General features: G+C 39.6%; 3 protein-coding genes across 7 annotated transcripts; all 3 read right to left on the bottom strand.

The window, feature by feature from the left end:
• Positions 1-24,519: 24,519 nt before the first annotated feature.
• LOC104232729 (protein WVD2-like 7) lies at positions 24,520-28,525 on the bottom strand. Of its 2 annotated transcripts, none has more exons than XM_009785990.2 (9): positions 28,219-28,525; positions 27,658-28,107; positions 26,736-27,107; positions 26,393-26,451; positions 26,226-26,300; positions 25,554-25,656; positions 25,393-25,455; positions 25,135-25,245; positions 24,520-24,857 (listed from the first exon to the last, which is right to left on the bottom strand). In XM_009785990.2, the coding sequence occupies exons 1-9, from the start codon at positions 28,285-28,287 to the stop codon at positions 24,630-24,632; spliced, it is 1,530 nt and encodes a 509-aa protein (XP_009784292.1). In that variant the 5' UTR covers positions 28,288-28,525; the 3' UTR covers positions 24,520-24,629. The 2 variants fall into 2 exon arrangements, with proteins under 2 accessions (XP_009784292.1, XP_009784293.1); XM_009785991.2 differs by having other exon boundaries at positions 26,736-27,104; positions 28,219-28,489.
• Positions 28,526-29,442: 917 nt separating this feature from the next.
• On the bottom strand, positions 29,443-46,209 carry LOC104232728 (uncharacterized). 4 transcript variants are annotated; one of them, XM_009785988.2, is made up of 4 exons: positions 46,063-46,209; positions 31,015-31,122; positions 30,674-30,738; positions 29,443-30,590 (listed from the first exon to the last, which is right to left on the bottom strand). In XM_009785988.2, the coding sequence occupies exons 1-4, from the start codon at positions 46,150-46,152 to the stop codon at positions 30,443-30,445; spliced, it is 411 nt and encodes a 136-aa protein (XP_009784290.1). In that variant the 5' UTR covers positions 46,153-46,209; the 3' UTR covers positions 29,443-30,442. The 4 variants fall into 4 exon arrangements, with proteins under 4 accessions (XP_009784290.1, XP_009784291.1, XP_070024285.1 ...); XM_009785989.2 differs by having other exon boundaries at positions 30,679-30,738; positions 46,063-46,193; XM_070168184.1 differs by lacking the exon at positions 46,063-46,209 and adding an exon at positions 31,241-36,918.
• Positions 46,210-46,900: 691 nt separating this feature from the next.
• LOC104232725 (uncharacterized) lies at positions 46,901-49,215 on the bottom strand. Its single transcript, XM_070166469.1, has 7 exons — positions 49,111-49,215; positions 48,983-49,014; positions 48,794-48,879; positions 48,100-48,248; positions 47,983-48,032; positions 47,805-47,879; positions 46,901-47,576 (listed from the first exon to the last, which is right to left on the bottom strand). The coding sequence occupies exons 1-7, from the start codon at positions 49,213-49,215 to the stop codon at positions 47,138-47,140; spliced, it is 936 nt and encodes a 311-aa protein (XP_070022570.1). The 3' UTR covers positions 46,901-47,137.
• Positions 49,216-72,089: the final 22,874 nt, after the last annotated feature.

Raw genomic sequence — 72,089 nt, 5'->3', positions numbered from 1 at the left:
GTATCAACGCTGTAACAGATACGAGCACCGCAAATAAAGAAAAATAGTAATTACAGGAAATAGTTGAATGTATCAAGGATCAAACCTCAACCAAACAAGAAAAGACAGATTTAGACTCGAGACCTGATACAATTCAGGAACCTGAAGAGAATGAAGATATCAAAACAACAATTGAATAGCTCGAGGCTATGATATTATTTGAGCAATGGCCTGAACGGAAGGTTTATGTTGGAGCCAATTTAAGCTCAGACATGCGAAGTATGTTGATTGAATTTTTAAAAGCTAACGTGGACTATTTTTCTTGGTCCCATGCTGATATGATAGGGATACCACCGGATGTGGTGACTCACAAACTAAATGAAGACCCATCTTTCACACCAGTAAAGCAAAAGAAAAGAAAGCAAGGAGCTTTCAAAAATCAGGTGATTCAAGATGAGGTCCAAAAGCTATTAAAAATTGGGTCAATACGCGAGGTAAAGTATCCTAATTGGTTAGCAAACACAGTTGTTGTACCTAAGAAAAACGGTAAGTGGCGGGTTTGCGTGGATTATACAGATCTTAACAAAGCCTGCCCAAAAGATTCTTTCCCTCTACCGCATATAGATCAGTTAATTGATGCAACTGCAGGACATGAACTTTTTAGTTTTTTAGATGCATATTCGGGGTACAACCAAATTAAAATGGACCCCAGTGACGAAGAAAAAACTTCTTTCATCACAGACAGGGGGACTTACTGTTATAAAGTAATGCCCTTTGGTCTCAAAAATGCTGAAGCAACCTATCAAAGGTTGGTCACCAAAATATTCCAAGAACATTTAGGAAAAACCATGGAGGTATATATAGACAATATGCTCGTCAAAACCCAACATTCTCATGATCATATTTCTCATTTATCTGTTACATTCAAAATTTTACGAAAATTTAATATGAAACTCAATCCAGAAAAATGTGCATTTGGGGTTGCCTCATGTAAATTTTTGGGGTTTCTCGTTTCTAACCGTGGTATTGAGGTAAATCCTTCTCAGATCAAAGCAATAGAGGAGATCCCTGACATCCTTACGAGTAAAAAGAAGTCCAAAGGCTAACGGGAAGAATTGCGGCCTTGGGGAGATTTATTCCGAAATCTTCAGAAAAATGCTTTCAATTTTTCTCCGCACTTAAGAAGCAAGATCATTTTGAATGGAACGAAGATTGCCAACAAGCCCTTAGAAATTTAAAAGCTTACTTGTCAAATCCACCACTATTGGCAAAACCAAAAGAAGGAGAAAAGCTACTCATCTATTTGGCCATGTCAGAGGTCACGGTAAGTGTTGTTTTAGTCCGTGAGGACCAAAGTAAACAATCTCCTATCTATTATGTAAGCAAGTCTTTATTAGATGCTGAAACATGATATCCACAACTAGAAAAATTAGCATTAGCTTTGATCATGGCATCTATAAAATTAAGACCTTATTTTCAATGTCATCCCATTGTTGTAGTTACTGCTTTTCCATTACGAAACATTTTGCATAAACATGAATTGTCAGGGAGGTTAGCAAAATGGGCTATAGAATTAAGTGAATACGAAATCATTTTTCAACCTAGGACTGCAATAAAATCTCAAGCATTAGCAGATTTCATAGCTGATTTTAGCCAAAGGATGCATTTAGAAGCAGAAAAAGAATTACAAGTTTTTAATGGTGCAAACCCAGGGACTTGGATTTTATTCATTGTTGGTTCGTCTAACGTAAAAGGAGCAGGCCTAGGGATAGTTCTCATACCACCTACGGGTGAAATTATTAGACAAGCTATAAAATGTCATTTTATCACTAACAATGAAGCAGAATATGAGGCTGTAATTGCAGGTCAAGAATTGGCACAAGAACTAGGCATAACACAGATTATAATCAAGAGTGATTCTCAACTCGTGGCCAATCAAATGTTGGGGACTTATACAGCCAGGGAGACACGAATGTAAGAATATCTCGCAAAGGTACGGGAACTAATAAAGCAATTCCAAACTTGGAAGGTAATGCAGGTCCCAAGAGATGAGAATGTGGAGGCAGATGCTTTAGCTAATCTCGCATCTGCAGCAGACGTAGCAAACGACGCAAATGCTTCAATCATACATTTATTTCATTCCGTTCTCGAACCTGATAAGAACGAGGTAAATTTTAATCATTTAACATGGGATTGGAGAAACAAAATTATTGCTTTTTTACAGCATGGAACCGTGCCTGATGACAAAGGAAAAGCTTATGCACTTCGCAAAAAAGCTGCTCATTATTGTTTACATCAAGGAAATCTTTATCGAAAGATGTTCGGTGGACCATTAGCAAGGTATCTCGGACCTTCCCAAACAGAATATGTGATGAGGAAAGTACATGAAGGACATTGTGGAAATCACGTAGGAGGAAGGTCGCTGGTAAAAACGTTGATTCGACCAGGGTATTATTGGCCTAAAATGGAAGAAGAAGTAAACGGTTTCGTGTCCAAGTGTGACAAATGCCAAAGATACGGCAATAATATGCATAGACCGGCTGAGCTACTGCACCCTGTTATAGCCCCGTGGCCCTTTATGAAATGGGGAATGGATATCGTAGGACCATTGCCACAAGCAAAAGGTCAAGTGAAATTTTTACTTGTACTTACAGATTATTTTACTAAATAGGTAGAAGTAGGAGCATTTAAACAGGTACGAGAGAAGGAAGTTAATGACTTCATTTGGAGAAATATAATAGGCCATTTTGGAGCACCAAAGGAAATCGTGTGTGACAACGGTCCGCAATTCATAGGAACTCAAATCACTGAATTTTTTCAAAGTTGGCAAAATTAAAAGGATAACATCTACACCATACCATCCAGTGGGTAATGGACAAGCGGAATCCACAAACAAGGTCATTATCAACAATTTGAAGAAAAAGTTACAGGATTCAAAAGGTAATTGGCCTGAGGTATTACCTGGAGTATTATGGGCTTATCGTACAACGACAAAAACAAGCACGGGAGAAACACCCTTTTCAATGGTTTATGGTGAGAAGGCTTTAATTCCAGTTGAAATAGGAGAACCGAGCACACGGTACGTTCAAGCAACGGAGGAATCAAATGATGAAGAGATGCGGGTGAATCTTGATTTGCTCGAAGGAAGAAGAGAAGCTGCACTAATAAGGATGGCAGCACAAAAGCAAGTAATTGAACGGTATTATAACAGGAAAGCACGCCTCAGATTCTTTAAAATTGGGGACTTCGTGCTTAAAAAGGTGTTCCAATCTACAAAAATTGCTAATTCGGGAAAGCTGAGTCCAACATGGGAAGGACCCTACAGAGTTCGTGACATTGCAGGAAAAGGAGCATACGAGTTGGAGACAATGAATGGCAAGGTTCTACCCTCGCATTGGAATGCTGTCCACCTAAAGCGATATTATTTCTGAGAAAGTACCTACGATCAGGTATCGGTGTATTAGAATTTTTCTTTGAATTGTTAAATTTTTACTAACGATTTTAGATGCTAGGCAAAAACCCTAACTCGTGCCAAATGATGAGCCACAACCTACACGGAAAAATGGAATACTCTAAAATTCCCAGCCCAGGGTTACAAATTAATCTGATGGAAATATACGCTGGTTAGGCAGTCTTCATCTCTAATTGCACCTCCGAGTCCCGTATATTTTTCTGTTTCAGGAAAAGGACCAAAATTGAGAGAAACAGACAAGTGCTTGAGACTTCATACTTCACCGCTCAAACACTTGGGGGACTACATATTATACACAGATACATGAAAATTGTGCACAGATACAAAGTGGCATGTGTTGAGCAAAAGTTACGGAGTTTCCAGCATTCATCATAGTATTCTTTCCCATTAGAACAAAGGGGTATTGATATCATCATAGTGTCTCAAACTCATGAGAACAACATAGTCACCTCTCAAACTCATAAGAGCAATGGAGTCACCTCTCAAACCCTTCTTAATACATGAAGATAGGGTCATGACTATGTACTGAAACGGGTTATGAGGAAATACCTTGTTTAGTTTACATTCATTTTGTAAAAATCTGTTACAAGAAAAACAGTTACGAGAAAGTTATAGATGTATTTTAATACATGTAATATTCAAAAGCTTGTCCAAGTTCATGAATAAAAACTTGTCAAAGTTGTTTCAAACAAAACATGTGTATTCCTATTTCTTTCATCGTATTGTAACACCATTATGAAGTTGAGACGTATTCTTCATTAAGTGTCGATATATATAAAAGGGCCCTCTTTTATAAACCTCATGTTAATAAGTCATGAGAAGAATCATAAAGCATTTTCAAAGGATAAAATTGCTAAACTATTCTATAAGTCCTAAATAAATAAGGAAAAGGCAAGAATAGAACACATTGAAGTACTAACAAAGTTCTTAATACAATTTAAAAGACTAAATAGTAACTTAGTCAATAAAAGTTTATACAAGTGCCCCATTATAATAACTGGGGACTTTCACCAAAAAATCCCTTACAAAACTAAGGGATAAAACCATCATCCAATAAAGAAAGAAAAAAGCAAAGCCTGGAAATTTAACTGGTTACTGAAGGGGTTAGCACATCAGAAGTTGCAATATTAATTTCACTTTCAGAAACAGCCACAGGCACAGTGGCAACTTCTGAAGAAGCAGCAACAGGAGCGGTTTCAGCTGAGCTTGAAGTGTTAGGATCAATGAGGGGAGCAAGAGTCACGGAAGCTTCAACTTCCACAGATTGAGTCATAGAAGTTTCACCCTCTGGAGCTGGAATTGCAGCATTTTCAACTTCAGCTGCCACAGCAACGACTTCGTCATTTAAAGGTTCTTCAGCCACGGGAGCTTCAATTGTCGGAGAGGGAAAGTCAAGTAGTTTTTGGGTTCTCTCAATAGTCTCTAAAACTTTGGCCAACTCTGAGTTTAAATCAAAGTTTTCTTGACTGGCCTCCATTAAAGCATCACGACGAGAGTTTAGAAAAGCCCAACTCACCTCTATGTTAAAATTCTCCTCAAGAAGTTCATACTCCCTTTCCCACATAGCAAGATCATTCTTTAACACTTGATTTTTAGCTAAAGAAGAATCAAAGGAAGCTTCAAGGGAGGCATGAGAACTCTCTAAGGCACGAACCTTATCAGAAGAGATTTTTAAATCAGCTTGAGCTTGAGTCAAGCTTTGCACTAACTCCCCTGCACACTCTTCTTTCTTGGCCAAGAGTGCCTTAAGTTCTCTGATTTCTTCACTGCACTTTGATAATTGCTCTGAAAATGAACACTCAAGGCACTCCTTATCTTTTTCAAATTGGCTTGAAGAAGCCTTGGCAACTGCTAATTCAGAAGTCAGACCTCACTTTTGCTGCTCCAGGTGATTTCTACTCTCTTGCAATTCTTCTATAGTTCCCTGAGCATTCTCAAACTGCTCTTTCCAATTAGCTGTTTCTAGCTGGGCTCCCTTCGCTATTTCCTCAGCCTCGTGGATAAACTTTTCAGACTCACGGGCTTTCTTTTCCAGAAGAGAAATTCTTCCCATCAATTCTGTACCAATGAGGTTAGCCTGCAGTGACAATTCATAGAAATAAGAATTTGGAGATAAAAAAAACTTGTTAGTAAGTAAAGGAAAAATACCTTCAAAGTAGAATGAACAATATTCATCAAAGTTAAGAAGCTATGGCTGCCCATCTTCTTCTTCTCAATATCTCTAATCAAAGGCTTAAGCCAGTCATCTGCTCCACCAGACTTCCTTAAAAAACTGTTATTGGCAGGAACTTCAAGTGTAACGCTCCTCATAGACGAGCTTCTGCTGCTAGTTCCCTCCTCTGCATGTTGAACAGAGGAAGGGGGAGCTATAGAAGGAGGAGCGGTAGAACAAGTGAAAATAACAGAAGTCAAAGGACTCGAAGCAGGTAAGGGAGCATGAACAGATAGAATGGGCAAGGAAGCACTTGAAATCAATGGAGAAATAGAAGGAATGGGAACAGAGGAAGAAAGAGGAACTTCATTCAAAACTGGACCTAGTTTACCACTTTCAAAACCACCAACGAAAAGACGTTAAATAGACTCATTGGTGTCCATTGGAGTGGTTTCATCATCAGAAGGAATGTGAACAGGTTCGGTAAGAGAGGCACGAACAGGGGTAACTTCAGCTTCATCCTCGGAAACGATACGTCTCCTGGCTCTTGATCTAGCCATAAAAGAGGTGTCTTCATCTTCATCGTCCTCAGAATCTTCTTCTACAACTTTCCTCTTTGACAGTCTAGCCTGAGCTCTCTCCAAAGAAAGTGAAGTACCAGAAGAGGCTCGAAGGGCAGTAGCCACTTCAGTTGTCATTCCTCGAATAGCAAATCCTGACAAAAAGAAGGATAAAAAGTTAGAAACAAGAAAGGATTTAACATATGGAAAAACATAGAGAGATGCATAGTGAGTTTTCACTTTCCAACCATACAAATTGGAAATGGATTTCCAAGTTCTCGCCTCCATAGGCACGACTTTCAAGATTAAGTCTACCCAACCACGAAAATTAGGAACGGGTTCCACATCTCCCATGGTTGCTATAGAAAAGCAAAAAAGGATAAAATTAGAAAAGAAGTTGAAATTCTTAAAGATAGGAACGGTAAGTAAAGAAAAACTTACGTGCAAAGTTGCACTTCTCAGGGAAGGGGATATTTGTTTCACCCACCAAATCAATTGTGTGTACCGCAACAAACGAGTATACCACCTACGATCCTTGTCATCTTCAGGGCTTACCAAGACCCTTTTACTTCTTGCAGTTAAAGTGAAAACTCCATTGCGGAATAGCTTGGGGTGGTAAAGGTGAATAAGGTGGGGGAAGGAAAAATCAACATTAGCTTTGCCAGATAAATACCTCAAATAAGCCACTGCTCTCCATACAAGGGGGCCAATTTATCCCAAATAAATTTTGAAAAAGCGGCAAAAATCAAGTATAACTGGGTCGATAGCAGGAATAAATCCCAAAGTGAAGGGGTAAGTATAAACATAAGAAAATCCAATCCTAAAAGAAGAAATTCTTTGGTTTGGGTTAGGGATCACTATACGAAGATCACTTCTCTAGTTACAATATTTTCGAACAATAGAAACCAAAGGTTCAGTAATTAGAGAAGGAAAAGTGTCAGCCTTCTCTAAATTAACGACTTGGTCACGAAGAGATTTTCTATCATTCTCAAAGGATAAGTTATTAGGCACTATTTCTTCAACTAAAGGTTCTTGAAGAGGCTCGGAAAGTTCTTTACCTTTAGAAGAGGGTTTCTTAGTGATAGAACCTCTGGAAATAGTGCCAGAACTAGAAGATGGAGCGATGGAGCCAGAGGAGCCACCACGAACGGATCCTAGGTTACGAAGCCTGCCACCTCTACCCCTTCTATGCCTTACAGGGGCGTTGGGGAAGTTATCAAGAATTGGGATTCTTTTAGGGTTAGGATTCGGAGATGCCATTGCCAATAAAGGATGAAATAAAGGAGAAAAGAGCAAAAGTAAAGTATCTGTTAAAGGTTTATGAAGAAGAAGACAAAGAAAAAAAAGGTTAAATATGTATATAATAGTAATCGTCGAACAAAGAAGTGTAATGATAGAAAGCCTATATTAAAGGCAACTATCACTTCGTGAATATAAGGTATGAATAAGCCTTGAAAAAAGGCTGCAAAATTACAGAGCCAATCAGAAGGTGACGCGGGTGCAGAGCATTAAATAGAAAAGACAATTGAAGCGTCAGTACTGTCATAGCATTGATTATGGTAAAAATTCCCTTTTTGTGAAGATCCATTTCCCAAATATTTAATTGATAAATAAATGGAAAGTGGGGGGACTATCTGTATTGGGAAAAAACTGGATTTATATATTGAAGATGATGTGTCATGACACGTGGACTAGTCAAATGGTCAGAATACGGTAATCAACCAAGAAGGCACGGGCGACAACAAATACGGAGAGAAGAAAGTTAAATAGGGACGAGTCGCTATTCAAAAGGCACGAGTTTCGTACCTATATAAGTCATTTAAAACCCGAAGATCAGAAGGGATTGAAGATATGAATCTGATGACGCACAAGAGTCCAAATTCAGCATTAAATATCAAATACATTAGAGAATTTGTATTTAATAAGAATGATTGAGTAACATTTCTTTTAATGTCATTTATTGCTCATAATTGCCTCATTAAGACAAAGGCATTACACCTTCTTCTAGAATCAACTATAAAAGGAGAAGGACTCGACATCTGTAGGGGGACAAGAAATATTATTGAGATTACACTGAAATACAAAATTACTTATTATTCTCAAAAGTCTTTTATTATTTTCGTCTCTAGATTATCAGTAACCCGAATTCCTTTATATTTCTAAAGCTTTGACCAAAGACTCAGATTTTTGGTTAAACACCTTGCAAATAAAATATTTTAGATTATTTCACACTATAAAACTATATTTTCACGTACTCTTATACATGTATAACAATAATATACGTCAACTAACAACTTTTAATATAGTAATAAAATAACAAAGTTAATTCTAATATTAACCAATTCATTCCTAAATAAAATATACATGTATTTCAGGATCATCATAAAGATATCATCTATCCTAACATTTATATCGATTGTGTTTCATCAAAAATACAAAGACATAATTTAATAAATAAATAAATAATAAGTAAAGTTATGGAAATACCTAATTTTGTTGCTAGATTCTCCTTATTCATCCCCTAGAGTCGTAGACCAAAGTTTACATGTTTCTACTCCTCTCTTGGATTTCAAACTGGTACAGATCAGAATGCTAAGACCTGCAACAAGAAATAGCAACAGTATTTAAGGCAAATAAAAAGATCTCCCCTTGAAATCCATCTGATGCCCTTCATTTGTCGCAAGCAACCATAAGACTTTTCTATCAAGCTCTTGAAAGTATATTAAACTATGAACTATGCAAATGTAATGTTGAAATGTAACATACTGAGAAATGATTCAATAATATTGTTCGAATGGGATAACTTGAAGTTGTTCTAGGAATCAAGGTTAAGTAGAAGCAGTTAGGAGTTAAACTAGAGTTAGTTATGTAACTAATTATTGGAAGGGTAGTTAGTTAGTTGATGGTAATTTGGACAGCTGTCAATGATCTATTAGTTAGATGTAGGAGTTAGTATCTTGTATAAATAGAGGATTAAATCAATGAGAAGTCAAGCTCATTCATTTTCATTTTTCTTCTGTGTTCTCGAAGCTTCACAGAAGCCCTTCTTCTTCTTCTCTACATCTCCATTAAAGTAGAGTAGAAAGCTTGAGCTGAGTGTGCAGAATTTAACATGGTATCAGAGTTGCTTGACTATTAGTGCAGTTGTATCTTCGATCTAATTCTTCAAATTTCATATTCTTCGAAGCAATCACAAATTGAAACATGACGATTGATGATACCGAGCCAAAAAAGTTGAGTCACAATCATCAATTGTTTCTGCATTCTACTGACACTTCAGGTACAGTATTGATTTCTCTTTAATTGACTGGGCCAGAAAATTACTCTATTTAGAGTCGAGCTATGAGAATTGCAATCCTAGGAAGAAACAAACAAGGGTTCATATATGACACCTGTAAAAGAGAGGATTTTAGGCCAAATTTAGTTGATCTCTGGGAGAGATGCAATGCTATTGTTCTATCGTTGATTATAAATTGTGTGTCAAAGGAATTGTACAGTGGAATCGTGTACTCGATAGATGCCTCCTTGATTTGGGAAGATTTGAAGGAACGATTTGCCGAAATTAATTGCTCTAGGATTTTTTAAATACATAAGGAAATTGTTACTATAACTCAGGGAACCAGTTCCATTTCTGCTTATTTTTGAAAGTTGTGTCTGTTATGGGATGAGTTTGAAAGCCTAGCTCCAATTTCTAGCTGTGATTGCGCCAAATCACGTGAATTTGTAGTGATCATACATAGGCTGAAGTTGTTACAGTTTCTAATGGGACTCAATGAGTCCTATGAACAGGTAAGGAGCCAACTTCTAATGATGGTGTTAGTGCCTACAATCAACAAAACCTACTCTATATTGATGGAAAGGGAAAGTTAGAGGAGCATGACAAATGTTGATACTGGAGATATGACAGCACTCATGACAACAAGGGCTATTAATCCTGCTCAGAAAGGGAAAAGGAACTGAAACGTGTACTGTGATTATTGCAAACTCAAAGGGCACACTCGTGAAGGATGCTACAAGTTGATAGGATATTCTACTGGCTTTAAGTATAGAAAGAAGTCTGGTGTTGGAGCTGCTCATAGTGCTGTAGTGGAGGATCAAAGAAGGCATGATCCATTGACAAATACTGGCGGAGGAGTAGACAAACTCAGCACCACAGATGGGATCCAAGGATCATACGTCACACCAAAACAATATAATCAAATACTGAAGCTGCTCAGCAAGGATGGTACAGGTGAAGGTTCAAATTTAGTTGGCATGGCCAACATGGCAGTTACTATTAATGTTTTTCTAGCAGATGCACACATAAAACATTGGATTGTTGATTCTGGAGTCATAAATCATATGGTAGTTGACTTAAACATGTTGAGTACAAAAAGAAAAAGTGGCAAGAATGAAAGAAAAAAGTATATTTGTCAAATGGTGAGACCACAGTTATGACACATCTTGGATCCTGTAGATTGGTTGATAACATTGAAATAGATGATGTCCTGTATATACCAGAGAATTTAGGTATAATCTTCTGTCAGTCTCAAAAATTACCAAAGAGCTGCAATGCTCTGCGTATTTCTTTCCACATTTCTGTATATTCCAGGACCTCTATATTGGAATGATGAAGAGGATTGGTAGAGAAAGTGAAGGACTTTATCTATTTCTTCAAAAATCTATCAGCAGCAACAACATTATAGCAAGAGGATTGACTGGAATAAAGGAGAAGTTGCACATTAAACTGTGGTACATAAGGCTTGGGCATGCATCATAAGTAGCCATAACGCATATCTTAGGTCTGGGACAAGAAGAATGTAAAGTAGTAATAGATAGTTGTACAATTTGTCCTTTGGCAAGGCATACTAGACTACCATTTCACAACAGTACAAGTAGGTCTTCTGATGTTTTTGAGTTGTTACACATTGATGTATGGGGACCTTACAATGTACCTACAGTTGATGGGATTAAAATGTGTCTACCTATTGTGGATGATTACTCGAGAACTACTTGGTTGTTTCTACTCAAACTTAAAATTGATGTAATTGTGATGCTCAGAAATTTCTTTTCATTGGTTAAAACTCAATTTGGGAAAATAGTCAAGATGTTAAGATCTGATAATGGTGGAAAGTTCATCAACACCAACTGTTTTCATTTATTTCAATCTTTATGGATTATACATCAGAGAACATGTGTTTATACTTCTCAGCAGAATGGGATTGCTGAGAGAAAACACAGACACATTCTAGAAATAGCAAGATTAGTCAAGTTTCAAGGAGGTATTCCTCTGAAGTTTTGGGGACACTATGTTCTAGCTGCAGTATACTTGATTAACAAAATGCCATCAGTTGTTTTAGGAGGGAAATCATCTTATGATGTTTTTACTAGATAAAACAAAACTGGATCATTTGAGAGTAATAGGATGCCTTTGCTTTTCCAAGAAGGTCCATAACCATGACAGGTTTGCAGCAAGAGCAATTGCAGTAGTTATGATGGGATACTCAGCAATCAGCAAAGGGTACATGCTATATAACCTCACTAATCATGTGTTCTTTGTAAATAAGGATGTTCATTTCAAGGAACATATTTTTCCTTTCAAGCACAAGCCAGATACACAGCCATCATTATTCTCAGAAGCTGAACCAAACAGTGATCCAAACCTAGATTACATAGCAAATGAGCTGACAGAAATACAAGAAGAGGACTTGACAATTCAAGAGGAGGGATATGATAATCACCATGAGGAGACTCATGAAGATGTTTCCCAACAATAACATGAAAGTCACTCTCATAGTGAACTGATGTGTTAGAATGAAGATTAACCTGCAGCTTCTAAACATCAGCAAGAAGACTTATCCCATAACTCATCTTCTAATGCTTCTGCAAATTCACAAAACTTCAGAAAGTCTACTAGGACAAAGAAACCTCCAGGATGACTATCATACTGCATCACTACACATACCAGCACTGCTTCAATCATCCCCTATCCTATTAAACACTCAGTCAATTATTCTTCTCAGCAGCCATCATACAAGAACTACATAGCAGTTTTCACTTCAATTGTGGAACCTAAAACATTTCATGAGGCTTCCAAAGATCCAAGGTTGGTGGAGGTCATGCGAGCTAAAATTCAAGCCTTAGAAGATAACCACACCTGAAAGTTGGTTTCTTTACCTAATGGGAAGTTCCATATTGGCTGCAAGTGGGTGTTTAAAGTCAAAAAAGCTAATGGTGAGGTTGAAATGTTCAAGGCTCGATTGGCAGCTAAAGGCTATAATCAACAAGAGGGGCTTGATTTCAATGAGACATGCTCCCCAGTCATGAAAATAGTCACTATGAGATCAGTCCTGTCATTAGTTGCAATGGAAGGGTGGCACATCTATCAAATGGAGGTGTACACTATTTTCCTGCAGGGTGACTTACCTGATGAGGTCTACATGCAACTGCCTGAGGGTTTTACAAGCCAGGGGGAGACTCCAGTGGTATGTAGGCTTGATAAATCCTTATATGGACTGAAGCAAGCAAGTAGACAATGGAATGTTAAACTCACAGAAGCACTTACAGCTCAGGGATTCATGCAAAGCACTCTTAATCACTCTTTTTTACATAGAAAATAGGGACCAATATCATTGTTATTCTTGTTTATGTGGATGACATGTTAATCACTGGGAATAATCTTCAGTTGATAGAAGAAACAAAGCAGAAATTGCAGCAGACCTTCAATATGAAAGACCTTGGTGAGTTGAGATATTTTATGGGGATAGAGTTCAGCTGGTCAAAGAGAGGCCTTTTGATGAATCAAATGAAGTATTCATTGGAACTCATTGAAGAGTTGGGGTTAAGTGTCTCTAAACCAGCTTTCACCCTATTAGAATATAACCAGAAGTATACTCTCAAAGTGTTGAATGATATTGTAGGTTTGGAAGGTGATGAGCAATTAGAAGACAAGGGCAAGTATCAAAACTTATTGGAAAGTTGTTATACTTATCATTGACTAGACCGGACATATCCTTTGCAGTCCAAACACTTAGTCAATTCATGCAACAACCCAAAAGAAGTCACTGAAGCAGCATTGAGAGCGGTCAGATATGTCAAGAAGGAACCTAGCTTGGGAATCCTCATGAGAAGTCAAAGAAACAATACACTAAGGGCATATTGTATTGCTGACTGGGCTTCATGTCCTAACACAAGAAGATCAGTCACAAGGTTTCTTGTTAAGCATGGCAATTCTCTTATATCCTGGAAGTCTAAGAAGCAAAACACACTTACAAGAAGCTCTGTAAAAGCATAATACAGGAGCATGGCTTGGACAGTAGCGGAACTTGTTTGGTTAACATGCTTGTTTAAAGAGCTTGGTGTAGAAGTGAAGCTTCCAGTTGAATTATTCTGTGATAACAAGGCAGCTCTGCAAATTGCTGCAAATCCAGTATATCATGAACGAAACATATTGAAATACATTGTTACTTTATCAGGGAAAAGATACAACAAGGACTGGTGAAAACAATGCATGTGAGTTCAAAAGATCAACAGGCAGACATCTCGACAAATAGGTTGTTAAGGTTGCAGCATGAGTACTTAATGTCCAAGCTAGGAGTGCTAAACATTTTTGCACCTACCAGCTTGAGGATTGTTGTTCGAGATGGGATAACTTGAAGCTGTTCTGGGAATCAAGGTTAAGTAGAAGCAGTTAAGAGTTAAACTAGAGTTAGTTATGTAACTAATTATTGGAAAGGTAGTTAGCTAGTTAGTGGTAATTTGGACAGCTGTCAATGAGCTGTCAGTTAGATGTAGGAGTTAGCTGCTTATATAAATAGAGGATTAAATCAATGAGATGTCAAGCTCATTCATTTTCATTTTTCTGATGTGTTCTCGAAGCTTCACAGAAGTCTTCTTCTCTACATCTCCATTAAAGTAGAGTAAAAAGCTTGAGTTGAGTATGAGCTGAGTGTGCAAAATTTAAAAAATATTTGCAAGACCCATGTAGAATATATAAGACATGGTTGTATGCTTTTTGTTTTACCCACTCAACTCTAACTTGGCTAAAACATATACAGCTAAAGAGTTTGAGGCACTAACAATGGACAAACTAAACAGTAATACTGAAATTTATATTTATACTTAGCATAAGACAATGTCAAGGCAATTAAAGTATAGTAATTTTCTTTTGATTTCATTTTAAAACTACTGCTAGAAATTGAAAGCTATATGTACGGGGGACTTTTATCATGAAGTAATTGCAATTTTTGCGAACATTTCTGTCTCATGTCTTTTGGCAGTGCTATTAATGAGGTTGGGATAAGTCTCTAGTTATATAGCTGATGCCGAAGGGATGCGTCCAATGGAAATTAGATGTGCCGGTTCTTGATTTTGGCACTATAACTTGGCCCAATTTTTCATTTTGGCACTTTAACTCAGCCTTGTTCCATTTTGGCCCTCCAACCCCATTTCTTTTGTTCCACTTTGACACAAACTTTTTTCTCCCAGGTAAAAATGTAGCGTGTGCAAATACCCAGCTGCTACCTCCCACCCCAGCTGCTACCCACTCCCCCCTGCAAAAAAAATTTCTTTTTTTTTTTTGTAATTTCAAATTATTATTTTTTTCGTTTTTTCTGCCCACATCCCGGGGAAAAAATATTTTTATATATATTTTCAATAATAACGGGTTCAACTGAATCCATAACTTTCGACACAGAGTAAAAGTTTGTATGTAAAAATTCATTAAAATTGTAAAAAAAAAAAATAGATATAAACCCATAACATTTAAAAATATAATGGGTTCTTTTGTTCCACTTTAATACAAAAACTTTTATCCCAGGTAAAAATGCAGCGCGGACAAATACCGCAGCTGCTAACCCCACCCCACCCCATTGCCCCCACCCCCCGCAATTTATTTTTATTTTTTTGTAATTTCAAATTATTATTATTTTCGTTTTTTCTGCCCCCCTCCCGTGGAAAAAATATTTTTATATATATATTTTCAGTAATTACTACGGGTTCAACTGAACCTATAACTTTCGACGCGGAGTAAAAAATTTGTATGTAAAAATTCATTAAAATTGTAAAAAAATAGATATAACCCAATAACTTTAACAATATAATGGGTTCAATGTTAAAAATATTAAAATTAAATCAATAGGATTTAAATTCTGGATCCGTGTCTATGTTGAGAGTATGAAATTTGGCTTAAAAATGGCTCTCACGCGCGTACAAGGGTGAGGCAAATCACACATGAAATCTAGTAAGCTTTTGTGTCAAATTGGAACAAAAAAATGGGGTTAGAGGGCCAAAATGGAACAAGGCTGAGTTAAAGTGCCAAAATGAAAAATTGGGTCAAGTTTAATTATCTGTCTATGTATTTGGCCTTATATTTTTGAAGAGTAGAAAATTTAGTTAATTTTGAAGTGCATTTAAGTAATTTGACTTTTTAGTTATAGGGTTCCTATTTTTATAGTAGCATAGATAGATAGATAGATATAGGTATAGATTAAAATACTCTAATAGTATAATCTTTTTCATGCATTACCGATGTATATAATTTAAATACGTATATTTTACGTAGAAACAGGCACAATTTTTTGTCGTTACTTGTTTGCCTTGTGATATCATTTGGTTCTCGAGGTGAAAAGGGTGGGAAGGGGGAGGGTTGTTGGCTTGGGTGGCTCTAACAAATAAAATGCCTTGGATTATTTAATCTTGTCTTTTAGAAAATTCGGTGTGATTCGATAATGCAGAGGTATCTTCCCATGTTGGGAAGAAAGCCGCATGCGGAAACAAGCGCTCGCAAATTTATAAATCGCTCGCTCTTTCTCTTCCAACAGGAAACCACCACATACTTGATATGAATATATTGGCTGAATACGAAGTATATTAGAATATTGACAGTGCAAAAAATTTCTCATTTTTTGAAAAGTTAATTTGATAAAACGCCGAATTTGAAAATTCTATAAAAATGAGATGATGTCCAAAAAAAAGAAATAGTAAATATTGAAATCGAGAAAGTATTTATACAAAATTGCTTCATTTTCATAAAATGAAAAATTGTAAATAAATTGAAGCACTTGACATTGAAGTTCCCTTTTTTCCTTTGAAGCTAGCATGAGTTTGATAGAGTCAGTTACTCAAATGGTCACTCAACTATCTGAAATTATTTACTAAAGTCAACGTTCTTCCGTTTATAATAGCAAAGTCACTTAACTATGCTTATAGTACTCAGAAGGTCACTCAACTAGATTTCTCAAACTTTTATTGCTAAATACTTATTTTACCCTTTAAATTATCAACTTTTGTCTTCTTTTTATTTTTTTTAACTTTATAATATTATATTTTGTCTCTTTTAATTAGATTATGGACTTACCTATAGAATAAATAAATTTTATTTATAAATTTAAAAGTAAAAATAGTATTTAAGCATATATAATGTTGGAATAATAAAATATTGAGCATAGTAAGAAAAATTAATTAGAACAATTTGTTCGTAATAATAGTTTTGATATTAACAACAAAAACTCAAAAATTTATTTACATAATTGAGAATGAACGAAAAAAATTATAATATATATATTTCATGCACGTAATATAAAAAATAATTAAATAAAATAAATATATTTTTATAATATGCATTATATAATCTTGAAAATTACGCTTAATTATATTATTTTTACGACATTATATATGCTAAAAACTATTTTTATTTTATTTTATAAATAAAATTTATTTGTCCTATAGGTACTCCATAATGTAAATTAAAAAGAGAAAAAATCATACTATTAAAAAAGTATAAAATAAAAGAAGAAGATGATGAAGAAGAAGAAGAAGATAAAAGTTAGATAATTTATAGGGTAATAATAGGTATTTGACAATCAAAAGTTTGAGAAATCTGGTTGAGGGACCTTCTTAGTGTTATAGGCATAGTTAAGTGACTTTCCTGTTACAAACGAAAGAAAGATGGCTTTACTAGATAATTTCGGATAGTTGAGTGACTATTTATGTAATGAACTCGAGTTTAATATAAGAGCTGAAGTTATATGCACTGATGGTTAAAAAATATTTACACAATTACATATCCTAAAAAATATTGTAGGTAAATCTACTATAAACATTGATGTGAATAAACAGTAAGTAAACAATTATAATATGCTAGATACAGTGACGGTGTAAAAAATCATTACAAATATGGCTTAAATCCAAAAAATAATCAATCTTATATTTAACTTCAGTATTAAGAAATCTTGATTAAGATTTGGCAAGTACCAAAATGTCTAGTAGAATCTGAATACAGAACTCATGAACCCACTTGTGGCATCGATGAAGATTTTGGTTGAGATCATATTTGGATATGATTCCTTTTCCATGTCCATAGTTGTGTGTGTAGATATTACAAAGTACTTTGGAACTCAAAACATGTGGATACCCAAGAATAATATCACTTGAAGATTTTGCGTCTGTCTTATTAGTGTTGCATACAGCAGTACATAACTAGGTCGTTGATGTTGGCGTACGTCGAACACAAAAATAGGGAAAGAGAAAGAACTTCTATTGCTAATGAATAGGGGTGGCAAACAAGAGGGGATCGGATATGAGCTGGTTGAAAACGGATAGAAAATGAGTTAATCAACAAATAATATAGATATTCATATTATTCATGACTTCTTGAATATGATTATTTTTGAAAAAAAATTCTAATCTCTCAAACTTGAGGAATCCTCAATTTGGGTTTTTGCAAATATAAAAGTTAAACTCATTAATTTATCCATTGGTTAAGTGGATAATATGAATCTTATCCTTATTTGACCAATTTTTAAAAAGTTTATTATCCAACACATTTTCTAGTGGATAATATGAATGGATAGTTGTTTTTATAATCTATGTTGCCACCACTACTCATGCACACTAAATGATATATACTAATAGTGTAAAAAATATTTTATACTATTGGTATATTTTAACATGTTGTACATATTAATTGCTTTATTTTTCAAGTTGCCAAATCTATTTATTATAAGTAGCTACCTGTTGTTAATATCCTTTAGGTAGAAGAACGACATTACTATTGTTTTTCAAACTCAAGATAGAGATGTATGCACGGAATTGTTGGGAATAAACCCTTCATAGAAATAATATAGCAATAAAAGTGTCACACCCCAACCTTGTGAGGTGTGGCTGGCACCCGATGCCCGAAGGCCCGAGCGAACCAACCATGAGATATGATCCGAAATATAATAACCTGCAGGTAGAAGAGCCCAACACGACATATATATATATATATATATAAACTATATATATATATATATATATATATATATATATATATATAAACTAGGCCAACAAGGCTGTAACAACAGTATAACAGCTATCCAGAAGGCCGATAGGGCGATACGAAAAATATATATATATACAATGACCGCTAGTCTGCAAGCCTCTAAGAGTGTAAGACAATCTCAACAGGGCGGGACAAAGCCCCCGACATGCCCAAAACCACACATATACATCTGTAATAGTACCTATGGACTCAAAGTCAGCAACTCCGAAGAAGTGGAGTGCGAAACCCAACGCTGATCCTGGGGGTCCTACTGAGGAGGCACACCACTCTGTCTATTCGAACCTGTGGGCATGAACACAGCGCATAAAAATGCGTCAGTACGAAATATGTACTGAATATGTAGGGCGACAAGTGTAACATGAAAAATGTAATTAACAAGAGAAGAGACATAGAGATAATTTAAATTCTGAAACTAGCCTCGGTAGGAAACTAAAATTCAACATGGATATAAATGTATGCTCGTGACACCGTCGTTCACTATCGCTACTTATAATATATCACATTATATAATAATAAATCCCTCTGTGGGGCTATAATATCCATAACATACCCGGCCATAATAAAGGCTCGGTAGAATCGTACCCGGCCACGTGAAGCTCGGTAATCCCAACTGATCAGTGGTTACACAATATGTGTCATACCCGGCCGTCTATAATGCGGCTCGGTAATGAAAGTAAATACATACATATACTAGATCATAAATTATATAGGTGCAATGCGAAACCAACCTTAAAAGACGTATTCTAAGAAGAGTCGAAGTGGCCTATCATCATTCTTCCCCGACTATCATGGTTGTGGCTAAAAATATTTAATTTTCAACTACGAGCCAACAAGTACTAAGAACATGAGAGTTGTGTATTATGAGTACCTTTGAAGTAAATGTTACTTATTCATGATTTATATGAACGTCGAAAGGAGAACGAGTAAAAGGCTCTAGTTCTTTTTAAGCAAGGAACAAGGAAATCCGAGAATTCATAGATATCCTCTAGAGTAAGCAATCTATGAGAAAAGATCAGGTCTAAGCATCTTTATAAGTTGAAGGTGAAATAACTCGAATCCGACGAGACAATTCGATAAACGTTTATTCGAATTCTAGTCATGCCGAAAAGTATAGCGAAAGCCCTACATACCTTGTCGATGGAGTTATATACTGTTTCCAAGACCTCAAAAGCCTTAGGAATGATTTCCTACATAATACAAACCATTCAAAATCAAATTCAAGCTCATAGCTTAAATAATTCTTCATTTAGACATTTACGCGAACAACTTGTGGCCATGAATTTGTAGACTCTTTTGTAGATTAATTTCCCCCCAACACACCACCAAATTTTACTTTACTACATCTCCTCATCAACAGAATTCCATCCATGTCTTCACAGATCCAAACAACACAATAAAATCATATAGAATAGCCCCAACAATCAAGCCATATTAAGAGAGGTTTCTAAAAAAATCAAGAATATTTCTATAGAGGTTTCAACTATTTCTTAAGAATTCTTACGGTAGAAGTTTACAAAGATCAAAGAGGAAGTTAAATCATACCTTATGTGACCAGAATTACTCAAAATTCGAAATTACAAGACGGAGTCTTGCTATGAAAAGTGAAACACCGAAGAATTCACGATTCCGAAGCTACCATGGTGTTCTCCATCTTGAGGATGACTAAATTGTTGTTATGCTTGGCTAGATGGATGGGAGAAGTTTGAGAGGAAATCCCTAGGTTTTTGGTTCTGTTTTGGAGAGGATAAAACGCAGGGGTTCTGTTTTAAAAATTGACTTAAATAAAGAAATTTTGACTAAACCCGACTAGGCACACTGTTCCCGTAACAGTGTGCACCCCTGTACGAAAATGTTAATATCTCTCTACTCCGAAGTCGTATTAATGAACGGTTTGTTGCGTTGGAAAATAGACTCATAGACCTTCGATTCGGTAGGTAGAACACACAATAACTCCTAGTATATTGAGAGAAAAGGTCATCAACATTTTATCCAAATTCCAGTGAAATTTAAACCCGTAACTTGCGCGCGATCTTTGTCGAATTTTTAATCACAACTCAAATGACTTCCAATCTTAACGTATAACTATCGCATCATTTAAATATCTCATAGAAATTATCTTCCTACCGAATTATCCCATTTACAGCATGATAACGCCGAATACACAAGGTGTAACAAAAAGTAGAATAATAACGTATCAGCGAGATACGGTAATCAACAAGAATAAAAGAGTAACAACGACATCAAGATTTTTACGTGGAAAACCTTTCTGAATAAGAGAAAAAATTACGACCTCGAAAGGAGCAACTGATATCACTATAGTAATTAAGGAATTTTACACTTTATAGGTCCAAGTAAAATAATACAAAGACCACTACAACACTCAAAAGAAATAACCATTTTTTAATATTCCCGACTTACTACAATATCAATCACACTCTATTTCCTTACAAACTATTTTCGTATACCTTGTTTGTTATGCCTCACTCTTTCTTTCTCACTTTGGTGGTGTGGTTACAATTGAGAGAATGCCCTAGTTTTATAAGACAAAAGAGCAGTGAGCTCAAAGTATTCTAGAGGAGCAGGGGCGTACGCAGAAATTTTTGTAAGCGGTGTCAAAATTTATAGAAGAACTGGAATAATAACTTTAATTATCATACTTCTAGATAAGAAGTAGTCTTATAGCCTGTTTGGCCAAGCTAGAGAAATCAGTTTATTTTGAGAAGTGCTTTTTTCAAAAATACTTTTGAAAAAAGTGCTTTTTTCAAAAGTGCTTTTGAACAAAGTACTTTTGGAGAGAAGTAATTTGTGTTTGGATAATCACTCTGAAAAGCTCTTCTGAGCAATAATTTGTGTTTGACCAAGATTTTCAGAAAGTGCTTTTAATTAACAATATATGAATAAGGACATGAATAGATTTACTTAATAGTTAATATTATAAGTAAATAAATAATCTCAAAAATATGTTATACAAGCAATAATTAATTTATTTTATTTTATTTAAGTAAAATATGAAAATAAAATTAAAAAGTACTTAATTCTTTTAATATAAGTTAAATATATTAAAATTCATTCAACAAATATAAAAGCATTCACCCCTAATGTCATTATATATTAGAAAGCTATACTAAAAATAAGAAGAAATACTTATACATTAATATCCTAAGTAATAGGTTTAACGGTTATTTTGGTATATATTATATTTTGTTAAGGGTATTTTAGGTAAGAAGAAAAGACAAAACTACTTTTGCTTCTGCTTTTGGGAAGAAGCTACTTTTTTCTGCTTCTCAAAAACTTGTTCTGCTTCTTCCCAAAAGTACTTCTTTCCCCCAAAAAAGTTTGGCCAAACACATCAAGTTAGGAAAAAAAAAGTGCTTTGGAAAAAAAAATACTTTTGGCCTCTTAAGAAGCTTGGCCAAACAGGCCAAAGGTTCTGAAGCCAAAAAGGACATGCTAATTGAGGTTTGTGCCTTTGACCTCATAGAGCAAAATTAGGCTCATAAATTAGGCTCATAACCAACATGTCAAGACACAAATTATATCAAATGATGTAATTTTTTTTTATTTATCTATTTTCTCACAGTATTAATATATATATATATATATTTGATAAAATTTTACGACGAAATTGTATCGCGTAACACCGCTTCATTAAGCGTGCACCCCATGTAGAGGAGGATTCCTCCACACATTCCAAAACTTGATCCCAAGAATGAGTAATAGCCAAGTATTATGGCACATGGCTTATTGGGGCTGGACCCCATCAGGAATGACTTAGTCAACCAGTCATCCCTGTCCCTAGAGAGGATTTCTATCACGTGTATGGGTGAGTTCTTCAAGACTTGGAACAACTAAGAGCTCGGCATGAAATTATTTTTACTTTTTTTTTTGATAAATTATTACTTTCTTCGAAATTAGTGTTTTACTACACAATTTTCAATTTTCACTTGAAGATGAATTTTTTAAATTTTCGAAAATTTAAAAAACTTCAAAAAATCGTTTTTCAAAATTTTCACTTAAATCAGTCACAAAAATTCAAAACAACACAAAATTATATTCATGTCGAAATACAAACTCTAATTTTCAAGTACCATTTTCACCTCAATTTTTTTTTCACTTTTTTCCGGAAATTTACCATTCTTATGTCCAAACGCCCACAAAATGTTCCATACTTGCTTCCGTCCTTTTCCTAATCTACTTTTGCAGAGAAAATGATTTCCTACACCTAAGAATAGAAGAAAATGACCGTACAAAAATGTCACAGTCTATATGCTCCCAAAGAAAAAAGTAAGGTTAATTGATTAATTTGTAAATTATGCTACGATGAGTCTCAAGTTTTCTTGAGATTTGGCAACTATTAAGCTTAGTTTAATGAGTAAAGAGGAAAGATCCGTTCAAAAGAATGATTTGTAGCACTAACTGAGGTGTAGTCGATGGTTTTACATTTCTTATAGACTTGGAAAGCACGTACAAGATGTCAAGACAATAATCAATATGCAGAAGTTGACTAATATAATGAATAAACCTTGCCTTGCTTCCCAAGTATATGTCACCCTTCAAATCCAAATGCATCCAATTCTACTCCTCTATATAACTATCTTCAATCTTTTCTTAATCCAATCAACTATCTGAGCTCACACTAACATAGCCAAGGATGAAGAGAGAGGGTCGCCAACACGGTCTGGTTCGGACCTACCGTAAAAGAGAGAGCTCACACAAAAATTTGAGCTTCAATTGGAACCCCAAGCCCAACTCCAGGTATTTAGAATCGGATCTATCTAGGCATATTTATGGTTTCAAATTGAACTCGTTGCTTTCAGCTCTAGTGATATTTACAATTGTTAAAACATTTAGATATATAGCGAGATCATCTCACTCATTCTGAATCCACTGACTCTATATTCTGGATTCGCCTTTGTAGGGATGTTAACAAGTTGAATTCCCCTCCCACGGCTGGGTTGTTCACAAAGGTATCAACAAAGCCCTCCAACCATTCAAAGCTCACATGCAAGTGTGGTAGGTCTAAGTGCACATGTTGTCATATACACACTGCTGGAAAGGCCAAGGGGACACAAAAACTGAGGGGTTGTGACATTGTTTCTTGGCCTGGCTTGACCTTTTTTGGGTTATCAGCTACTAGCATATTGGACCATTTGGCTAGTGAGTACATGGATTTTGATGATGATGAATTTTACCATGGTGCTGATAATGTTGCTTAAAGGCAACCACAACTGGTTGTTGATCTGATTGCTCGCCAGTTATAGTAGAAATTGAGGAGCTAGATAACTGTGATGACGAAAGAATGAGTTTTTATAACGTGGGAGCTGTGTGGAAAGGGATTGAAGAAGATGGAGATTGGTGTTTGGTGGAAGAAATGTGATCCTAGTCCTTGGCTTGGGCTAATGTATTAACTGTCGAATAGATTGTTGTACCTTGATTCTTTTATGTTGAAATTGATTTTGCTGTGTAAGTAAAACAGTACTTCTTCGTATCAGATATCATGTATAGCTTGAGTTACTTGACATGCTCGAGCATGTTCATGTGATAAATAATAAAGCAGGACTATGCTGTAGTTATATATAAACGTCTTTGTCTTATGTAGCATAAGATGAAGCAGTTCGGTTGAGAAACACACTGCAGCCTTTTCATTTCAAATTGCGAAGGCCTTTGCCTGTATTCTTTCTTGTCATGTGCTGCACCTTCAGAGAGTTGCTAGCAGACAATGGACTATATATACTCATCATCTGATTTGATTCCCAGGGTGGTACATGGATTAGGCACTAGATTGAAAAAATATGATCTAGTTGCATCAGTTCACGCTTAAAAGAAATAATTCAACATTGTGTAAGAAAAAAAGAAAAATTTGAAAGACCAGTTACTGCAGCATAAGTTTGATATTTTAGGCATGCATTTCTCTCTGATGCTTAAATTGATCTGGGTTTGAACTTCACCCTGAAACTTTGTAGAATTTTACTTTATGATGTAAAAAAGCAGATACCATATGGAACAATGGCTCACACCGGAAAACTTAGCCTAAACACCAGGATTCAACTCTTCATAAAACAAAGAACAGGGATCCCTTGCATATAGATAGCTTTAACACAAGATATACATACAAGTTGCTTCTACAAGATTATGTGATGACATACATCATACATCTCTGAACATTCAATTGGGGGAGACTCCAAATTGATGTTGAATATTTGGGGATGCATTCTGATCATGAGACACTACCATTGGCAAGGTTTGAGAATTTAAAGGTTTTGAGCTATTCTTCTTTCCTGAATTCTTGTATGATCGCTTCTTGGTCGAATATGTAGAAGGCGGCTGCGATGCCATTGTGCTTTTACTGGGCTTTGTTCCAGGTTTTGGTGACTGAGAACGTTTTACTGGAGTCTGCACCAAAAAAACCATATGAACCACTGTCCCAGTGGAAAGAGCATGGATAAAACCAGAACTATACAAGATATGAATTCAGAAAGTACTTGTGGAGAAAAATGTTGATTATGACCATTAGTTCATTGCTTAGAATTTAGACTATTAGAAAAAGAAAACAATTGGTTGATCTAGTTAAATTCATTATGACCATGAATCACGACATGTTTTGACAATGGGGATAAAAGTGGGTTTTTAGGAATATCTGAATTGGAAATATAAACGATTATGGTATTACCTTTTTTGTGTAATTTTTTGTTGTTTCTCTTTCCTTGTAAAACTTAGGCAGGGGACGAGCTCTGAAACAAAAGCTTTGCCGAAGTTTCCTTATCTCCATTTCAGCTTTCTCCTGCAGGCAAAAGGGCATTCATTCATATCAAGTTAATTTGCTTTGCAACTGAAGAAGTCATGGCAAGGCACATTAAAGAGTTAAGTGGTTATGAAGACAATAGAGGAAGAAAAATTGCACAAGCCAATAAGGAAGCTCAGGAAGAACCTTGAATTTAGTTTGTAGCTGAACTTTCTGTACCTCCTTTGCATTGAATTTCTCCTCAAGCTTCTGAAGCAAAATAATAGGCGTAAGATGGGATTGGACTTAAGAAATGCAAGGAGATAATCCTGATCTGAAGATGCCAAAACATGTGAAAAAGTCCTTACCTGTTTCCTTCTTGCAGCTCTTTCTTCTGTCCTCAGCAGAAAGGGAGTGGATAAAGAGGGTGACTGTAGTTTGTTACGGCACGCTGTGAAAGACTTGGGACAACTGAACAAAAATACTAAGGTGAGAGATATTCAGTGGTGCAACCAAATGACAGAATCTTATAATCTCTATAATTCAACTTGGATTCATGCCCATAGAAGGCTTTTTCCACACACCTGGTGTATAATGGATTTATGCACCATTTCTTATTTGATATATCGATCCCATGCACGATAAACAATCATTTGATTGTGTAGTCTTAATTTCCACTCGCTTATTAACAAGACTTTGCCTTTCTGAATATAGAACTATACTACAGTAGAATCAACTGCCCTTCAACCCAAACTTCTAGTAAAAAGAATACTCAGATAATTTTTTTTTTTTTCTGAAGTAAAACTTTCCAAGAAAATCATTTGAATACCAACATATGTTGTTATATCTTTCATCCACTTGAATTTAAAAATGAAAGGAATCCTATAATGGTAATGTGTGTCTATGATTACTGGAATTTTCTATTAGCGGTTTTAACATGTCAATTCAACGCCCTTCTACCAAGATTTGTCGTCTTATTTAATCTACATATAGTTATCTACTGTCCTTAAACCCAAGCTTATTATTTCAAAGATACTTACACAGCTGATAAAATATTCCATTTAGGACCGGCTGTTTGACTTCCTGAAGCTGTTGGATGTATTGGTGTTGTCATCCTGTAAATTTGAAATTAGAAAAACAGCATGAATTTCATGGAATATTTTTGTAGCCAGAAAGCTCATACTGTCTTAATATGGTAATTATATACCTTCTATTTTCTGAAGATGGGGTTGTCATGGGACGTTCCGATGCACCGTCTGAAGTTGTCTGCAGGTGAAACATGAAGAAATCTTAAACAATTCCAGCAAAATTTGAGATTAAGTTTATTCTTGCATAATCAAGTCACTTATAAGGCAATTTATAGGTAAATCTCTTTGATAAAACATTAATTGTAAACCTGATAAAGATAGTACTCCTTTAGATGCTATCACAAGTTAAACTACACAAGTAATGTTAAAAAAAAATTACATTGTCAGTTTATATAACTTAAATCCAATCATTACCAGGATTAGTAGTAAATGAGAGATAAATAAACAGATGAAAGTGAGTACCACAGGAGTCCTGAGAGGAGTTGCACACTTCTTAACGGCATTGGGAACAACCTTTGAACTTTCCTTCTTGAGGGTGGAAGGAAGGGGAGGAGGCACCTTATCTGGCTCTTTGGCCGGGGTGAAATTCATCAATTTGCTTAAGGAATTTGAGGTTGATCTCTTTTCATTCTTCAAGACTGATGTTTGATTATCTGTGAATGGAGTGAAATTGTTTTCTTTATTGACATGAGGAGGAATGTTATGCCTAGCTGGTGAAGATGGGAATTTAGTTTTTATTGAGTGAACGGATAATTTGAATGATGAAAAAGCTGATCTTTTCTTGCTCGTAACACATGTAACATCATCATCGTCTTGCTTAAAGCTGGAACTCTGCTGAATCAATGATGAAAATCAGTTTCCATATACTACTAGCATATAGATCAATCAGTCAATTTTAATCAATCCATCCATTAATCAACTAAGTCCCAATCTCAACTTTGTTGGAGTAGTCTAGATGAATATTCTATATCTTTCCTCCCTATTAGAAGCCATTTCATTCAAGTAAGTACTAAGTAAATAATTTGTCACTTGTAAGGCAAATTAAGCTTCTGTAAAACTAGAGATTCTCAACATCTGATCACACAAACAAGTTAGTAACCAAACTACGCAAGTTTCGAGTCTTTACACATATAAATGTAACAACAACACCACTTATAAGGGGCGTGGTGGGATGGATAAGATCCCTCCACCCTTAATTAGAGGGCTAAAACTCAGAGCCATGAGAATAGAGAAACTCCGGGTAGGGAGCGCTTGCCTCTTTAATGAGCTCATGCAGTGTGAATTTGGATTAGTCAGGTCAATAGGTACATAAACTTATAAAAATACAAGAAACTACATTCATTCAAGTGAAAACAACACATAGAGATTTGTAATTCATATTTACCTTAGCCTTGAGCAAAGGTTTATCCGTATGAGACGTTTCACTAAGCTCTGATCCCGAAATTGTTTCTTTGTTCTCACGCATGATACCATTTGTTAGTTCTTTCTCTGGAGCAACAGGAGTTAAAGGACCCTGCAATGGAGCAGCATTTTCTGCTATTAAAGTATTTGGTGTAATTTCTGCATCGAGGTCTTGTTTAGTAGTGTTAGAGGAGGGAGTAGTATTGGATTGTTCAAGCAAAGCAGCAGCAGCAGCAGCCTTTTGGGCAGCAATTCTCTTGAAATGAGCTTCAAAGAAAGCTTTCTTTTGGGCAACAGAACCTGGTTGTGCATACCTCTCTGCTTCCTCCACGTAGCGTTTGTGAGAGAACGTCGACCATTTTTCCCATGCCAATGATTCATTCGTAAATCTCCCAAAAGAAATGGACTCCCCTAGAGCATGCATCCGGTTCCCCTGTATTTACAACAAAGAAGAACCTTTCAAAGGAAAGCTATGAAGAAAGCAAGAAACTGTGTGTGTGTGTGTGTGTGTTTTTAAGTATTGAAAGAAGCAGAGGAAAAGTACCTGTTTAGCTTCATTGGGTATGGCAGAAGCGTAAGAGAAGGCATGCATAAGACAAGCTGAATCTCCCATTCTAAGACGACAAGCTACAAAACAAACTTAGGAAACCTGGAACAGTACCAGAATGTTACCAGAAAAAATTACTAGGATTATTGTACTGCCGTTTTTGTTTTTCTCCCTTAAATTTTTTATTGGCGTGTAATTTCTGTTTACTCTCTGTATGGATCTAAGCATTTAAATTTGAAATTCAAATAGAAAAAAAAAGTGTAAAAAGGAACGTTGTTTAAAGGTAGGGGACCCTGCTAGCTGGTAGGGTAGGGAAAGAAAAAGTCGAGGAAAAAAGAAGTTGTGCTTGCTTGACCAAGTCAGAAAGCTTAGGTCTTTTTTCAGCTGAAGACGTAGGGCCCAACTTTTGAACTTGATCATACTTCAAAGTGTTCGACTGTTTTGAGAAACTGCAAGTGACAGATGATTTTCCGATTAATGTTGTCCCACAATTTGCTTCTCTGAATGTTACATCTTAACGAATATATATTTTGGATCATTTGTAGATAATCCAAATATAGTACTTAGCGAAGGAGTAACAATGCTTCATGGTTTAGGTAGATTTTTAATCATCATCTTAAAGGAGCGACGCTCTATTCGTACGATAGAGCAAGTAGAAGAAAATGTAAGGTGATGCTTTGAGTACTCCTCCAAGAAAATTTTCAAACATTTTCTTGCAAGTGATTTGACATGGGATCACCGTTTGTGTATCAAAAACACCAATTTTGTGTCTCATTAGTGTTTATTTTTTGTTTCCCAAAACGTGCTTCTTTACATAAAAATTTTATTTGAGAAATTAGGCAGGAGATTTTCATGTCACTCGCAATAGGGCTGAACCACCAGCTGTTAGCTGCTTAGCTTAGGCCTTAGGATACCATTTGAAATTTACCAAGAGTGAAAGAGCAATATCAAAGAGCTGGACCCAAGCAAAGGCCATAATTATCAATTGCTACAGTTAAAATGCTATTCCTTCACATGCTAACAACATTCTAATTTTGTGCTTTCATAAATCGAGACAGTTCAGCCATTTGCTGGTCAATGTTCTACATCATTACAAATACTAGTAATATTTAAGCATACGTTCTGTTTATGAAAAAAAAAGGAAAAAGAAAATAGAAAAGGAAGAAAGCATATATCAAGCTTCTGCCGTATTACTTCGCTTTGAATTAAAAAAATACTGGCTGTTAAATTGCTGGATGGGGAGGCTTCTTAAAAAAAATTGTGTACAAGAAGTAAAACAGAGGCAACAAAATGAGAGTATCAATAACCAAATTCGATCTCGAATCTTTTTCTAGTCCCCTTTTCTTAGTTATAGTTTTCAGAAGTTATGGCATATTTGGAAACAAAAGAATGACCAAAAAAGGAGGATATTCCTTGCCATGTTTTTTTTCTCTACCGTCCCGTCAAGCTTGTCTTTGTAACATCGACACCCCTAGACTTTTCTTTCATAATTGTTTAAAGCTAAAGATCTTCAACGGATCATGATATTCTTAAGCAAATCGAAAGCTGGATAATGGCCTTATAATCCATTCAACTGCAAAGATCAAACTACTTAAAGTAGAATAGCAAAATTTCCTCTCTGCCATACATAAACTTGACCACAGCTGCTTCTGGAACCTTTCTTGAGATACCATGGCTTTTCGACATGTTACAGAGATCTAAGATTTGCATGCTGTGTCAGCAGTTCAGCGTAGTTGTTTAACCTGCCACTGTGAAGTAGTTCTCTTTCACTTGTAATCCTTGCTTCTTTTCCAGTCCTTTATTGCCTAATCGCAACGGTTACAATAATAGTAAACAAACCAAAGATCCAAACCTCATGCAATGGAATGAACATTTTGGCGTCTCTACAGGGAATGATTAAGAAACCACGAATGTCATTAATTTTTCCAAGTTCCATTGATCCTTTTTTCAACTGCAATGCAATTCAACTTTTTGCAAAGTAGTTTCTTTTGAAATACCAGAATTTCATTGCTTAAAATATGCCACAAACTTGACTGCACAAATGACAATATATGAAGAACTAGTCATCGCCATGCCTTACCACAGCCTACTTTAAGAGGCTGGTCATTGTCCTACCACTTTGCGTGAGAAGATTGTCCTCTAACCATAAGCAGTGCAATTCTATTGTCTTCTAACCATCATCGACGTATAAGATTAGTATATTCATGGGTTGATTCAAAACTCACTTTCTTCTGGGAGGTTCCCGGCTCAGTCCATGTTTCTTTAGAGTTTTGACGTAATTTCTCATGAGAGTGAACTTCTTGCTCCCAAGATGGTAGAGGTAGTCCCACGTGAAGATGCCAGTCTTATGCAAGTCGTCAAACAATAACCTATATTGAACCACATGGAAGATATGACAAACAATTATCAAATGAAACTCCATATTGAAAACAAAGTTATGTGCTATTATTACCTCACCCCATAATTTCCAATAGGTTCAGCAGACATGATTCCCACATGTCGCCTCCCAGATATGACCTGATCCCAAGAGCATAAAAAAGGAGAAATTTGAGTATAATAAGAGGTCTTCAAATACTTAATAAAGCTACATCAAGAAATTGATGCTTGGTAACTGAATAGTAGCTCGCGTAGCTTCATTGAGCACTGTTAACACTTATAAGAATGGTCCATTAAAAAAGACCAGGATGATGAACTCTCCAATGTGGAACAGCAGCAGTACTTATAAATCATCTAAGCCTGGTAAAAACTACATGTTCAAACCAACAAAAAAGAAAGAAATTTGTATCTAATTACCTTATCACCACCAACTGATCTGATCTTACTATCGACGGCTGGACTATATATTCTCAAATACTCTGCTGACAAATTGTACAGACTACCATTGTCAAACTCCACCTCTACCTGGAGAATATTCACCAGACAACAAGTCAGCCCAAGTTCTATAATATCAGAAGCACACTTAGTAAACAAGGTTCCAGAAACTTAAAATTTGAAGTGCATATGTGTATAATACACCTACCATTAGAGACTAAATATTAGTAGATTCACAAATTTTGGAGACTTCTCAAAAGAGCAGCATACCAGCATCCGAGTGTTATATAGGTGGAACCATCAGTTTTCAAGAGTAATTACATTAAAGGGCAGCCTGATGCACTAAGCTCCTGCTAAGAGCGGGGTCCGGGGAAAAGGCCGGACCACAAGAGTCTATTGTACGCAGCGTTACCCTGCTATATGCGGTCAAAATCGAGGAGCGTGATTTTCGAAGTCTTAAATCGGGCTATAGGCTCGGTCCCGGGAGACTCGAAGTGGGGGGTCAGATCCGGCTAAGGGACACCTACCTTGAGTAAGCTGATCAAAGGCCTGGCAGGGCCTACATCGAGGACATCATAATCTCGAAGTCAATCAAGAAAGAGCGGGAATTTCTCAAGGACACGTGGACCTGGACATTAATTATAGGATAAGGGTTGTACGAAATGGTACAGGTCCGTACTAGGCCGTTATACACCTGTACCAATAAAATTCTTTACCTTTATGAGCAAGGTACTATAGTGAGGTATTCTCCTCCTATATAAAGGAGACCCAATCATTTTATAAAGACATCAGATTATTTTACAGCAATATAACATTCTTATTCTTCTCTTGTTTAACGTGCTCGGTGATTACTCTTCAGTTTTATTGTGTTTACTTTATTGTTCATACTTTATTGGTCTTAGCTCACCTCGAGGCCCCTACTGATTCAACAACATTGATTTGGTTTATTATTTCTTCTTACATAAGCTCAATATCACTTGTATAATCACTAGTATTAGAATATATCACGTATCTTTAAAACCACTAAATATCTTTAATTGTTACTCACATTTTTCGAGGTAAACAGTTTGACGCCCACCGTGGGGCTAAAGATAATAGTGATTATTTTAGTGCTAGTTTTCTGATAACACACGTCATTCTTCACACTTTTTCTTGTCAAAGATTCTTTGATTTCGGGATTAATCATGTCTAGCACACAGAATGCACCCATTCACGAGGACGAAGGTCTAGGGGAAAACAGCGGCATAGGGCTCGGTGTACCACCCGTAAACCCTGAGGGATGCCAAATGTGGAGCCAGTTGATAGTAGCTCCCACAACGCTCTAAACACGGAAGCAGGCACAGACCCCATAAGGAATGGACGAAGGGAAGCCCAGGCCGAAGGCCAGGAAACACGAGGACTGGAAAAAGGAGGAGTCAACCTCCAGGTGATATTCGAGATGTTACAAGCTCAGTAAGTCACCATCGCTCAACTCCAAAGTCAGAACAGAACTCCTAACACCGCTGAACCAGCAAACGCACAGCACGAACCAGTGCTTGAAAGGCCCGATGAAAGCAGCTCAGGGAATGACCCCACAATCATGAAAATGCTCGAGGAACTTACTAAAAAAATCGAGTCAGGAGAAAAGACGATAGAAGACAACGATAGAAAGGTGGAAACTTACAACTCCCGGGTGGACCAAATACCGGGAGCACCTCTAGTTTTGAAGGGTCTAGATGCCAAAGTTCATACAAAAACATTTCCCCTCAAGTGCGGCTCTGATGCCCATTCCCAAGAAGTTTCGCATGCCCGATATACCAAAGAACAACGGGACAACAGACCCTAACAAACATATTACTTCGTACACTTGTGGGATCAAAGGAAATGACTTGAATGATGACGAAATCGAGTCAGTATTATTGAAAAAGTTTTGAGAAACACTGTCAAAAGGAGCTATGATCTGGTATCACAACTTAGCTCCTAACTCAATTGATTCATTTGCTATGTTGGCGGATGCCTTCGTAAAAGCACACGCCGGGGCCATAAAGGTGGCCACAAGAAAATCGGACGTCTTCAAAATAAAACAAAGGGATGACGAGATGCTACGGGAGTTCGTGTCCCGATTTCAGATGGAAAGGATGGAATTACCACCGGTCTGCGATGACTGGGCAGTTCAAGACTTTATGCAAGGTTTGAATGAAAGAAGTTTGATAGCATCTCGACAGCTAAAGCAGAACTTGATCGAATATCTAGTTGTAACATGGTCGGATGTGCACAATCGGTATCAGTCGAAAATTAGGGTCGAAGACGACCAGTTGGGAGCCCCCTCGGGCTCAGTTCCCCCTAACCGATTCGCAGCCAATCCCCCAAGGGACACAGACCGGGGATCAAGATTCAACAAAGAACGATATCAACCATATGATCGAAGAAACAACGGCTCGAGCCACAACACCTCTCGGAGCGATCGAAGAAGTGACCAAGGTCAAGGTTCTCGGGGACTCATGAGCCAGAGCGGGTTTAACAAACACGTCGACCCCACCGAGGTCCCTAGATTATCATAATACAATTTCAGTATAGATGCATCGGGGATCGTCTCGGCTATTGGGAGAATCAAAGATACTAAGTGGCCCAGGCCGATACAGACTGATCCCTCCCAAAGGAACCCGGACTTGATGTGCAAGTATCAAGGCACGCACGGTCATAGAACGGAGGATTGCAGGCAGCTGAGGGAGGAAATAGCTAGGTTATTCAATGAGAGCCACCTTCGAGAATTCCTAAGTGGTCGGGCTAAGAATCGCTTCAGGGAGAGGGATACAGGCAGAGAGAATGAACCTGAAGAACCCCAACATGTCATTCACATGATCATTGGTGGAGTCAATGTCCCATAGGGACGGTATACAAACGTACCAAAGTATCCATTACAAGGGAAAAGCGGACTCGGGATTACTTGCCCGAGGACACCCTCACATTCAGCGAAGAAGACATCGAGGCTTTATCTCAACCTCACAATGATGCACTGGTAATTTCTATCCTTTCAAATAAAGTTCAAGTTATACGTGTTCTCGTGGATCCAGGTAGTTCGGCGAATATAATCAGGTCCAGGGTCGTGGAGCAGCTCGGGCTGCTCGATCAAATCGTATCGGCGTCTCGGGTCTTGAATGGCTTTAACATGGCAAGTGAAACAACGAAGGGAGAAATCATCCTCCTAGTCAACGTGGCCGGAACCATACGAGACACCAATTTCATGTCATTGAAGGTGACATGAGATATAATGCTTTGCTCGGAAGGTCGTGGATCCATAGCATGAGGGCGGTACCATCGACCCTCCACCAAATGATGAAGTTCCCGACGAAGGATGGCGTGAAAACAGTATATGGAGAGCAGCATGCAGCCAAGGAAATGTTTGCAGTGCACGACTCAGCACCAGTGTCGACTCCATCCACATCGGAAAAATCGAAGGACGAACGGGTAACCAAATAGCAATCACAGCTCGTGCCCTCGGTTGAGCCCGAGGGACAAATGTCCGATGAACAGGTGGCCGAGAACGAAGAAGAAGATTTCCTCACCCCTCGAACTTTTGTCGCCTTCGAAGAATCAGATGCAACGAAATCCACGATTGAAGAACTCGAACAGGTCATATTGGTCGAGCATCTTCCGGAACAAAAGGTATACGTGGGGACGGGGTTAAGCCCCGAACTCAGGAAAAAACTCATTCAATTTCTCATCAATAATATTGATTGCTTCGCTTGGTCCCATTTAGATATGACAGGGATTCCACCGGAGATAACTACCCATCGACTAAGTGTCGATCCCAGATTTAAACCGGTGAAGCAAAAGAGGAGACCTCAGTCTGAGGCATGCATTCATCAAGGAAGAGGTAACCAAACTTCTCAAAATAGGATCCATCAGGGAAGTAAAATATCCTAAATGGCTAGCTAATGTAGTGATAGTCCCTAAAAAGGGGAATAAACTTAGAATGTGTGTAGACTATAAGGATTTGAACAAGGCATGCCCTAAAGATTCTTTCCCATTGCCCAACATCGATCGATTAATCGATGCTACGGCTGGCCACGAGATCCTTACCTTTCTCGACGCCTACTCCGGGTACAATCAGATTCAAATGAACCCGGAGGATCGGGAAAAGACTTCGTTCATCACGAAGTATGGTACATATTGCTACAATGTAATGTCCTTCGGGCTAAAGAATGTAGGGGCCACATATCAACGCCTAGTTAATAAAATGTTCGCACATCAGATAGGCAAATCCATGGAAGTTTACATTGATGACATGCTAGTTAAGTCCCTGCGCGCAGAGGACCATTTGACCCATTTGCAGGTAACATTCAACATCCTAAAAGAGTACAACATGAAGCGCAACCCCGAGAAATGCGCTTTTGGAGTCGGCTCGAGCAAGTTTTTGGGTTTCATGGTATCAAACACAGGTATCGAGATCAACCCCGATAAAATCAAAGCCATCGAGAAAATCACCGTAGTGAACAATGTGAAAGTCATGCAACGGCTAACCGGATAGATAGCTGCCCTAGGCCAATTTATCTCGAGGTCATCAGATCGGAGCCACCATTTCTTTTCCCTACTCAAGAAGAAGAACAGCTTCGCATGGACTCCGGAGTGCCAACAAGCCTTGGAAGAGTTCAAACGGTATCTCTCGAGCCCACCCCTACTCCATACTCCGAAGGAGGGTGAAACACTCTACTTGTATTTAGCCGTGTCCGAGGTGGCGGTAAGTGGCGTGTTGGTTCGAGAAGAGCAAGGTACATAATTTCATGTCTATTATGTGAGTCAGACCCTTGAAGATGCTGAAACCAGGTATCCACATTTGGAAAAGTTAGCTCTTGCATTAATAAGCGCATCTAGGAAATTAAAACCATATTTTCAAAGCCATCTTATATGTGTGCTGACTACATACCCACTTCGAAATGTCTTGCATAAGCCCGAATTATCGGGCAGATTGGCCAAATGGGCCATCAAACTCGGAGGATATGATATGGAATATCAACCTCGAACAGCTATCAAGTCTCAAATTTTGGCAGACTTCGTAGCCGATTTCGCGCCTGCCCTCATACCCAAAGTAGAAAAGGAAATTTTGTTAAAAATGGGTACATCATCGAGGGTATGGACCCTCTTCACAGACGGTGTCTCGAATGTGAAAGGGTCCGGGCTCGGCATTGTTTTAAAACCACCTACGGGTGGTGCCATCAGGCAATCTATTAAAACTCCTAAATTGACTAACAATGAAGTCGAGTATAAGACCATGACTACAGGTCTTGAACTAGCCAAGGGCCTCAGGACAGAGGTTATTGAGGCAAAGTGTGACTCTCTTTTGGTAGTAAGTCAAGTAAACGGGAGCTTCGAGGTTCGAGACGACCGAATGCATAGGTACTTGGACAAACTCCAAGTGACATTGCACCGCTTGAGGACGTTAGATCATGTACCCCGAGAGCAGAATAGCGAGGCCGATGCACTTGCAAACTTGGGATCATCAGTTGAAGAAGATGATATAGTCCCGAGGATTGTCGTCCAACTATCGAAGTCGGTGGTCGAGGAAGGCCATGCATAGATTAATTCAACAAGTTTGACGTGGGATTGGAGGAATAAGTACATCAACTACTTGAAGCATGGTAAGCTCCCCGTGGACCCAAAAGAGTCGAGAACACTTCGAACCAAAGCAGCTCGATTCTCACTCGATGAAAATGGAAGGTTGTACAGAAGAACCTTCGATGGACCATTGGCAGTATTAGGGATGGGCATATTTCGGTCGGAACCGAATAAACCGACCGAACCGAAATTTTTTTTATTTCAGTTTCGGTTATTCAGTTTGTTCGGTTGGTTTCAGCTTAAAATTTTAAAATTTCAGTTTTTCGGTTCGGTTTTCGGTTATTAAGTTATTTAGTTCGGTTAACCGAAAAACCGAATTATTAGCATATAGGTTCTTTAAGTTATATATAGGCTAAGCCCATAGGTAATAAATTAATACTATTAGGTCCAATCTATCAAAGACTCAACCCAATTAAGTAAGTCCATCAACTTCCCAATCTTAAAGACTTTCACTCTATTAAAGCTTCCATAGCATATATGATAGATACCGGGAGGATTTCACAAAGAGTTGTAATTTACACTATGTTTGAATTTTATGATCCATTATAGTGTGCAAAATTTAGTCTATTTTTTTTTATAAACACAATATTTCCAACAATTTCAAAGTTTTGGGAAAAAAAACAAATTCGACGGTCCTATTATTATATAGAAGGAGCCCAATATGATAATGTTCAAACCGAAAACCGAACCGAAATTAGAAAAACCGAACTGAACCGAACTTATTTCAGTTCAGTTTCGGTTACTACTTTTACAAAACCAAAAACCTAATAACCGAACCGAATTTCTTCAAACCGAATCGAATCGACCGAACGCCCACCCCTAGGCAGTATGCTTAGGACCCGGGGATACCGATTACGTACTACGAGAAATCCACGAGGGTACTTGTGGGAAACATTCTGGTGCAGACTCTCTAGTTCGGAAAGTGATCAGAGCAGGATACTATTGGGATAACATGGATACCAAGGAGTTCGTCACAAAGTGTGAAAAATGCCAAAAATTTGCGCCGATGATCCATCAACCCGGTGAGCAGCTCCATTCGATCCTATCCCCGTGACCGTTCATGAAATGGGGATGGACATCGTCGGCCCCCCACCAACGGCGCTAGGTAAAGCTAAATTTATTTTGTTTATGACTGACTACTTTTCAAAGTGGGTAGAAGCGCAGGCCTTCGAGAAGATAAGGGAAAAAGAAGTCATCGACTTCATATGGGACCACATCATATGTCGATTCGGGATCCCCGGCGAGATAACATGTGACAATGGAAAACAGTTCATTGGCAGCAAAGTGACAAAATTCCTCGAGGACCATAAAATCAAAAGGATCATATTAGCACCTTACCACCCAAGTGCAAATGGGCAGGCTGAGTCCACCAACAAAACCATTATTCGAAACTTGAAGAAAAGGTTAGATGATGCAAAGGAGAAATGGAGAGAGGTGTTGCCCAAGGTATTATGGGCATATCGGACAACATCGAAGTCAAGCACGGGGGAAACTCCGTTTTCTTTGCTATATGGGTCCGAAGCTTTAATCCCAGTCGAAGTCGGGGAGCCTAGTGCAAGGTTTCAGCATGCCACCAAAGGCTCAAATCGCGAAGCTATGAACACTTCACTCGAACTACTCAATGAAAAACCTGAGGCTGCATTAATTCGAATGGCCGCACAAAAACAAAGGGTCGAAAGGTATTACAACAGGAGGATGAACCTTCGATATTTCAAAGTCAGGGACTTGGTCCTAAGGAAGGTCACTCGAGACCCAAACGAAGGAAAGCTAGGTCCCAATTGGGAAGGGCCGTACCGTGTCCTCGGAATCGTAGGGAAAGGATCCTACAAGCTTAGCACAATAGCAGACGAGCAACTACCAAACAATTGGAATATATCGATGCTCAAGCGATATTATTGTGGAGGTTTGACCTCCTCCCCTTTTCCATTTGTAGTTAAAACTAACTCCTTGCAAATATTTAATTTGAGATATAGAGGCATCTCTCAGCTCGAAAACCTTGGGTTTGAAAGCATGCGTTGCACTCTTTTTTCCTTAGATAGGGTTTTATCCCAAATGGGTTTTACTGGTAAGGTTTTTAACGAGGCAACACCTATATGCTACCTAATGAGCTTTTTTTCAATCAACCTCGAATACTAGGGGGCATCACCTTCGGAGGTTATATATTTTTTTCAGAAAGATATTTCACGCCTAAGAGGGCTTCTGTAGGGTAACTTTGTAATGGGCCAAACGGTCAGATGAATCGTGTCCATATAGAATAATCGAGCCCCGACAGCAAAATGTGTACGCATTCTGGTTATATCGAAAACACTTTGTATCTCAAAAAAGTTTACTACCGTACGAGCTCTATACTCACAATCCTACGGGAAGCGGCTCGAGGGCCAAAACACCCCGAAATACTCGGGGACTGTCACTGACAGACAACACATCCGAGTCATCGAAAACTCGGACCCATAAGACCTCAAAGAGGCACCTTCCTCGAAGTAAAGGCCAAGGCCAATATACTCGGGGACTAACTCTTCGGACAAGTTCGAAGAGTTATCGGGAAACAAGTCCAAGTGACATACCCAAAGGCTACGGCCATATTAAAGACTACGGTCACATAAAGGCTACGGCCAAAATAGTGCGGCTCGGAGACGTCCGACTTCCGCTATAAATTAAAGGCCTTCAAACATTAAAAAACCGATTAAATCAGGCTACCCCCGGCAAAAGCAAAATATAAGGGGCCTCGATAAATTCGGCCTCGAAAAATCTAAGAGCTTCGATAAATCAGCCCTCAAACAATCCAAGGGCTTTGATAACACCAGCCTCCGGAAACCCCTTAAGAGGCATTCGATTATGTCCACGCAAACAAAACGACTAACGAGGTTCCAATATGTCGAGCCTTCGAAAAACCCAATGGGTACAAAAATACATGCTAAGGCATAACTAAAATTTCATTAAGTCTTTTAGCCGAAGTGAGGGAAAACTATATAGCCATTTTTAGAGGCCGAAACGGCCCAATTTAAAGAGCCCAAGGGCCAACCTAAAAGAGCCTAAGGGCCGATATACAAGAACCTAAGGGCCAGCTTAAAAAGAAAAATATAGGGTCAAAGAGCCATGAGAGTCTGAGATCCCGTTCTCGTTTAACTCGGACCCAAAGGTCCCGAGCTCGCATTAATTTAAATTTAAGTTTGGCTCGAGAATCATCTAAAACCCTAAGGGGTACGATCTTGGGCAAATAAAAGCCTAAGGGCTTGTTACGAGTCTAAACCAATGCTTAAACTTAACATGTGAATCATCGGAAATTTCCATGAACGGAGACAAAATAAAAAGTCAGCACAAATCAAGAACAGAGCAAAAAGCTACTTTATATTCATCCGAAAAATTTACAAAGCATATTACAACAAAGGGCCCTTATACAAAAATAGAAACCTAATCTATTTTCGGGGCCACGTCCACGGGAGTGCCATCTATCTTCTGGAACCTCTTCCCCTTTAGGAGCATCTTCTTCACTCTCCTCGTCCCCGGAGCCACTCACCACGTCCTCATCATCAGAGGAGACAAGAAACCTAGCATCGGTTTCCCGTGCCTGTGCTTCGGCTATCTCCTCGGCAAGGTCAAACCCTCGAGCACGAACTTCCTCAAGAGTCTCCCTTCGGGCTTGACATTTAGCCAATTTATTGCTCCGTTTTGCCCGGTTGGAGGCCGCCCTCAACTCAGCTTGAACGACTGCGGCTTCTCTCTTGTATATGTCAATGGATTTATCCGCCACAGCCTTCGTCTTCTCAGCTTCGTCCTTGGCTTGTGCAACTTCAGTCCGGGCTTTAGCCAGCTCGGCCCCCAGCCCCTCAATTTCCTTGGCCTGAGCCAAGCCTTTCGCTTCGGCACCACGGAACTGAGCTTCAGCCCAGGTCAGTTGAGCCTTAACAGCTTCCTTTTCGGCGGCAAGTCGATCCATGTTCTCCTTCCACTGGTGGCAATCAGCCAGAACTTGATTCAACTCACCCCGGAGCTGTCCAATCATGTCCAACTTTTGCTGCAGCTGAGACATCGAAGTATTAGCCTCCGAAGTAGGGCCAAGAATGCTGAACTTTGTTAAAATCAAAGTTGCCTGCTCGTCCAGCTCGGACTCACTCTTTTAGGCTTTGGCCAAAGCAGTTCGAAGATCCTTAAACTCCTCTTCCTTCTGACTATAAAAGAGCCTCGAGGCCTTCTCTTCGCCCGAGACTCTCTTAAGCTCGACCTCACATTGTTTCAGCTCGGCCTTGAACTTTGCAACAGCCTATATGTGAAATAAAAACGTGTCAATAGATGAGGAAGACGAAGGGAGAAAAACTTGCAATAGATAGGGCAGGTCCTTACCCGGGAAAAGGGACACTGGGCCTCTTCAAAAATTGAGGATGCATCATTGAAGTCATCGGCGTCCTCAACTCCAGCATAGCAACTTTGGTAAGGATCGTCCCCTATGACCTTACTTGAGTCGGGCATATGCAAAGTGTTGGCTTCCTCGATTGCCTCCCCAGAATAAGTTGGCAACGAAAGGGAATGACCTGTTGTCGCGACCCCGAACTCTTCACTCGGGGCGTTCTCATTAAGCTCGGGGGCCTCAGCATTTACCCCCTCTGGTATAGTTGTTGAAGACATAAGGACAATATCAACCTCCAAGGACATGGGGCCTTGCCCGTCTCTTCTCTTCGGGCATCCTCACCACAAGGTGGATTTTCTAGTTCGGAAGGCTTGGCGGCCTCGACTGGCTTCCCAGTCCGAGTCACCAGCGCCGATTCTTCCTCATCATCTTCCTCACCATCCGGGGAGTCATGGGTTGAGTCTGCGCCCGTTTGAGCAAACCTTTTCCGCAGCCTTCGAGTGGAGGTTTTCTTGTCTTGGGGGTCTTCGGGCTTCGAGACCCTCTTTCTTTTATTATCCTTCTCGGGCTTTGCATTTGAAGGCTTGGTAGTTTCCCTGGGCGGGGCCGGCCACATCTCGGACGCATCTCCAAGGCCGTGGTTCTTGGCCTCCCATTGGTCCTTCGCCAATTCACGCCACTTACGCTTGTCATAAGATTATGTAGCAGCTAGTTTCCTGACCCAAGCCTCGAGGTCGGGCACCGCCAAGGGCGCCCAAGCATCGGTTGCTAAAAGAAAGATGGGTAAGCCATGAAAAATGAAAGAACATGAATAGATACAAAGGAAAATGTGGACTCTACTTATGGTTAAAATTTCACCTCTCCGAGAACGACATTTTTTCCTCGGGGATGATGTTCGAAGTCCTAACTCTAACAAATCGGCTCATCCAACCTCGATCTTTGGTTTCATCGGTACTGGCGAAGAAGGACTTCATGGTTCGACGTTGTAGCTTGATGAGGCCTCGAAATAGCTGGGGCCGATACAACCGAACAAGGTGGCTGAGGGTGAATTCTAAACCCTCGGCCTTCTCAGAAAAGTACCGCAACATGATCACGATACGCCAGAACGAAGGGTGGATTTGGTCGAGGGTGACTTCGTATGTCTTGCAGAAGTCGATCACCACCGGATCGAGGGGGCCCAGTGTGAAGGGGTAAGTGTAAACACTCAAAAACCCCTCCTTGTGGGTAGTTCTGCTCTCATCAGGCCTCGGGATCTGAATCTTAACCTGGTCCCCCATTAACAATCCCTCCTTACGTCCTTGATGAGTTGCTTGGTTATCAGGCTAATATATCGTGACACGTGCTCGCATCGGCCTTCAACATCTGGAGGATTCTCGATACTGAAGTCCTTCTTGATGATGCAATCACCAGGGGTGATCTCTTCAAGTGTCGGCGGCACCACCGGTTTGACCGGCCGGAAGGCTGAGGAAGATGACGCTTTATCTTTTTTAGGGACCGTCTTGGAAGTTTTGGCCATGGTTGTAAGGTAAGGAATGCGAATGAACAAGGATGTCGCATTTCCGGCTAGAGCTTGGTATTTTACGGCGTTTAAAGAGGCCGAGGAAACAGGTAATTGAAGAAAGAGATGAGGATTGGAAGAGATTGAAAAAAGGTAGAGTTATTTGCTAAAGGAAGACGCCCCATATTTATAGAGGGGCAGCGACGGTTCGAAGGCGTTAATGGCTGACCGACACTGGCGTGCATTTAATGTTTTTGGGGAAATGGGCCGATGGGACGTTTCGGTCACTTCGAATGATGGCTTCACAAGGATGACGTCACCACTAGAGGTTCGAGAAAATCGAGGTCAAAATCATTTCATATCATTCCATTCTAAGAAACGCGGGGGCTATCTGTATGCGGTCAAACTCGAGGAGCATGATTTTCGAAGTCTTAAATCGGGCTATAGGCTCGGTCCCGGGAGACTCGAAGTGGGGGTTCAGATACGGCTAAGGGACACCTACCTCGAGGAAGCTGATCAAAGGCCTGGCACGGCCTGCATCGAGGACAGCATAATCTCGAAGTCAATCAAGAAAGAGCAGGAATTTCTCAAGGACACGTGGACCTGGGCATTAATTATAGGATAAGGATTGTACGAAATGGTACAGGTCCGTACTAGGCCGTTATACACCTGTACCAATAGAATTATTTACCTTTATGAGCAAGGTACTATATTGGGGTTTTCTCCTCATATATAAAGGGGACCCCAATCATTTTGTAAAGGCATCAGATCATTTTACAGCAATAGAACATTCTTATTCTTCTCTTGTTTAACGTGCTCAGTGATTACTCTTCAGTTTTGTTGCCTTTACTTTATTGTTCATACTTTATTGGTCTTAGCTGACCTCGAGGTCCCTGGATAGACAAGCTCGAGGCCCTTACTGATTCAACAACATTGATTTGGTTTATTATTTCTTACATAAGCTCAATATCACTTGTATAATCACTAGTATTAGAATATATCACGTATCTTTAAAACCACTAGATATCTTTAATTGTTACTCACATTTTTCGAGGTAAACACCTGCATTTCTGCAAGAGGCTATTTCCACGGCTCGAACCCCTGACCGGGTCACATGGCAGCAACTTTGCCAGTTACGCCAATGCTCCCCTTCTCAAGAGTAATAACATTGTGTATTTTAAACTGACATCTTAGGTCCATTTAATATGGTTTAAATCTTAAATATCATTTCATCCTTCTTCTTTTTTCCGATAAAGAATGGTGTTTCAAGCTCTGGAATATCATTTCATTCTTTCAATAGCAAAACAGCTACATTGCTTTTGAAATGCTTCATTAAGTTCAGAGAATTGCCATGGGTATCAATTTGAATCCAAAAAAATGCACTTGCAACTGATGTATACTTCCAATTCAAGAGTAAAATGCACAATGATGGGTTCACATACCTCGAACTAAACATATAATGCTAATAAGTGTGCATGGTAAGTGACTTACTAAATTCAAAAAAAAATGAAACAGTAATTTTACCATGGGGTTCATTAGTAAACAATACAAAAATTTATCCTAAAGTTTGAATCATAAGGGAGTTAAACAAAATTCCTTTTCAATTCAAAATCCAAAGCCTAACATTATTTTTCCAATGTCCAAATTTACTGCTCAAATTACTCTAAACTCCTCCTCATACAAACATAATCACCACAAGAAGAAGTGTTAATCATCCAATGGAAGAAAATAAAGATGAAAGTAACTTTCTCGAGAAGAAGTATCATCAACATACTATTTTAATATAATTTCCATGGATACTGCTGCAGAAATTGCACAGGTCTAATACTTTCCATAATCCTATCCACTCCCAGATACACTATATTTAAAGAAAGGAGAGGTATGGAAATTAATACTACTATCTTTTGAATAACACAGTAACCATTTTCTTGGGCAAATTCTTTTGCAGTGGAAGTTAAAGCATGTTAGTAAGCTTTAATTAACCAAGTAATAAGTTTAACACAAACTTCAAACTAAAAGCGTGTCCCAGAATTCTTTGATTAAAAAATATTACTTTCATTAAGCACACTTGTATGAGTAATTTCTTCTTAAGGGGTTAACGATATCTATTTGATTGTTTTGCTAGGAGCTGATAAATGCTGAGCTGATGTAGTTCTTGACAGTAAGCCAATCCATTGGTCTTTTAGGCTGCAGAATCAGCTCTCAAACTGATACTAAGGCCTCATTTGTTTGCACTTAATGGAGGTCTGAATCTTAATCATTCAGATTTCAAACATTAAGTGCATTTGTTTTTAAAGTCTGAATCTTAATTATTCAGCTCTTAATCATTAAGTGTGTTTGTTTTTTTTACTTCACAACCACTTAATAGGTCTGAATAGGTCTGTATGATTAAGATTTATAACAGAGACTTAATTTCATTAAGATGCTATCACATATTCATTATTAACTGCCGCCACTGCCTACCATTATCACCTACCACCATGCCACCACCATAGTCAACCACCACCACCACCATCATCCTCAATCATAGTCACCACCATTATCGACCATCACCATCCATCATCCCCACCACTCCGACCACCATCATTCTCACTCACAGTCAACACTTATCCACCTCAACTACCACAACCAACCACTCCATCACTATTAACAACCACAGCCGGCATCGCCCATCATTATAACCTACCACGACCTTCCTCAATCACAAATCACCACCCGCCATTATTAACTATCACCACCCACCACCACCATCCTCAATCATAATCACCACCACTACCAATCACTACTAGCTACTAGCATGAACCACCATCATCAACCAAAACTACCACCAACCACCGCCTCTAGTCGGCATTCACCTGTTAGTCATCACCACCAACAACTGTCATATTTTAAAAATATATATATATTATTGATAGAATATTAGATTAGTTAGTATTTCATTTGAATTTTATGTTTATTATTTTTCAAATAAAGATAATTTTTATGCATTCAGATGTTAAAAATCAAACAGTCTTAATTTTAGTATTTAGATCTTAATACACATCTTAATATTCAGATGTGTATTCAGATTCGAATGTCTTAATCTTAATACACATCTTGATATTCAGATATGTATTCAGATTCAGACGTCTTAATCTTAAAAAAAAACAAATGAGGCCTAAATACATTATCAACCATATTCACCTTTGAAAGAAAACTACTCTTGTAATTAGACAATTACAACTTAACTCCATCAGAATGAAATTGGGGGAAAGGTAAGGGCTTGAAGCCTCCTACAGCATACGCAAAGCTTAAAGTTGAAGGGGTACTCAAAAATCCAAGAAAGACATCAATAAACTCAGAAAATCCGCAGAAAAAAAAATTATTGATCTTATTTAAAAGGAAAAATACACATGATTGACTCAATATTAGAATAAAAGCAAAAAGAGAAAGACAAAGTCATCAATCAACTGCACCTCAATTACAAATTAATTCGAATCAGTTGTATCTAATTCTTTTTTAAACTGTTTTTTTCTATTTGAGTTCATTTCTTTTCAATACTAGAAAAAGAAAAGAATGAAAGGAGAAAATCTATAATAAGAAAGAAACGTACAAACTTAGGAGCGTGAAGAGCAAATTTGGTGAGACGTGGACAGTTTGCAGCAGTTTGTATGCTTCGAAAAGTCGTTTGTACAACATACATCTTCTCTGCTTCTCCTCGTCTACAGGGAGTCTCTTGGGGGGACTATGTACGTTTGATATTATTGGGCCGGGTACCCGATTAAGTGGTTTATAGCTGAAAAGTAGCTCCGTGAGTGAATATGGGCTGTATATTGGATCCGAGCCTTCAGATCCAGCACTTGACTGTGCTGCTTGGTTCTAGCAATGTATGGGGAAAGTGCACAAACAGCCATTTTTAAGGCTGCTATTTAGGAATTAGCCAGCCATAATAAACCTTTGTGCACTTTCCCCATAGTGGCTATCTGGTGTCATTTCTACCACCCTTTAAGCTTCTTTACTTTTTAGCACATTTTTTTTTCTTATTTAACACCTACAACATTTGACCAACATCTTTTATTTTTTCTAAAAACATTTTATGATTTTATGAAGTATCAGTTTGTATTTTGTATAGTATAATATAAAGAGGTAAAGTACTACTTTATATTATTTGAAATTTTAAAAAACTTAAAGGTAAGTAATTCAATAGGTTCAAGCAATAATAAGTGCTTCACTGTCAGTTGATTATCAGACTTCTAACTCATTGTGATCATCTAAAATCTAATCAAGCAGACATTAGACAACAGGGACTAATCATGGCTTCTTTAGGAACAATTGTCAAGAACTATAAAGCATAGACAGACAGAAAAGAGAAACAGATATTCTGCTTCAAATGCTGTGTTGTTGACGCGAAATGATTAAGCGGCCACAATGACTTTCCAGTAGGGATGTTAAACTCAGTGCTTTATAAAATTGTTGGTCTCTGTAATATTTCAGCTGTGTCTTCTGCATACACATTTATAGCTTGGACTTGCTCACTCGGAGTTTGTCAATTAAAAAACATGCATAAGAATTCAAGCAGGCAAGGAGGTCCAATACGTTGTTTGAACTATCAAGAATACATCATTCTACAAGTTTGGTTAGTTTTCACTATTGCTTTAGTGACCTCACATTATCTAAGTTTATGTTCTTCAGTCTCTAATATGAATGTTGTTAATGGCTCTTGATGCCATGGCCCTCAAATTCGATCTGGCCAGAGCAAGAGAATTCCTATACTGCAATCGCAATGCTAATGCAGCATCCTGATCTTGGCTTGGTGGTCTCCTTGCCCTTAGACTAGTCTCTCCACCTCCGTTTGATGTCCCAGATGGCCTGACACTATGTATTTTCATAATGTGAGAATTCCTTCTTTGTGGATCTCGAGAGCCAGATTCTGGACTATGTAAAGCTAGGACCCTGTCTATTCTGCTTCTTGAAATATTAGAATGACTAGCAATTCTTGCTGGACTTTGATGCTGAGCTTCTCTACTATCTGAAGCTCCAGCTGCCTTTCTTGCTTCAACATCTTTAGGAAATAGTAGTTGAATTGTATTCCAAAGGACTGCATTGACAGTGCAAGATTTCCCATTGCTGCAATATCAAGTCAGGATGATCACACAATTCTGCAAGTGTTGATATTTTGCAAACCTCGGATAAATAAATAAAAGTTCATCTCTCTGAAAACACGTAATCTTTTAGATGTGGCAATTCACATAAATCGACAGGAAGTAAAAGCCTAATCATTTTTTTCTTCCTCAATAATATCTACCCTCCAGCTTAGTACAAGTGTTCAGGAATGCTAATAAATAGGAGTAGTACCTGATAAGATGTCTGCACTTAGGGCATTTCTTCCCGTATTTATCAGCAGCAGATCGCAAACACTTTCTACAGAAACTGTAGACATAATAGGACCAAATAAGTTAGAACCTATTACTGGAAATTTTTACCAAGTATTGTTGTATGAATCTGAGTTGATGTGGATGTCAATTGATTGTACCTGTGTCCACAAGGAGTGGTACTGGGCTCAAAACAAATCTCCAAACAAATCTGCAAATATAAATAAAATAACTCAAACTTGAAATCAACATTTCAAGAGTGGACTCTTGACTCTTACGGCACAAGAAAGCTCTTCACGAAGTCGATCCACGCAGAGATTGGCTGAAGCAGAAGAGGATACACAAGAATTCTGTTTTGCTGATGCTTCAGCTTCTTTCTTATCTCCTCCTCCTGTGGATTTTGGTTCTGTCTTCTTTTTCTCAGTTTCTGCTCAACATCGAAATGAAAATTATTTTACTACTTGTAACATGTTGAAATTAAGGTTTACTCATAGGATTTGGCTCTGGATTCCTTTTCTCAGTTTCTGCTAAACTTTGAAATATTTTTTTTTTTAACTTTTTGTCACATGTCGAGATTAAGTGCTCATTGCTTATGTAGTTATGTTGTCACACTTGCATTACGTATGGTGATTGGCAGAAAGTCCCTTTAGTTTGTCATCTTTAATATCAACAGAAAATGGAGAGAAACTCTAGTATTAAAGAACCCTAAATTTTGTCTCGAATTATTGAGGATCGGAATGAAACAGTTCCTAATTGAACAAAATAAACATTAAGAATTCACAAAAAGGACACCAACTAATTTGGGATCAAAGAATTCGGATTGGATGGGAATGGAGAAATCTCTCAATGTGAGCACTTCCTCCTAGGGCCTTACCGGGCACGAATCTAAATTAGTCAGGCTGGTGCATTCCGGATATCAAATGGCTAAACCATATTAAAAAAAGATCGGACTTGAAAATATATAAACAAAACCTTGTTTTGAAGTGTCATCATCATCATCAAGATCAAGAACAGTAACGCGCACGGAAGCAGGGCTCTTCTTCTGAGCCCTTCGTTTCCTGGAAATATCACAAAACTTTGAGCATTTCCAATCACCCAAATAAAACTTAACCAAGAATGTAATCAGTCGATGTTAAGTACTATTACATTGTAATTAATTACCTTCTGGAATTAGAAGGCGGCGTCACGAAACGCTACAAACCAGGAAGTTTCTTTTGTTTACGTTGGGATTCAGGAGTGTCTTGCGCAATAAGAGTAGCCATCAAAAGCGCTTCTTCGTCCCAACCCGCCATTGCAGCCACTGATCTGAATCTTGGGCTGAACAACGCCTCACGTTTTTCTCCATTTTCGGCTTTTGAGTTATTGGGGGTTCTCTTCAGCTCTTCATTCACCATTCTGTATTGCGATTCCCTGTTTCTTGGATGAAAGGAAATGTTGCTTGAGAGAAAATGGATGCAGGTTTTTTTGGCATTAACCGTCAAATATTTCGAATATTACATGGGCTTCTTTCTGGACCTAACGGCTATATTTTTTTCTCCACATTTTCTTCTTATGTTTTAGATTAACTCTAGTTTTAGTCCATTTATTGCAATATTTAATACATTTGACCTTAGATTCTATGAAATTAATGAGTTTAGTCCTCCAATAACCTCCCTATCGAATTCGTAAGCCAGCCAAACTAGAGTTTTCCAAGGCTTGAGTAATTATGTCTAGCCATGAACTCCATTTTTATGTTCAATTTTGGAATGGAAGATTTAAATAATTGTATACGGCCAAAATCATATGCCTCCGACCTATAGGCTCGAGGGTCCGTCCTAGGCCCGAGTCCGGGCAAGGCCGAGTTCGAGCCCGATGGACCAGACTCGAGCTCGAAGACAAAATGCAATACCCAGAGATAGGAGTACGAGGAATACCGAAGCAGAGTATGCTCGAGCCCGAAATTGTACCGTTGTGGATTTGTAACAGAATAAGCTAGATTCCTGCCATATTCCCAAGATTATGGCGCAAATCCCGAAATAGGATTATATGATTCCGTACTAGGCGGTTAGACAGCTGTATCAGGGATATTCCTTACTGTAAATAGAAAAATACCTTATTTAGGGTTCCCCTATTATATAAAGGGGACCTCAATCATTTTGTAACATTATCTCATCATTGGCAAGAATATATCATCCCACTTTTCTCTTACTGTTCATAAGAATTCTTCTTTACATTTATTCTTTTTACTTTATTGCTCTTAATCCATCTCGAGGTCACTAAGCTCGAGGTCACTACTGCTGAGTAACATTGGTTTGATTCACTTGTTTCTTTCATTTCTACTTCATATTTCTTGATTATTAATCGGTATTGAACTAAATCACATATCTTTAAAACCACTAATCAAATTTAATTGTTACTCGTATTATCAGTTGAAACAGTTTGGCGCCAACCGTGGGGCTAAAGATAATAGTGATTATTTCTTTACTGATTCTCATTACACACGCTGTTTTTACACTTTTTCTTGTCAAGATTTTTTGATTCTCAAGCTGAAACATGTCTAGCTCACAAAATGCACCTGTTCACAACAACGAAGGTCTTGGAGAAAACAACAATGCAGGGGTCGGTGTACCACCGATAAACCTAGGGGAAGTGCCAAATATGGAACCAGTTGATGTTAGTTCGCATATTACTTTGAATGCAGATCTAGGCGTGGACCCCGGAAGGAATACACGTAGGGAAGCCCGATCAGGGGGCCAAGGAGCACCAAGAATAGGAGACAGGAGAATCAGCCTCCAAGTAATATTCGAGATGCTACAAGTTCAACAGATTGCCATCGCTCAACTTCAAAGTCAGAATAAAACTCCGAGTGTGGTCGAACTAGGGAACACTCGATGTACTGAGCCAGTGCCGGAGGGATCAAACGGTAATGGCTCGGGGACTGACCCCACAATTATGAGGATGCTCGAGGAACTCACCAAGAGAATCAAGTCCGGGGAGAAGAAAATTGAGGATAATGACAAAAAAATGGAGACTTATAACTCCCGTGTTGATCAAATACCGGGGGCACCCCCGATCTTAGAAGGACTAGATTCTAAAAAGTTCGTGCAAAGACCTTTCCCCCTAGTGCAACTCCGAAGCTAATTCCCAAGAAGTTCCATATTCCCGAGATTCCCAAGTATAACGGGACGACCGATCCGAATGAACACGTCACCTCGTATACGTGCGCCATCAAAGGAAACGACTTGGAAGATGACGAAATTGAATCTGTACTGCTGAAGAAGTTCGGGGAGACTCTGTCCAAGGGTGCCTTGATATGGTATTGTAACTTACCCCTAATTATATTGATTCTTTTGCTATGCTTGAAGATTCTTTTGTAAAAGCACACGTCGGGCCATTAAAATTGCAACGAGGAAGTCAAACCTTTTCAAAGTAAGGCAGAAAGAAAACAAGATGCTCAGAGAATTCGTATCTCGGTTCCAAGCAGAGAGAATGGATTTGCCTCCGGTCATCGATGACTGGGCCGTTAAAGCTTTCACTTAAGGTCTCAACACTCGGAGTTCTATAGCTTCACATCAGTTGAAGCAAAGTTTGCTCGAGTACCCGGCTGTCACTTGGGCCGACATACATAATTGGTACCAGTCGAAGATTAGAGTCGAAGATGATCAATTGGGGACTCCTTCGAGGTCCGTTTATTTTAGCAGGCCCATGGGTAGGATCAAAGGGGACGTCGATCGAGGGCCGAGGTTGAATAAAGATCGATATCAACCGTACAACGAAAACCATAGAGGAAACGGTTCTGGACGAAGCCCCGCACAAAATGAGAGGAGAAATAGTTGAGGTCAAAATTCATGAGGGCCTGATTGTAACGACCCGACTGGTCATTTTGAGTTTTTATACTTTGCTCGCCAGTTCTCGGGCATGACTAGCCCCGTATGATGTATTATAACTTATGTAAATCATTGGTTTTGGTTTGCAAGATAATCGGAATGGATTTGGAAGAACAGTTCTCAATTTGACGCTTAAAATTTGAAAGGTCTGACCAAGTTTTGACTTGTTAGTATATGATCTCGGATTGACTTTTTATGATTTGGTTAGCTCCGTTAGGTAATTTGGGACTTAGGAGCGTGATCGGAAGGTATTTTGGAGGTCCGTGGAAGGTTTAGGCTTAAATTGGCGAAATTGGGATTTTGGCATTTTCCGGTTGATAGGTGAGATTTTGATATAGGGGTCGGAATGGAATTTCGGAAGTTGGAGTAGGCCTGTTGTGTCATTTGTGACGTGTGTGCAAAATTTCAGGTCACTTGGACGAGGTTCGATAGACTTTTTGATCGAAAGCGAAATTTGGAAGTTTTTGGAATTTCTAGGCTTGAATTCGATGATGATTTGGTGTTTTGATGTTGTTTTGAGCGAGGTTGGAACAAGTTTGAATGGTGTTATGGGATATGTTGGCATTTTTGGTTGAGGTCCCGAGGGCCTCGGGTGAGTTTCGGGTGGTTAACGGATCAAATTTTAGACTTTGGACTTGGCAGTTTTGCTGGTTTTTGTTACACACATTTTTGTTCATCACGTTTGCGGAGGTGCATCGCGTTCGCGAAGGGTATTTTGTGTGATGATGATTTTTGTTCCATGTGTTCGCGAGGGGAGATAAGAGACCTTAAAATGGGTATTTGAAGGGTCAATTGAACTCTGATTTCAGTGTTCCTGATATGTATAGACTCGTGGGAGGATAAGGATCATTTTGGAATAAATTTTATTGAGTTCCGAGATGTGGGCTCGAGGTCTGGGTTTAACCAATTTTGGGATTTTTAATGTAAATCGGATATTTTTGAGTGGGCTTTGTTCCTTTAGCATATTTTGATGGTATGAATTTGATTTTGGTTATATTCGGAGTAATTGGAGAGTGATTCGAGAGGCAAAGGCTTCGCGGGCTAGAGTTTGGACCGGATCGAGGTGAGTAATGATTGTAAATGTTGTCCTGAGGGTATGAAACCCCAGATTTTACATCGTTATGTTATATTAAGGTGACGTACACGCTAGATGACGAGCGTGGGGCCATGCACCGCTGGGGTTTGTGACTTAGACCATCCCGAATGACTGTTTTACCGCATATTTGATTGAAAATTATTTGATATCATCATGTTTTGGGTTGAATGCCATATTTGGGCCTCGTGCCAACTATTTGGACCCTTAGGGGATTTTTACTACTATTTCCTTACTGTTTTGATTTTATATCTGTACTCAGTCATGCTATATTCTACTATTTTCATAACTCAACCACGTTTACTCTATTTTAACACTTTAAATGAAATTTTTGGTTGAGCATCATGTTTTACTGTGCCCGAGTGGCTTTTAGAGATTTCTGACTGAGTAAGGCCGAGGGCCTGTGTTGTGAGGATTATTATGGATTGGGTTGCACGCCACAGTAGTGTTGTACTAATTATGATTGTGAGCCTGAGGGCCTGAGTTGTACGCCACAAGGTGGCTTGATATGAGGCCGAGAGCCTATTGATTATGCCACAAGATGGCTTGATATTGCGCTTGCGCCGTAAGGGGCCCCTCTCGGAGTTTATACACCCCCAGTGAGCGCGGGTACCTAGTGTGAGTGATATTATACTGATTCATGATATGTGGAGGCCGAGGGCCTAATTTGATTATGCTATGAGATGGTTTGATATTGTGCTTGGGCCGTAAGGGGACCTTCCCGGAGTCTATACACCCAGTGAGTACTGGTACCTAGTGTGTTATGTGACATAGCCTGAGGGGCTGATATTGTTCCATGTTATTGCCCGAGGGGCGATTCTTGATTTATGTTATGCCCGAGGGGCTGATTACGAGTGATTGTGAGAAGTCCGCGGGGCTGGTTCTGTTGATATTATGCCCGAGGGGCGGTTTATGGTACATGTTTTGCCGAAGGGCTGCTTATGTTTCTATCATGTTTACTCACTGTTTTATCACTCGTTTGAAACTATTGAAAATTATTTTTAAATCATTTTCACCGAAACAAAGCATGATTTACGAAGTAAATGATTTCTATATTTTGTTGGAAATATCTTGTATTTGTTGTAGCGTTTTGCGTGATTTACGTGCTTTCTTACTGCTCAGCTTTCATTTACCTTTATTACTCACTGAGTCGGAGTACTCACATTACTCCCTGCACCTTGAATGCAGATTCAAGTATTTCTGAACCCGGTAGCGGGTGTTGGTTGCTCAGAGGCAGAGTCATCAAAGTTTAGCAAGGTACGCCCGACGTTCGCAGCACTGCTTTCTCCCTCTTGATTTCATTAGACTGTATTTAGTACATTTTCAGACTTTTCGTTGTATTTAGACCTTAGTAGATGCTCGTGACTTGTGACACCCCGATGTCGGGCTGTATATATTTCCGAACTTGTTCTATTTCGCTTAAATTTTGGGATTTATTTCTTATCAATGACTTAAATTGACTTATTAAAATTGTTAAAATGAATTTGGGAATTTTGTCGGCTGGCCTTATCTTCACGAGAGGCGCCATCATGACCGGGTCCGGTTTGGGGTCATGACAAGTTGGTATCAGAGCTTAGGTTACATAGGTCTCACGAGTCATGACCAGGTTTAGTAGAGTCTCGCAGATCGGTACAGAGACGTCTGTACTTATCCTCGGGAGGCTGTAGTACCTTTAGGGAAAACTTCACATTCTTGAATTCTTATCGTGCGTCCTTGATTAAACTTGAAATTTAACTCTTTGAATTCCTTCCACGCGTTCGTAAGTGCACATGAGTGCTCGGTATCAGCTGTGCATTGGCGGCTTGTGATTCCCTAATCGAGAGGTGAGATGTGATCTATGTATGTCGATGTTAGGCCAGTCTGGAGGACTTGAGGCCGGATTTTGCCTATAGCTTGAGCTCTGAAGGGTTGATCGTGGGAGCATGTGCCTTTGGATCTATATGTTCGATAGTGCCCCTATTAGTGGGAATGATGGCTGGATAGCTACATGACGAGTGTGATGTGACTGCGATATGTGTTGATATGATTTGGAAGCGACGAGAAGGGTCTGCTTGAGGATAGAAGAAATATTTGGTGCTTGATTTTCATCTTGATTTGAGGTATAGACCCGAGTTATGGGTGTGTGAAGAATCTTTGTATGTTACTAGTTGTGGAGTGAAGTAGATTTCGCGTTGTGTTATGAGTTCAGACTCAGGAAGATTAAGTGACTGTGTAATGTCTACGACGATGGAAGGGTATAAAGGGATGTTAGTTTGAGGCGAAGCAGGTGGATTATCTCCTGCGGAGTGTTCGGAAGTTTGTGCGATCATTATGTTGTCTGTTAGAAGATCTCATTTACAAGTGGAATATATATGTTGCAATTTAAATTTGGGTCGCTTAAGAGAGTGGATTTAACTGTGACGAGAGTGAATGCGAGATTTTCAGAAGATTTAAAGTACTAGATGATCTGTGTTTCACGAGCTTATGAAGGATTGAGTTTAATCTCACTATGGTGTTATGGAAGTAATAGAGTATATGCATTATGAGTTATTGTATGTGTTTTGATCTATGGCTTCGAGCCAAGTAGGGGAGTCTGCTATTGATTAGTTGACTACACGGTTATGTGCTATGTGGGTTCCAGTTTGAGGTGTACGGGTGAATCAGTTATGGCTTATGGGGATTGAGACTGAGGATGGCTCAAGTAAAGGAAAATTTTGGCAAAGGTTATATTATGCTTCATAGGTGTATGAGAATCACGGAATGTCTTGAGTGGTTATTGGTAAAGGATGTGCGGTGCATAGAGCAGGAAGTTGCTTCGTTGTAAGTGAGGTTACATTCTGCGGTGTCGGAGTGCTAATGAGGCACATGTTGTTTGGTTCATTTGATTAGTCTAATTGAGGTTTGAGTAGAGTGGATGACTCTCGAGAATAGTTCTAATGAGTTCAAGATTTTACATGTAGTAATTGTAAGTTTTCAAGTTGTATATTTGGCTAGAAACTGAGTTTTTCATTAGAGGGTGTCAAGACTCATGGTCTTTCTATATCGTCATGGGATTCTATATATCAGTATCAAGAAGGTGAAGGAAACGACTTTGGGAGTATTTAAGAGAGTATTCAGCGGATTATGAGCCTTAGACAGTATGGTTTTATGCTTGGGTCTCGTGTGGTGAGTCTGGGTTGAGGAATTGTAGTGTTATAGCAAGAAGGAGTATCAAGTTGAAGGTAAATCAGAAGGAAACTCGGATAGATGGGATAGCTTGGTAGTAGGCTGGATTGGCATGGTAAGAATATGATTAGTTCTTTGGATACTTACGAGGTAATGAGTTGTTACAGGTGTTTGCGGCAATGCTCTTGGGTTTTAGTGGCATGTGTAGCTGGTTGAGTGAGAACGATTCAGTCCTGGCAGTTTGCTTGTGTGCAAATGGCATTCGGAGAGTTCTTGATAGTTTCTACCACAGTTTGAGGTGCGTATTTTCTACGAGCGTGAAGAGCATGGGATGTGTAGTGATTTTCTTCTAGATGGGGATCAATGGAAAGTTCTTGACTAGTTGGGTACGTAGCTTCTTATGGCTCGGAAGGAATATGAAGTTCTCATGTTTATCCTAGGATGGTATGGTATATGCGGTATGTGGTGTAGGATTGAGATTTGCACGTGTAAGGTCACGGTTCAGTTTTGAAAGGAAGGTTACAAATTCTTAGGTAGCATGGATAGTTCAAATGATTAGGGAAATGATATTACTAAGTGATGTGGCTTGATGAGGGTATATGTTTCAGGAAGAGGGCAATGTGATTGAGTTTATGATACTTCATTAGTATTGCGGCACTCTCTTGTTGGATCGACGGCTGGTATTCGAGTTTGCTTGGTAGCACAGAAGAATTTTTGGAGTAGCTCTCATGGGATGATTGGGTGTTAGAGGTGTGAAGTGTATTCAGACGGTGGAGTTGGGAATGGATATGGTGATCGCATGCGGTATGGATTTGGAGACTAGGAGTTCTCATGGACAGGTTAGGTCATGGTTGTAGACCGCATATATCGGTCTTGTGTGGTAACTATTGGGGGTTTGGAGGCCCGAGTGGATCTTTGTTGCTTGGTATGTTAGATTTTGGATGTGATATTGGGTATAGACTAGTTGTCTCAGTGTTGTGTTATTCTGGGTTGTTGCACTAAGATGGCGACGTTGGTTATGCCGGGAATGCCATGGATTGAGTGGCGAGGTTCGACGGATTATGTTTTCAGTAGAGTGACTTCATTTTTGAAGACCCAGTAGATGGCTGGGAAGGGTTGTCTTTCTTATTTGGCCTTCGTGATGGATGTTAGTGCAGAGACTCCTACCATTGATCCAGTTCCGGTGGCGAGAGATTCTTCGGATGTGTTTCCTGCTGTCGGGCATATCGTCGTATAGGGTTGCTGATTTCGGTATTGATTTGGTGTCGGGCACCAGCGGAGTTAAAAAAGTGAAGAACAACTTCAGGGATTTCTTGATGAGGGGTTCATTGGCAGGCCAATGTGGATGTGTGTTCTAACTTGAGTCGGCTTGGTTGGCTCCGAGTTGTATTGTTGAGGGATGTGTTGATTCGATTGTTACTGAGCTTATTAGTGATCTGAGGAGATCTATGAGTTACCTTTCCGTGTTGCGAGGCATTGGAATTTGTTGGTTATAGGCACATCTGGTGCGGCTTTCTTTAGGGTCTCTCAGTGGAATTCGAGCGGAAGGAGTATTGGGTATTGCTTGGCAGATGGTGTATCGGTTGTGTCCTTTCGGGTTGTGTAATGCTATGTCAATTGCTTCGCAATGGTTATGACGATTGCTTTGGTTCTAGGCATCTAATTGCACGTGGTTGTCAATTTGAGCATAATGACTTGAGGTGTTTCATGTTGGGCTAGTGTTTGGATGAGGTCGCGCATTGGAGTGAAGCTCTGTAGAGGCATGATCCTGTAGGATAGATTCATGTGTTCTAGTTCTACGATGTGTGACGGGTTCCCAATATTTTGTTGTGGTAGTACTGGTGAGCTTGCGGTACAGCTCTTTCATTTCAGTCATTTTTTTCATGATTTGAGTAGGTTCGGTTATTGCTTATTGGTGCGCGGATTGCATGAGTTGTGGCTTTAATTTGTATTGATGTGTCATGTCACTAGAGTAGTTGTGTTAGATTAGATGAGATCGTTGGGATCTATAGTGGATATAAACAGATTCAATTTCAGCATGTTGGAAGGATAATATCGAGGTTCGACTCAGAAATTTGCTATGGTCCTTGCCAAAGGAGGAGTGGCTTCGTGAATGGTTGATCTGAGGAATGGTTATAATTTACTGCATGTTTCAGTTATAATTGGTAGTATACGAAAGTATTGGAATATGGCTTTAGTGGATAAGAGGTATTATCGGTATTCAGTTGTTTTAGGCAACTGCTGTGATTAGAAGTTATCACTGCGAGTGTTTGAGTATGTGGCATATCATGTGATGGCATTTGAGTCTGCGGGTATGGTTTGTTACAGCTTGTTCGGGCTTATCCAAAGAATAGGTGTGAGATTCTGATATTGTAGATGATTTAGAAGTGGAAATGTGGTTCTAAGGTTTATGGGCTAGGTTGGATTGTAAAAATTTTAGTTACATTGTGTTTTCGGAACTATATGAGATAGGGTGACATGGGATCAACCCCGGGTATGTGCATGGTAAGGTTTCACAGTGATTAGATGGTTTTCGGAACAACTTTAGGCACATTCGAGGACGAACGTATGTTTAAGTGGGGGAGGATGTAACGACCCGACCGGTCGTTTTGAGCTTTTGCACTTTGCTCGCCAGTTCTCGGGCATGACTAGCCCCGTGTGATGTATTACGACTTATGTAAATCGTTGGTTTTGATTTTCAGGGTAATCAGAATGGATTTGGAAGAACAGTTCTCATTTGAAGTTTAAAATTTTAAAGGTTTGACCAAGTTTTGACTTGTTAGTATATGATCTCGGATTGGAATTTTTATGATTTGGTTAGCTCCATTAGATTATTTGGAACTTAGGAGCGTGATCGGAATGTATTTTGGAGGTCCGTGGAAGGTTTAGGCTTGAATTGGCGAAATTGGGATTTTGGCATTTTCCGGTTGATAGGTGAGATTTTGATATAGGGGTTGGAATGGAATTTTGGAAGTTGGAGTAGGCCCGTTGTGTCATTTGTGATGTGTGTGCAAAATTTCAGATCATTCAGACGAGGTTTGATAGACTTTTTGATCGAAAGCGAAATTTGGAAGTTTTTGGAAATTCTAGGCTTGAATTCGATGATGATTTGTTGACTTGATGTTGTTTTGAGCATTCTGAAGGTTGGAACAAGTTTGAATGGTGTTATGGGATATATTGTCATGTTTGGTTGAGGTCCCGAGGGCCCCAGGTGAGTTTCGGGTGGTTAACGTATCAAATTTTGGACTTTGGACTTAGCAGTTTTGCTGGTTTTTGTTGCAGACATTTTTGTTCATCGCGTTTGCGGAGGTGCATCGCGTTCGCGAAGGGTATTTTGTGTGATGATGATTTTCGTTCCATGCGTTCGCGATGGAAGATACGCGTTCACGAAGGGGAACTAGAGGCAAGAGAGGATTTGCACTCCGCATTCTCGAAGTGGGAGCCGCGATCGCGAAGGTCCGTTCAGTGGTGCATCGCATTCGCGAGATAGTCCTTGCATCTGCGTAAGAGGATCTTTGGTCCGTAAAAAATTGTGCTATGCGAACGCGAGTGTGTGTCCGCGTTCGCGAAGGGTTAAACCTGGGCAGTATTAAATAGCCAATCCGCGACCCTTCTTCATTTTTTCACCATTTTTGAACGGGATTGAAACTTTTGAGAGGGATTCTTGAGGAAATTAAAGGGTAATCTCTTAGATGTAAGATTCTTGACTTCATAACTCGTTTATATGTGATTAAAGGCCTAATTAGTGGTGAAATTTTGGAAAAAATCAGTGCAAAATGGCAAATTAGGGCTTGAGATTAAGAGACCTTAAAATGGGTATTTGAGGGATCAATTGAACTCTGATTTCAGTGTTCTTGATATGTATAGACTCGTGGGAGTATGAGGATCATTTTGGCATAAATTTTATTGAGTTCCGAAACATGGGTTCGGGGGGCGGATTTGACCAATTTCGGGATTTTTGATGTAAATCGTATATTTTCGAGTGGGCTTTGTTCCTTTAGCATATTTTGATGGTATGAATCTGATTTTGGTTAGATTCAGAGCAACTGGAGATTGATTCGAGAGGCAAAGGCATCGTGGGCCAGAGTTTGGACCGGATCGAGGTGAGTAATGATTGTAAATGTTGTCCTGAGGGTATGAAACCCCGGATTTTACATCGTTGTGCTATATTAAGGTGACACACACTCTAGATGACGAGCGTGGGGTCGTGCACCACTGGGTATTGTGACTTAGTCCATCCCGAATGACTGTTTTACCGCGTATTTGATTAAAAACTATTTGCTATCATCATGTTTTGGGCTGAATGTCATATTTGGGCCTCGTGCCAACTATTTGGACCCTTAGGGGATTTTTCCTGCCATTTCCTCATTGTTTTGATTTTATATTTGTACTCAGTCATGATATATTCTACTTTTTTCATAACTCAGCCACGTTTACTTTGTTTTAACCTTTAAATGATATTTTGGGCTGAGCATCATGTTTACTGTGCCCAAGTGACTTTTAGAGATTTCTGACTGAGTAAGGCCGAGGGCCTGTGTTATGAGGATTATTATGGATCGGGTTGCACGCAACATCAGTGTTGTACTGAGTATGATTATGAGGCCGAGGGCCTGAGTTGTACGCCACAAGGTGGCTTGATATGAGGCCGAGAGCCTATTGATTATGCCACGAGATGGCTTGATATTACGCTTGGACCGTAACGGGCCCCTTCCGGAGTCTGTACACCCCCAGTGAGCGCGGGTAACCAGTGTGAGTGATATTATATTGATTCATGATATGTGGAGGCCGAGGGCCTGATTTGATTATGCCACGAGATGGCTTGATATTGCGCTTGGGCCGTAAGGGGACCCTCACAAAGTCTATACACCCCAAATGAGTGATAACTAGGGATTCTAGACCATTTTAAACTCCTTTTTACTTGAGTTTTGGTTAAAAATGCATACAAAATAGTCCCAAAGGCTTACATGTCGTACTTTGTTGTAGGGTTTGGTGGCAAAGGTGACAATTAGTGAAAACCAGCTCAAAAAGGAGTGAAACATGCACAAGTACCAATAACAAGTCCACGCACAGTTAAAACAGATCCACTGCGGCCGTAAATGATTTAGTGCAGTCCGCAGTGAAGAGAATCAGAGAGGTGCACTTTTGGAGCCTACGACAATGCGGACCGTAGAGGATTTAGTGCAGTCACAGTGGCCTCTTTGAGGCCGCAACCCATTTTGTGCGGTCCACAAAGATGGGGGTTCAGAGAGTTAGGAGTTTGAACATGAAAGCCAATATGGTCCGCGGTCCTTTTTGTGCGAACCGCAACTGATGCCACCGCGGCCGCGGTGCATTTAAGCGGCCCCCGGTGGCCAGATTCAGAGAATGCATTATCAAGCTAAAAAGCCTCATTGCGGTCTGCGGTGCATTTTGTGCGGACCGTACTACCTCATCAGGGGTATTTTTGTCCAAAAAATTCGGCCTAGCACAAAATACTTTCTTTTCCCATTTTAGGTCATCTTTTGTAATCTTCTTTTTAGTAGAGCTCGTGAACGACTGTATTTGACTATTTTGGGTAATTTTATAGTGGGTTTATCACTGAATCTTCAATTTTTAGCATGTAATTAAATCTTATGGGTTATTCTTCATCTATTTCTCTGTTTTCTTTCATTATTATGAGTAGCTAGACCCATTAGCTAGGGTTGCGGCTCAACCCTAGTGTGGGTATTTGATGAGTCTTTTGATTTAAGGCTTAGATGTTTATGGGTAGTTGATATTTGGACTGATTTGTGTTTTTCATGTTGAATTAGTGGTTGCAAACACTAATTTGTGCCTATTTGACTTGGGTTCTTCTTGAGAAAGAGACTTGAGTCTAGGAAAATCAGTCCAACAAAGAATTGGGGCGTAATCAGAGATTGATAGCCCCAATTAAAGGGTTAAACCTAGAGATAGTAATACTCGACTTGAGCCTATATTGCTTGTACAATTTGGACACCCAATTGGTCTTGAGAAAGTCAATTAGGGCAAAGTCACTCAAGCTACCGAGAGGTATATAGTGAGTAATTCCGTGCATTGGTTATATCACAATTCCCAACATAACGTCTTCGCCTTAGGCTCTAGATCCCGTCAAGTATTTACCTAGGAGAAATTCACCTCCCTAGTGCCTTTTTAACTAATTAGAAAACCCTACTAGCAATCATTCTTAGTTTAATTTAGCTTATCATTAGCATAAATATTAGAAGTAATATCCAACCAAAAGATGACTGGAAGAGTAATTAAGATTACGATGCATCTCTTGTTTAGATAGGAATCCAATTCCCACTTCTAGCTCCCTGTGGATTCGATCCTGATTATCTCGGGTAAAAGCTGCTTCGACCGCTCTCACCACTCTGTAGTGGTGTAGGGTTTGATCCGATCACTTTTTGGCGCCGTTGCCGGGGAGCTAATAGTGGTGGCTATCTATTTAAATAGTTTTGTGTATTGTTCTTTTCTTATGCATTACTAATTTGTGTGTGTCGCAACTTTAGGTACAATATGGCAGAAAACAATGCACCTCTTGGAGATCTTCCGCCGGGGGAGGAGGTAGATGACAATGTTGATGGTGAGGTTACTATTGTGCCTCAAGGGCAAAGGAGAGGCCGCCGGGCCAATGATAATATTCCAGACCCTCCCCCGCCACCTCCAAGAGTGGCTCCTCGAGTGCTTCCCAACCAAGGATATGCAAGTGCAATTGTCCTACCCCAGATCCGGGCAGGCAATTTTCAAATTACTAATGTGATGCTGACATTGTTGGAGCAGCGAGGGTATTTTACGGGTGCTCCCAATCATAATACTTACAAACATCTCAAGGGTTTCGTGGATACTTGTTGGGGGATCAAGCAAACTAATGTGTCGAAGGATGCACTTCGGTTGAGACTATTCCCTTTCTCACTTAGAGGGAAGGTATTGGATTGGATTGAATGACTTCCCAATCATTCCATCACTACTTGAGATGAGTTGGCGGATAAATTCATTGCAAAGTTTTTCTCGTCGGGGCACATGGAAGCATTTATAGATAAGATCTTAGCTTTCAAGCAGGAGCCCACCGAACCATTACATGAGATATGGGAGCGATATAGAACCATGGTAAAGGAATGTCCCAACAATGATATGACTGAGGCAATGATACAACAGATATTTTACCGGGGCATTAACACAACAAATTAGTGCATAGTGAACCAACTTGCTGAGGGTAATTTCATGAAGATGTCTTATGATGAGGCTTGTGACATTCATGACGAGATGGCTGGCACGTCCTACGCTTGGCAAAGTAGAGCCAATTTTCCATAGGGTGATCCCACGGTCACTCACTTGCACAAAGAGATACATGATCATGGGCAAGTGATAGCAGAGCTGACAACAACAATGAACTAGCTAGCAAAGGCACAGTTACAACAAGTTCAAAATCCGCTCCAAGTAAATTCTATGGAGGGTGTCAACATGCTAGTGAACAAAAGAAGACAAAGAGGTCAACAAAACTAAGGGAGTTCAGATCAATATGACAATAATTGTGGTGGATTCCAAGATGATGGTTATGATGGGTAGAATGAAGAAGTGCAATATGTGAACAATTACAGGGCCAAGTGGGCAATTCTTCCAACCAAAAACAATGGAGACCCCAAGGCAATTGGGACAATCAACAACAATGAGGGAATAGTAATTTGGGAAACAACAATCAAAATTCCAATTGGGGCAATCAGAACAAATACGGTAATTGGAATGGCAACAACAACAACTGGGGTGGTAATAACAATCAGGGTGGTTGGAACAATGGCAATCAAGGAAATCGGGGGCAAGGCTTTCAAAGGCCCCCAATGTATTAACAACCGAACAATCCACCCCCATTTCCATCCGAAGGTCCTAGTTCTTCCAATAATGAATTGGGGAGAATTGAAATGATATTTGAACAGATGATGAAAAAAATGCGGACTCTGATGCTTAATTGGCTTCCCACAATACTTCAATAAGAAACTTGGAGGTTCAATTAGGCCAAATCTCATAATCCTTGAATACCCGCCCTAAGGGGGCTCTACCAAGTGATACGGTAGTTAACCCGAAGGGTGGGAACAATCATGTTATGGCGGTAACTACAAGAAGTGGACGAGGCAGTGATGTGAATTCCTCCAAACAAAAAGAAATTTTGAGGGATAAAGTTGAGTTGCAAGAAGATGAGATTCTTTTGGTGATTGAAAATGTGATTGATGAGAACGTAAATGATGAAGTTAGGATTGATATCCAAGATGCAGAGGTGGAAACTCAGAATGACGTGAACTTGTCTAGATAACACATAATAGACATGCCGAAAATGGTTGTGCCTAAAGCCAAGGCTCCTTTGCCAAGGCCACCTCCACCTTATCCTCAAAGGCTCGCGAAGCAGAAAATGAGAATCAGTTTAAGAAGTTTATTGACATGATGAAGAGCTTATCCATTAATGTGCCTTTGGTGGAGGATCTAGAGCAAATGCCGGGTTATGCTAAATTCATGAAGGACTTGGTGACAAAGAAAAGATCCATGGATTATTAAACTATCAAGATGACCCACCAAGTTAGTGTCATAGATCAATGGCCCCGAAGCTAGAAGATCCCGGTGCTTTCACCATTCCTTGCACCATTGGGAGTGCGGACTTTGCAAAAGCTCTATGTGATTTGGGGGCGAGTATCAACTTGATGCCCTACTCAGTTTTCAAGACTTTGGGTATGGGGCAACCGAGGCCGACTTCCATGAGATTGCAAATGGCGGATAGAACTATGAAGAGATCATTGGGTATTATTGATAATGTTCTTGTCTGGGTGGACAAATTTATCTTGCCAGTTGATTTTATGATCTTGGACTATGAGGTAGATTATGAGGTTCCAATCATATTGGGAAGACCTTTCCTTGCTACTGGGAAGGCCTTAGTTGATGTGGAAGCAGGGGAACTCACCTTCCGGGGGGGGTGATAAGAAAGTGGTTTTTCATGTGTGCAAGTCAATGAAGCAGCCCAACAGTTCTAAAGTGTGCTCTTTTGTGGACCTTTTCACGGTAGTGATGGTTGATGACACTAGTGCAATGATCAATGTTGAGGACCCTCTAGAGGCAGTTTTGTTGAATCTTGATGTAAATGATGATGAAGGCCGAGTGGAGTGCGTGGAATGGGCTCTTAATCTTATGAGCCTAGGAAACTCTCTTTGGATCTTGAGAATAGGAAGACTCCACCAACAAAACCTTCAATCGAGGAACCTCCTGTGTTGGAGTTGAAGCCATTGCCTCCACACCTCAGGTATGAATTCTTAGGCCCTAGTTCTTTGGATGCTAGGGTTTGGTACCCCATCTCTGACAGCTCTTGGACTTCGTCGGTGTAATGTGTGCCGAAGAAGGGTGGTATGACCGTGGTTACAAATTCGCAGAATGAGTTGATTCCAACAAGGACTGTCACCGGGTGGAGGGTGTGCATGGACTACTGCAAGTTGAATAAAGTGACCCGCAAGGATCACTTTCCATTGCTTTTTCTTGATCAGATGTTAGATCGACTTGCTGGGCATGCCTTCTACTATTTCTTGGATGGGTATTCTGGGTACAACCAAATCTTGATTGCTCCGGAAGATCAGGAGAAGACCACCTTCACTTGTCCATATGACACATTTGCCTTTTCTAGGATGCCTTTTGGGTTGTGTAATGCACCGGCTACATTTCAGCGGTGTATGATGGCCATTTTCACTAATATGTTGGAAGATATTTTGGAGGTGTTCATGGACGAATTTAGTATTGTGGGTGATTCATTTGATGAATGCTTGAAAAATCTTGATAGAGTATTGGCCCGTTGTGAAGAAACCAATCTTGTTCTTAATTGGGAGAAATGTCACTTTATGGTTAAAACCCAGTGCGAACCGCACAAAATGGACTGCAGTCCGCACCACCCAACATGTTTCAAGTTTAAGAAGGCAACCTACTACGGTCCGCACAAAATGTCATGCGGCCGTAGTGGTCCATCGTGGACCACACAAAATGTAATGCGGCCACGGTGGAAAACTTTAGAGAGTTGGACATTTCATCCTTCATCAGTGTGGTCCGCACTAAATGTAGTGCGTCCGCATTGAAAACTTCAGAGACTGGAACACTTTTTTTTCACTATGTCTTGCACTGCATCAACACAATCCTGTAGCATCTCATAACCAGTTAGTCCAAAAATAAATCCTATACTACCACGAAAATCAAAGAAAAACAACCCATGTGTCTTTCTTTTTTTGTTTTTCTTTGATTTTCTTTGTAGTATAAGATTTGCTTTTGAACTAACTGGTTGTGAGATGTTATAGGATTGTTTTGATGCAGTGCAAGATAAATTTGGAAAAAATGCACACTCTCTGAAGTTTGCACTACGGTCGCATTGCATTTTGTGCTGCTGCAAAGGCCTTAGTGCAGGGGAAACATTTCAATGCGGTCCGCAGAGTGATTGATCAAAAAATGGGGGTTCTCTAAAGTTTGTCACCGCGGCCGCAATGCAATTTGTGCAGTCTGCAATGGACATCTCCCCAGTGCCTCTTGATTCTGAGTACTGCGGACCGCGGTGCCATTTTGTGCGGTCCGCGGTGGGTAGGTACAGTGGGTCCCAAGGTCCTTTTCAATAAATAGGACTTCAGGCCCTCATTTCAAATTTTTCGATCCTTTGCTCTCCATATTAAAAAAACGTACAATTCATCCAAGCCCTAATTGCACAACTTACAATCTATTGTCAATCACTTGTGTTGCATCTCACTAACTGGTAATCTTAATTTTTTTTCTTAGTTTTTAACTTTGTTATTTTCTTTTAATTAGCTAGTTTTTCTTCTTTTTCTTCCTTGTTCTTTAAATTGTTGCGTAGGTTTTGCTTAATAATGTTTAAATTAGGATTAATTAGTTAAAAACACTAATTAAACACCTAGGGGATCAATAATATGTGATGTTAGGCTAAAAGTGAGATGAATATTTGAAACCTTAGGTTGGTATTACTGTTCTTGGCTTACCGTAGTCCGCGATGGTATTTTGTGCGGTCCGCAATACCATTTTGTACAGACCGCGATGGTATGACTTCAGAATGGTTGAAAGTTAAGGACCGCGACCACGGAGGATTTTGTGCGGTTCGTGGTGCCTTAATGCGGACCACAATACCATTTTGTGTGGTCCGCGGTGCCTGAAATCAGAGAGTGGATAGTCTGACCCCCACCTCAATGCGGACCGCGGTGCATTTTGTGCGGTCTGCGGTAGCTTGTTTGCGGCCGCACTTCATTTTATGCAGTCCGTGGTTTGCAATTCTGTTTTTCATTTTCAACTGTCTGCAATTTTATTCTGCACTACTTCATCTGATACTGGGATACTAGCAAGAACAGAATGCATTCTCCTTTCAAATAATGGTGAAATTACGAGGCGGAGCCGATAAATAGAAAGGGAAAGGAGAGTCCTCCTGGGGTAGGGGACGAGGCATGATTAGATTTACCCTATAAGCCCGGCAAGCTATCAAGGACACCAGAAAGATCAAAAGGGTTGCTGATAGAGTTGCTTCTCAATCGAGAAGTGAGTATATGCCCTCCTAGGAGCCATCTGACTCCGACTTCGACTCCGTGCCAGAATATGTTCCTGACTGGCCGGAGAGGCCCAGATTGAGAGATACACCTCCAAGCACCCTTACTGCCCAAGCGTCAGTGCAAATTTCTTCTGAATTGTCTAAGGGCTTAGTTGCGGGTAGTGACAATACCTATTCTACCTCACCTATAGCTTTAATATCTGATGAGGATCCCTTAGAAGAAAAAGAAGGGGGTGAGCCCCAAGTAGGAGAAGTAGAGAGAACCAGGAACCCGGAAGCATGGCAAGATAGATTCGTGAGTGAAGTAGCTTACCACAAATTCAGGAAATGGTGGCCCGAAAGGAAGTTATTACCGGAGCGGAAATTCATTACAAAGGACCTTTTGCCTTACAACCCCAATGTGCTGAGGCAGTTCAGCAAGAGAGCAAGTTGGGACTATTTCATAGGCCACGTGGAGGATGCCAATGAGCACTTAGTCAAGGAGTTCTATACCAATGTTTCCCATATAAAAAAGGGCACTACAGTGACTAAGGTGCAACAACAACAACAACAACAACATCCCAGTATAATCCCACAAGTGGGGTCTGGGGAGGGTAATATGTGCGCAGACCTTACCCCTACCCCGAGGGGCAGAGAGGCTGTTTCCAGGAGACCCTCGGCTCAAGAGAGCAACAGGAGACAATATATTAGTACTATCAATAGGCTCATAATAAAACATATAATACATAACATAAAATAAAAATAACAACAATATAAGAAATATAGGAAATACGAAAATGATGGAGAAAAGGATGTAAGGTATACTAATATCCAATAGATATAGCGCTGCATCAGTAGCTGATCAGTAACATCCTAAGACTAACTCCTAAATGGTTAGTCTCACTCTAGTGCGTTGTATTAATATTCACAAACTACCCTCTAACCTACAACCTTAATGCTCGACCTTCACAATTCTCTGTCAAGGGTCATGTCCTCAGAAATCCTAAGTCGTGCCATGTCCTGCCTGATCACCTCCCCCCAATACTTCTTAGGCCTCTCTCTACCTCTCCTCGTGCCCACCACCGCCAGTTGCTCACACCTCCTTACTGGTGCATCAGTGCTCCTCCTCTGAATGTTTCCGAACCATCTGAGTCTTGCTTCCCACATCTTGTCCTCCAAGGGGGCCATGCCCACCTTCTCTCGAATATCTTCATTCATAATCTTGTCCATCCTTGTATGCCCGCACATCCACCTTAGCATCCTCATCTCTGCTACTTTCATCTTCTGGATGTGTGAATTTTTAACTGGCCAACACTCGGTCCCATACAACATAGCAAGCCTAACCACTGCTCTATAAAACTTACCTTTTAGTAACGGTGGCACTTTCTTGTCATACAAGACTCCCGTTGCTAACCTCCACTTCATCCACCCCACCCCTATACGATGTGTGACATCCTTATAGATCTCCCCGGTTCCCTAAATAACTGACCCAAGGTACTTGAAACTACCCCTCTTAGGGATGACTTGCGAGTCGAGCCTCACTTCCACTCCTGCTTCCGTCAGCTCGGCCCCAAATTTGCACTCGAGGTATTCCGTCTTCGTCCTGCTCAGCCAGAAACCTTTAGACTCAAGGTCATGTCTCCAAACCTCTAGCCTCTTGTTGACTCTGCATCGTGTCTCGTCAATTAGGACTATGTCATCCGCAAATAGTATGCACCATGGCACCTCCCCTTGAATATGATGCGTTATGGCATCCATCACCAGGGAAAATAGGAAAGGGCTGAACGCAGACCCTTGGTGCAACCCCGTAACAATCAGAAAATGGTCGGAGTCGCCTCCTACTGTCCTAACCCGAGTCTTAGATCCATCATGCATGTCTTTAATCGCCCTAATGTAGTCAACCGGGACCCCTTTAACCTCTAGTCATCTCCATAGGACCTCCCTAGGAACCCTGTCGTACGCTTTCTCTAGATCGATAAACACCATGTGGAGATCTTTCTTCTTATCCCTATATTGTTCCATCATCCTCCTAATAAGGTGGATAGCGACTGTGGTAGATCGCCCCGACATGAACCCAAACTGGTTATCTGAAATAGACACCGTCCTTCGCACTCTCATTTCTACCACTCTCTCCCAGACTTTCATGGTATGACTCAGTAATTTGATACCCCTATAGTTGTTACAACTCTGCACATCGCCTTTGTTCTTATACAGCGGAACCATCGTACTCCACCTCCACTCTTCAGGCATCTTATTAGTCTTGAATATAGCATTAAACAACCCAGTAAGCCATTCCAAGCCTACTCTACCCACATACTTCCAAAGTTCAACCGGAATTTTGTCTGGCCCGGTAGCTCTGCCCCTCCTCATCTTACGCATTGCCTACAATGACTAAGGTGCGAAATTTGAAAATAAAGTTTGATGGAAAACGATCAATGACTACCTTGGCTTCCCGGATGAGGATGAGGCATTGTACTTAGAGAAGGTAGCTTTGGGGGAGGATGTTCATCCGTGGTTAGTAGAGTACTTGGCAGTCCCAGGTACTACCCCAACATGGTTGACAGCGGGAGTAAAAATTCTAAGGAGAACCCTGAACTTTGAAGCAAAAGGGTGGGAGACAATTGTGTGCAGCAGGCTAGACCCTACCACTTACGATAACTCTCTTCTTATCTCCAGGGCTATATTGGCGGCATCGATCATGGCGGGGTACCCGATCAACATCGGGAATGTGATGTCTAGGGTGATTACATGGGTGGTGAACGAAGGTGATAGATCCTACCCCTTCCAAAATTTCCTAACTATGTACTTCGAGGATCAAGATGTTGAAAAAGGGAGATTTGATGTGAAGGTGAAGCCGAAGGCACCCTTTTCCTGGTACATCCAGCGTTATGACAACCCTAAAAGCAAGAACCCCAAGGGCAAATCCACTGCTTCTACTAGCCAGTCTGAAGAGCCAGTAGTAGTAGTAGCTCGTACTCAGCCTCATTCAGCCACCACAGATATGGCCCCAAGACCCTCCACTTCTACAGCCCAAGATATTCCCTCATTTGTAGCATATCCTTTGACTGCCCACCGCCTGAGCCAGACCCTCGCCAGTATCAACAACTGGATGTAGGCAGCCACTTCTAAACTGTCTGTACTTTCTACATCGGTGGTAGCCTAGTTTACACCTCCTCAGCCACAGGTCCCACAGTCAGTGGAGGAAACTCTCAAGGAGCTTTTGGAGAACCAGAAGAAGCTCCTGGAGAACCAACAATTAATATTGGACGTTGTGGGTACACATGGAAAAACATTGAAAGATTTGACCAAATAAACAAAGAAACTGAGAAAGACTCAGGCATCCAAGGAGTCAATGAAAGAGTTGAGGGTGGAGGTGGAGAGATTAAAGGCTGATCACTTGCCTTTGTACCTTTTATTGCATGACCCGGCTCTAGCAGCCCAACTTGAGCCGGAGCAGGAGGCATAGAGGCCAGCCTAGAGGAAGAGGGTGATTCCCCATGCTGATGATGATGTTATAGAGTTGGAGGACCCGCAGGGAGGTTTCTCTAGCTAGCCCTAGATTCCAGTACAGGCCCAGGTCCCAGTGGAGACACTGGTTACAAGGAGCTAGTCACAGGTTCCGAGCAGTCCGAGGACCCAGGGACCCAGACTCATGAGCCTATGCAGACGGAGGGCCAATAGGGAGTTTCTTTTTCCTCTCTATCTTTTACTTTGAGCTATTTTTGGTTATTTAGCATTGAGGACAATGCTAGCTCTTATTTGAGAGGGTAGCCCTATTTGGATGATTTGGGTTGTATATATGACACTATTTCTTTTTATTATGCTTTCTTTTTACCTTTGGTATGTACATAATCTTACTATTCTAGTTTACTTTTCGTACTTTGCAACTTTGGTCTGTATATAAAGTTACCTTCTGATGTATATATTCATTCCCCCCTTATGTATATTCATCTAAATCCCCTCTTGTACATATTCATTTTACATTTCACATTTTCTATTTCATAGCTTCTTATTTCATTTCGATAGCTTCTTATTTTGAGTTTTGTGTTCAATAAGCCTTTGGTTTTCTTAATGCCACGGTTCTTTCCAAATATGGAATTTGTGTGAACCAGGTGGCTCTTCCCGATTATGGATGACATGAAAACCTTCTTAAGGGTTTGAGTTTGTTTTCATTTTGTTCTTTTTGTGTAAATAGTAGCTAGTGAGTAGTGGTGCCTCAAGCAAAGCTTCACTTGGGCCTAACACATTTGCCTTTGATCCTATGGTCAAAAACAAATCGTTGTGTATAGGATGGTGAAAGTTGTGACCTTGAGACTCTTGTGTTGGCTGATAATCATCAAGTGGTTTTTCGGGACCATTGTGTTGCTCAAATCTTAGCTAAGATTGTTGTGGGCCCCCGACTCTATCTCTTTAGCAATTCTATAGCTTGTGTGGTGAGAGTTTGAATTGCAAGTCCACGTCCTGAGCCATTAGTCTAGAACTTGCCCTGAATGTTTGTCTAGGCGAAATCCTAAGTGTAGTTTGATTTGAGATGTGATTATAGGCTCTCCTTGATCCGAATGATATCTTGAAAACTTCCATTAGTCCACCAATGATAATATCCCTAGTCAACCCTTTTTAGCCATATACCTT

Source organism: Nicotiana sylvestris, chromosome 2, assembly GCF_000393655.2.
Source record: "Nicotiana sylvestris chromosome 2, ASM39365v2, whole genome shotgun sequence".
NCBI lineage: Eukaryota > Viridiplantae > Streptophyta > Magnoliopsida > Solanales > Solanaceae > Nicotiana > Nicotiana sylvestris.
The sequence above is the reverse complement of the archived record's forward strand: the minus strand, read 5'-3'. Positions and strand labels throughout refer to the sequence as shown.

Bases quoted from the DNA above. Each gene is read 5' to 3' on its own strand.
- LOC104232728 (XM_070168183.1), bottom strand. From the start codon at position 40,657: ATGTCTCAGCTGCAGCAAAAGTTGGACATGATTGGACAGCTCCGGGGT.
- LOC104232729 (XM_009785990.2), bottom strand. From the start codon at position 28,287: ATGGGAGATTCAGCTTGTCTTATGCATGCCTTCTCTTACGCTTCTGCC. The intron at 25,657-26,225 runs GTAAGTATCTTT...ATTTTTGTTCAG, and splicing joins TGGAATATTTTATCAGCTGT to TTGTCCCAAGTCTTTCACAG. The intron at 24,858-25,134 runs GTAATACCATAA...TTTTTGGTGCAG, and splicing joins CAAAAAATTACACAAAAAAG to ACTCCAGTAAAACGTTCTCA.
- LOC104232725 (XM_070166469.1), bottom strand. From the start codon at position 49,215: ATGGTGAATGAAGAGCTGAAGAGAACCCCCAATAACTCAAAAGCCGAA. The intron at 49,015-49,110 runs GCGGGTTGGGAC...CCTGGTTTGTAG, and splicing joins TCAGATCAGTGGCTGCAATG to CGTTTCGTGACGCCGCCTTC. The intron at 48,249-48,793 runs GTTTTGTTTATA...GATGTTGAGCAG, and splicing joins TGATGACACTTCAAAACAAG to AAACTGAGAAAAAGAAGACA.